Here is a 72,089-nt window from a genome sequence, read left to right on the forward strand (position 1 = left end):
CTTTCCTTTGCAGTTTGCTCTTCATTGGCCAACCCGATCAAGTGAAATGTCTCCTGCAACAAACTGCTTTTGGCATCATCTTCTCTGTAGCCCTTTCTTGCATTTTGGGGAAAACAACCATAGTGGTCCTTGCTTTCACGGCCACCAAGACAGGCTCCAAGATGAGAAAATGGGTGGGGAAAAGGCTGGCCAACACTATTGTCCTATCTTGCTCCCTGGTACAAGTCATAATTTGTGCTGTGTGGTTGGCAATTTCTCCCCCATTCCCAGACTCAGATCTTTACTCCATGGCTGAAGAAATTGTCCTACAATGTAATGAAGGCTCAACCACTATGTTTTATACTGTCCTTGGTTTTATGCGGTTCTTGACTGCTATCAGCTTCATGGTGGCCTTCCTAGCTAGGAAGTTGCCTGACAGCTTTAATGAAGCAAAATTTATCACCTTCAGCATGTTGGTCTTTTGTAGTGTCTGGATATCATTTGTTCCTACCTATCTGAGTACGAAGGGCAAATACATGGTGGCGGTGGAGATCTTCTCTATTTTGTCTTCTGCAGCTGGATTACTGGGCTGCATCTTTTCCCCCAAATGCTATATCATTATCCTGAGACCTGATCTGAATAAGAAGGAGAAGTTAATAAAGAAATAATCCTGAAGAGGCAGTTCAGTTTGCTCATTGATTCAATGGATTACAGCCTTCCCCCTGCTGCATCCAAAAATGCAGGGGTCACTACATGATGGCGTTTGTTGATCCTGGAATCAGTACCAAAAATCTGAACATATCGTCGTCATCATCATCATCATCATCATCATCATCATCATCATCATCATCTCAATACAAACTACAAACTTCTATCAAATATCTCTGACACATACGCAAGAGGAAAATTCATACGGAGAGGTCTATGACCAGGAAAGACCTACAACGTTCTATCAAATGCCATGAATTCTGGTTCCTCTGAGGACAATTGCTACTAAGAGGAACAGGTTCTTAGGTAGAATCAACTCAGATTTTGAAAATATCAGAAGCTTCACTGAAGTTAGAGAAATTAGAGGGCATGACTTTGTAAATAAGATATGAGAACCTTGTCATTAGCCTTCTACTGGGGAGTTGAAGAGAAACTCCGTTATTGATGAAGAGTATTTCAGACTTACCATTATTCTGAGGACTGATTTAAATAAAAAGGGATGATTAATTAAAAAATTAAACATTTCTGTGCTTTATGGATATTATTATGCTTGCTTATTCAGTGCCAAATAGCCCTTCAACTGATAAGCTTTTAAACATTTAAAGTATTACATTTCATCAATAAAGAAAAAAAAATTATTATTATTATGCTTTCATATCGTATAAACTCATCTTACTCTACATTTAGTTTTCATGGTATATATAAGAGGGTGTTGTCAGTGAGGGAAAACTGTGAGAGAAAGTAACATATCTGTAAAATATTTACAAGAGAAATGCTTATACAGAATTAGGAATGTGAATTTCTAAATATTATGCTTATTGGTAAGGGAAAAACAGTCAGATGATGTAGTGCTTAAGGCACCAGGCTAGAATCTGGGAGACCATGAGTTCCAGTCCTGCCTTGGACACGAAATCAGCTGCGTGACCTTGGGCCAGTCCCTCTCTCTTGACCCTAGGAAGGAAGAGGCAATGGCAAACCACTTCTGTAGTCTTGCTAAGAAAACTGCAAGGGAAAGGGAAAGGGAAAGGGAAAGGGAAAGGGAAAGGGAAAGGGAAAGGGAAAGGGAAAGGAATAGCAGAACTGCTACTAGGGCCACTTTAGAAGGTTATCCATGGTAGTAAAATACTAGGGCCAATCTGGATGCCTAAGATTATATATTTATGGAATTGCATCTCTGGGCTCAACTTCATTTCATCACCTCTGAGATCTTGGGGGCTAGGACTTCTTTTTCCCCAATAAATCACATATCGTGCATTTTGGGTTTCTGCTTGCAAAATGTCCCCATTCACCAAGTATTGTTAATATGTTTTCTACTACAGATTAAGGTTACTGTGGTAACTAATCATTTTGGCCGGGTGAAGAGGTTGAATTTAATTGTCCCCTTTTCATGTGTTAATGGTTGCATTGCCTAAGGGAGGAACTTGCCTGAACTTTTTTTAGTTTCAGTTTCCCTTCTGTGTAGGCTTGCAGAGAATACGCAGCTGAGAGAAATCTCTCCTCTCAGCAAACAGCCTTTAAATATGTTTTGCTTTCTGTAAATAAAATTATTTTTATAGAAATGCCTAGTGTGTGACTTTTCCGATCTCTCCTGGGCCAAATGCTTTCTAGCACTCTGCCAACAAGTATGACCCTTTGTTATAGTGCTTCAGAAGGCCAGGTCTTAGCAGGGCACTAATGAATAAAGTAGCCAGGTTCTCCACAGTATAGACATAGTTCTGCATGATATGGGACTTTTCAAAAGCAGTGCTTAGAGAGTCAGTAGCTCCCAGCTGCATGAGTTCAACTTCTGACATCTCTGATCTACGGTTAAGGGAAGGAGAGGAGAATGAAAGGGAAAAAATGTGTTTTCCATTCCCATACACATTTGCCTTTCCTTTGCAAATCTTCTATTGATGCCCAAGCATATGTGAACTAATGCTATCTTAATTACTGAGTGCCTTGATGATTGTGCTCTTTGACTTATTTCCCTTTTGAACTGGTCAGTTAGGCCTCTTTCCTTCCAACCCACATTAGGAATTAACAGCTGAAACTCAGAAGCACATCACCATTCTTTTGTAGGAAACAAGTTTCATAGTTGGCAATCACTTGACTAGATCCTCAAAGTTTCTCTCAGGCATGCCATAAAATTGCCATGATTGTCTAAGCCTCCACTGCTCTCACCAAAATGTGGTGCTACCCAGTTGACACCTCACTGAAAAATTAGGCTAATTATAAATCCTACATAAGTTCAATCAGTGGAGGACTCATCTAGACTCAGGGTGATATCTAGTTCATGCTGAGCACAGTAGGTAATATACTTGTTTGGGTATTCCTAAGATATTTGTCTGGGTGTTAGGCCTGGACTTATATGGGACCAGTGGTTGTGGTGGATTCTGTCTCACCTACTGGGATAGCTGGGTAAATGATCCATTTCATTTTCACTTGGTTCTGATACTGGAGCAAAACTGATTCATGATTAATGAGGTCGCTAGATGTTTTGTAGCTGTTGTGTTAATCCTTGCCTGCTGGATGACAAGTGACATGCTAAAGCAATGTGAATCAAAATAGGTTACCAAAATCTCAGGCTTCATATTTAGGCTTGTCAATGAATCACCAATGTCCAGACAATTCACTCACAGCTTAACTTCTCTGTTTAGACTGGAAAAAGACTTCCATAAATGACTTGACTGGATTAGATACTTTTTGGTAAAAGGAATGAAATCTCTCATACAACATTTGAGTGCCCACAACAGTACATTCTGAAGAGTTGAAACTCAAACCTTCTTCCGCCTGTTCTTCTAAATCAACAGATACTTTGCAGGTGACTTAGGCAATTAAAATGGTCTAGGTCATCCATGCAATGGCCATCTCTAACCTGGGAACTGCTGTTTCATCATAGCATAGAGTTGGAGACTCCATGACCTCTAGAAGAAATTGGTTGTCTCCAAGTATGTATCTCATTGATAGATGTCAAGGTTCAGTCTGAATTAGAAGTTCACAAAGATTACAAAAAAGCCCCACAATATTTTTCTCCCTGACTTACATCCATTCAGGCATGGGCTTGTGGAGGACAGTACAGGTAGTCCTCATTTACTGACTGTAATTGGGACTGGGAACTCCATCATTAAGTGATGTGGTTGTAAGGTCTTTAAGTCATGAGATTTATGACAGACTTATGACAGCAGTTCTGGCACTCCCCGTTGCCATAGTTAGGTGAATCCCATATGGTCACAGCATCCTGTGGTCATGTGATCACCATTTGTAACCTCCTGCTGGCTTTCCCATTGACATTCTTCTTGGAAGGCAGCAGTAAAGGTTGCAAATGATGATCTTGTGACTGCGGGACGCTGCAATGTCATAATTGTGAGCCAGTTGCCAAACACCAAAATCATGATCATGTGACCGTGGGGATGCTGCAACAGCCTCAACTATAAGGACCTGTCATAAGTACCCCTCGCTCAGCATCATAACTCTGAATGGTTGCTGAATGAGTGGACATTAAACGAGGACTACCTATAAACAATTAAATGGTTATTGATATTGCAGGATATTAAAATATCAAGAGATAAATGGATACGATTGCAGCTCAGTGCTCTCATCGGACTGGCTAAGTTGTGGAACACTTGTCTTGATTGTGAATTAATAATTATATGCAGTAAATGAATGAAGAGAAACAAGCCATCCTTTTTACTCTGTATTTTAAGAAGTTCTTCCTGATTACAAAATCTCTCTTTTGAAATTTCCTCACTTTCTAAACTGGGATCAATTGGGGATTAATCTTCATCAGTAATTACAAGCTTTTCTGGTGAAACTAATTACAGACAATTACAGATTCTCTTGCTATTTCAGGGAAAAAAAAGTTATTTTTCTGTTCAGTGTCTCTGAAAAGTGTCATGGCTGTATCTTCCATAATTACTGAAAGACGCCTTATTAATTAAATCCTTTCTGAAATCTCTAAGGAGCTTCAGGATCATAACATGACAATGAAATACAACTGAAGGGAGCAAATAATGTTCCTTGTTCCATCCATGGGAGGAATGAAAAAGAGCTGTGACAATCTCGTTCTTCAAACTGCACTTTCTAAGTCCAATCAAGCAAGTAAAAGAACATATACGGAGGCTATTGCACTTCAATGAGACCTTTAGTTTTCAGAAGGAAATCCATATTTCTTGTAAAATATGTTATTGTTCATGTCACTGATGATATTGCTACTGCCAGATGTGGTATGCCATAATCCTGCTACTGCTACCTGTGTGGTGGGCAAGCCTAATCTTCTTAAGTATCATTACTATCATACAGGAGATCTCATCATTGCTGGCATTATTTCGCAGTTCTACATGATTTCTGATCCAGTGGATTTTACAAGGCATCCATCTGAAGAACTGGTTGATGAGCTCATGTATAGACTTACTGAAACACATAATAAAACAGATAATATCTTCCTTCTCTGTGATGACCTGAGTGTTCAACTTTATTTAAATAGGGAGTGTCCAAGAGAGGAAATCCTATCTTCCAACTGCATTATTATTAGTATCCTCATCCTCATCCATACCAATAATTCTCAGTATTTCTTGTTGATTGATCCAAGTTTCTTGTATGCATTTAGGTGCCCACAAATGCTTCCTGTCTCTGAGGAAAAATAAAACAAAACAAAACCTATAATTTCCAATATCTAAGTAAAATGTGGAGTCATTACTTTTAGTTCTAGAAACTATGAATGTCTGTAGTTCCCTCTTATACTTATTTACTGCAGGATGAATCACTAGCAATGTATTCCCGATCACTGTTTGCAATTAACCAAACATCAGTATTTAGGATTCAAATTATTATCATGGATATTAGGGGGAAAATGTGTCTGAGTACATTTTGGATTCAATTCCTGAAATATCTCTTAGATTGTGCGGAGGGTAAGTTATCTCTCTGACCTGTCTACAGTAGCCACATTTTCTCCCAGGACTGCTTTAAACAGTTGCAATTTTTTTTTTACATTTATGCTCCTGCATGCTCCAGAGCTTAGCCTTTTACAGAACAAAAGTGAAGGCAGAAGATGTAGAAAGCAGGACTAGAAGTAGGTCTAATAAGCACAAGCCGCTGAGCTTGCTGATCGGAAGGTCGGCGGTTCGAATCTGCGTGACGGGGTGAGCTCCCGTTGCTAGTCCTAGCTCCTGCCAACCTAGCAGTTGGAAAACATGACAGTGTGAGTAGATTAATAGCTACTGCTTTGGCAGGCAGGTAACGGCATTCCATGTAGTCATCCCGGCCACATGACCATGGAAGTGTCTACGGACAAACGCCGACTCTTCGGCTTTGAAACGGAGATGAGCACTGCCCCCTAGAGTCGTACACGACTGGACTTATTGTCAAGGGAAAGCTTTACCTTTACCTAATTCATCCATTCTCTAGTGAAAGCTGTTTAAGAATGCATTAATGGGTTTAGAATAGTGTGAATCCATTCAAAGAGTAAATTTTCATCCTCGGCATGATAACATTGTTCTTTGTCATAAAATATGCATATATTGGATGCTTTAGGACATTTTTAAATACATTTGAAAAGAAAAAATCACTGCCAGATGCTATAAAAAGTTCACATTGGTTTTCATGCTAGAACTTTATACATCTTCTTGATATAATTTACAACCATAATTCTCATTGCAGATTTTTTCTTCAGAACTATCAACATGTCCTAGCTCTGATTTTTGCTGTAGAGGAGATTAATGCAAACCCTCAGATCTTTTCCAACATGACTCTGGGCATTCGCATCACTAATAGCAATTTCATGGCAAAATGGACCTATTTTGCTTCACTGGAGCTACTGTCCACCCAGGGCAGATTCATTCCTAATTATAAGTGTGATATCCAAGAGAAGACAGTATCTGTTGTTGCAGGACCTAATGCAAACATCTGTCCATTTATGCCAAATATTCTGAATGTATACAAGATGCCATAAGTAAGAACTACTTATAAATAAAGACCTTTTTTTCACAATGTCTAAAATCTGTGCTTGGTTAGATTTCTATTACGTTCCTAAGATCTTTTAAATAAAGTTTTGTGATTTGCATACAAAGTGACCATCTGAACAGAAAGAAAAGGGCAAAACTGCCTAAACAGTAGGGATTTGTTGTGTGGTACATGCCTAATTCTGAAACTTGATCAATATTATATATTGCCACTGCTTGACTTCCTTGTCCCTGAGAAAGTCTGATCTGTGGTAATGCACACCGTATCTGTTCTGATATTCAGTTTAACCTAAACAAGACCTGTTTAGTAGACTCTGTACTTAGCAAACTTCTCTTTCCACTCCATAGAAGAGATTTTGTCTTGCCATCTACAATATTGTTGCCTTAAAAAAAAAAAAAAAACAGAAAGAAAAACAAACGTCATCTCAGTGTGATGGTGCCTGGATGTGGCTAGCTAGGGGCTTGGTTGGTTTGATCATTTTTGCAGAGTCATATGAAGGTGTAGAGAGTGAAAGAAGGAGGTCAGAGGAGTTTCAGAGAGATAGCATGTTGGTTCTGTTGTAGTGTTTTCTGAAGAAGAGACCACCCAGAGAACAATGGGGTGGGCAGTGATGGTAAAAAGAAAGAGATAAAGATGCAAATTGCAAACTTTATGAACTTTTCTGGTTTGGGTGCTAGCTGGGCAGAGACAAGCAAAGTGAACAAGGTGGTATCTTGCAATCAACATGGGATTCATTTGACTTTGTGGAACCTGAGGACATGTATACAGTGCTCAGCAGTATAAGCTTCACCAGCTGTGGGATAGATCCATGACCCTCCTGGTTCCTTCAGATGGCCCACTAGGAGTTGTGGGGTTGGAAAATGGGTACTCTTTTCATTTAGGCCTAGAAGCATACTGGCAATCAATGCAGTGATCACGATGCATGTGTTATGCCACAATGACAGGTTTACTTGACTAGTAAGTAGCAGCCACAGTCATAGCACCTAAAGTTTCCAAGCTGTCTTCCAAGGCATCCCTATATGGAGCACATTGCCAGAGTCTGATTACAAGTGTGAGTTAATGTCACCAGATTATCACAGGGAGCTTCATATTTCCCACTCCTGTTCTAAAGGGTGGGGCAAGGAGACTCTGCTTCCTAGTAGACTTGCCACTGTCTCTCATACGGAAGGTAATATATCATGCATCATATATAAGACAGCTAGTTTGGTCTACTGATTAAAGTGCTGGGCTAGAAACCAGGAGTCTGTGACTGCTAGTCCCACCTTAGGCATGAAAGCCGGCTGGGTGACCTTGGGCCAGACACTCTCTCTCAGCCCAACTGACCTCACAGGGCTCTTGTGGGGAAAATAGGAGGAGGAAGGAGTATTGGGTTTGTTTGCTGCCTTGATTTATTAATAAAGGTGGGATATTTTTTTTTAATAAAATATATTGCATGGAAGGTAAGAAGAAGATATGTTAGCAAAATGTGAAATAAAATAAATTGAACTTCAGGGATTACTGAATCAATAGATTGCCAATTCTCTGGCTTTCAAATGTTATTACATTTATTCTTACTAAAGGAAAATTCTCCAGATCAGTTCTTTCTAGACTGGACTATATTTCTCTTGAAGTTTGTGCTGAATATCCTTCTTATAGTCTAAAAGTAGAACCGACAACCCAACTATTTTAATTCATTTTTTCTTAGCTCATATATGGATCTGCTCCAATGATAGACAAGAGGGAACACACCGTTTTCTTTCATCGTTTTTTCCCAAATGAGGAGCTTCAGACTAAGGGGATCCTCCAGCTGCTGTTGCATTTAAGGTGGACATGGATAGGGCTGATTTCCCAACGTGATGAGAGTGGAGAGAGGTTTGTACGGAATGCCCTCGCATTGTTTTCCCAGAAAGGTATCTGCTTTGATTTCATGGAAGAGGTGGCCAAAGAAACTTTTTCTAGTGACGTGGACGGTATATTTAAATATTACATTGAAATGTACAAGGTTGTCATGAAAAGCATTGCCAATGTTGTGATCCTCTATTGTGAAAATCACGTTGTTACCATTTTCCGAGTATTTCCCTATCTTTCGGAGTATGAGGATATGCCAGTAAGGAGAAAAGATAAAGTTTGGATCATGCCAGCCCAAATGGAGTTCACTTCAGTCCCCTTTCAAAAAATACGTCCTTTGGACTTTATTCACGGTGCGATATCTTTTGCAGTTTCTTCCAAGGAGGTGACTGGGTTCAAAACATTCTTACAGACGAGAAGCCCTACTTCAGAAGAGGAAGACCATTTAATAAGATTGTTCTGGGGACAGGCATTTGCATGTTCTTTCCCTAAAGACATGTTGGATGAGGACACTGGAGGGCTGTGCACCGGAGAAGAGAAGTTGGGGACTCTTCCTAATTCTGTGTTTGAGACCAGCATGACCGGGCAGAGTTACAGCATCTATAATGCAGTCTATGCTGTGGCACATGCTCTGAAAGCCATGTTTTCCTCCAGTTCAAAACACAGAGCAAGGGCAGACAGTGGGAGACTGATGATTCTCAATCAAGAAACATGGCGGGTAATTGTAGAAGAAATGACAAGGGCACATTGTTCAAGCCTCTCTGCTATTTTCCTGGTGCAGAACCAGTACTTTTCAGGTTCAGTATCCTCATAGTTTATAAACTACATGAATTACATGAATCTTTGCACTGGTTCATGTTTCTTTGCAACAGTGTTTAGGAACTGCATAAGTAAGATCTGACTTGAAAAATGCATTTGACCAAAACCACAGTTTCATAATGGGGTTTGAAGTTTTGTCAAGCCATTTCAGTTTGATGAAAGTGTGTTTGTTGATATTTTGATTCTCCTGCACAGTAGTACCCACAACATCTAAAAGCTAGTAGTGTACATTTGTTGTAGGAATATTTATTTTGCCAGATCAATTGTTTTTATTTATGTATTTACTTGTGGAATTTATAGAGCTGCCCATCCCACACATGTGACTCTGGGCACAGAGTACACAATTAAAACACAAAGCTAAAGAATCAATATAATTCAAACACAAACATTTGTGTTTGATTTGCTTCCATTTAGCTCCATCATTTCCTGAGAACAGTCTTATTTAACAACAGTATTGGGGAAAAAGTTTTCTTTAATGAAAATGGGGAATTAGAAACTGGATTGGATATAATCAACTGGATCACATTCCCAAACCAGACTTTCCTTAAAGTCAAAGTTGGAAAGATAGACCCCTTGGCTTCTCCAGAAGAGCCTTTCACAATTGCCGAAGAAAACATCACCTGGCCAACCATGTTCAACCAGGTATTTCCTACTGGCAGTTCAGGTTATCTAGAATCCTCCTCCCGGCCTTTTTCAGAATCACTTCTATCATTTGAGTGACTCATTAGTATTAAAACTGAGGCAGTAGAAATATGACAAAAAATGAACAGTGCTGAGATTGGAATATATAGCTCTTCCAGTATACAACTTGTACTCCCTTACCATACATTGATGGACATTCCTGAATGTATACAATTACCAGCTGTCATTTTCAGGTTGCCTACAGAGGAAACCATCTTTGAGTAAGGAAAGCTGGAAATTATTTAATAATAAACAAGCTATATGTTGAGATACTGTACTGGTTAAAATATCTTATACCTTGCCATTGTTCCAAGTTTTTGTTTTTTTTTCCTTCATAAAGTAAGGGTAGTGAATCTCTACCTTTTAATTTTATTACCTTCTGACTGCACATTGTCCAAGACATATCTTGCAATCCCTTCTATTCTCTTTAGTTTTCTACATTTAACCTTCAACTTTAATTAATACCTCATCTGTTCCATAATAACTACAAGGCTGACTGGATTGCATTTCTCTATAATCTATTTCACGTTCTATAATTTGATTCTAGGTAGTAAAGAAGAGTCAGTTTGGCATGGTGGTTAAGGCACTGGGCTAGAAATTAGGAGACCATGAGTTCTATTGTGTTAGGCATGAAGCCAGCTGGGGGACCTTGGGCCAGTCACTTTTTCTCAACCCTAGGAAGGAGGAAATTGCAAACCATTTCTGAAAAACCTTGCGCAGAAAACTTGGAATTTGGAATCCCACGAATTACAGCACAAATTCTCTGCAGTACTCCTTTTCAGGACCTAAATGATAGAAAGGACTAGAGCCAATGGAAATTCCAAGATTGAGTTGCCCCCATAAAGCATGGAATAAATTATATATCAGTTTGACCAAGATGGAATACGAGGGGAGTCCAGCTTTAACGATTAGGCTTTCAGGAAACCTAAGGCTTTGTCAATATATCTTAGGAAATAGTAACATACATGATTCCAGGAGGACATATAGATAATGTCACTTTGGTATGGTGGCATTTATTAAATGTGCATGTCTAATAATATGTTGAGGTTGAATCCTATGCACCGCATTTCTCAAAAAGTCATGCAGCTTTATCAGGATAACACATACACAGTGAAACACTAGTTTATAAATTATAAATTTTGATTATTGCTCCATCCTGGTTTCATTTCTGAACAGGCACTACCACTTTCTGTATGCAATGACAATTGTTATTCAGGCCACAGCAAGATCAAAATAGAAGGGAAGCCATTTTGCTGCTATGATTGTCTTCCATGTGGAAAAGGGAAAATTTCAAATAAAATAGGTAAGGTGTGTCTTGTACATAACTGCTAAGCCTTACGAACTATCACCCACAGTACTGTTTACCTATCTGCATTTAATCTGTGCTGCACTGTTCTTGGATGTAATCAGTTATTCCGAATTCAGAGTACTCTACCTCTGCCTGTGTACTAGATTTTTTCCAGGGTTTTTCATAACATCCAAATCTGAACTTCTGGTCCATATTGTCCCTGAATTAAGCCTGACTTTGAATTCCCATGAATGCAGAACCAGATAAAGAAAAAAATCCATCCCATGAAAAGGATTCTTCCTAATTGAGAGAAAAATCTTCCTAAGATTGAGGGAAATCCTTTTGGGGGGACACAGGGGAAGGAATGGAATGCTTGTGTTTTATTAGCTATCATCCATGAAGGAAGAAGAATGAATCTGATGCCCTGTTAGGTATAAAGGATTAGGAAGATGAGTTTGTCCTTGCTGGAGAGCAGCAGGCATGTAAAAACCCCATTTGGAGGGTTAATGTGACTTACAACTGAGGGTGTTTGCTGTACATTCTCAGACTGCAGCCTTGAAAATGTCATGGCATTTGTCATGTAAGAGCAACCCCCCAAATTAAACATTTTGAATTGTGTGGAATCTGATTGATTGATTGAAAACTGGGTGAAGCTTATTAAGGACGTTCTTAGTGGTTTAGGTCAAAGAAAGGTCTATGGAAAGCGACAGGCTTTCTGCAGATTTCAGAGCCATAGGACTACACTTCTAATACATACATACATACATACATCATACATACATACATACATACATACATACGGTTAATTTAGTGCATTAAACCACCCAAGGCTTCTCTTATGAACAAAGCAAACATATGCATTTCAAAGCACTTCAGAACAAGAAATATGGGCCATGAATATTGATCCTTCTGCTGCTCTGATAGCAATTTACAATCATCAAGGATCTGCAACCTTGGACATAACTGGCATTCTTGCTAAAATGTTTGTCACTTGAACATGGAAAATCCAAACTGAGAAAGCGTATGAGTTAATGGAAGTATCCCCAAGGAATTAGGTTGTCTCTTCCTGAAGGGAGATAAGTCACCTACTAGGAATTCAGAATGTAAGTGGTAGATTTTGACTCATTTTCCATAAAACAAGTCAGTTCTTAAGTAAGTTGTCCAACTACAAGAGCTCACAACGAAGTATCACACCATTTCTCTGGAAAAGAGACCAGGAAAGTCTGAACTGGGAAGCATAACACAATTAAACTTTTCTCTTCCACTTTCCTCTGCTATCCTCCAACATGACACTGAGACTGGCACAAATGACGGTGGTCTCTTTTTGATCAAATAATATACAGTAGATATTTCTGCCTATGGATGGTCTCATTCTTAATTTCTAATAGTATAATACAAATAAGTTGGGCATAACTTATTTAGAAATAAATGAAGTTGCATTAATAATTCATTCCATCTAATTCATAGCTTTTATGGGCCGTGATGTTTTCTTTTGCAGATGCAGAGGACTGTTTCCAGTGTTCAGAGGATCAGTACCCGAATGAAGCTCACAATCTTTGCATTGAAAAACATATAACTTTCTTGTCTTATGAAGAGCCACTGGGAATCACTTTGGCCACTGTAGCTCTCCTCTTTTTTGTAATCTCAGCTTTGGTGCTGGGGATCTTCATCAAACAGTGGGACACCCCCATTGTCAAAGCCAACAACCGGAACATTACCTACATTCTCCTCATCGCTCTCCTCCTTTCCTTCCTTTGCAGTTTGCTCTTCATTGGACAACCAGACAGAGTGAAATGTCTCATGCGACAACCTGCTTTTGGCATCATCTTCTCTATAGCCCTTTCTTGTATATTGGGGAAAACAGCCATTGTGGTTCTTGCTTTCATGGCCACCAAACCAGGATCCCAAATAAAGAAATGGGTGGGGAAAAGGTTGGCCAACACAATTGTTCTGTCTTGCTCCCTGGTGCAAGGCATAATTTGTGTTGTGTGGCTGGCACTTTTTCCTCCATTCCCAGATTCTGACCTTCACTCAATGGCTGAAGAAATTTTCCTGGAATGTAATGAAGGTTCAGCCATCATGTTTTATACTGTCCTTGGCTTTATGGGGTTCTTGACTGCTATCAGCTTCATGGTGGCCTTCCTTGCTAGGAAGTTACCTGACAGCTTCAATGAAGCCAAATTTATCACCTTCAGCATGTTGGTCTTTTGCAGTGTTTGGGTATCATTTGTTCCCACCTATCTAAGTACAAAGGGGAAGTACATGGTGGCAGTGGAGATCTTCTCCATTTTGGCTTCAGCAGCTGGATTGCTGGGCTTCATCTTTTTCCCCAAATGCTACATTATTCTTCTGAGGCCTGATTTAAATAGAAAGGAGCAACTTATTAAAAAAAAAAAAAAACAACTGAATTATGCTTTTGAATCATATAATCTCTCCTTACTGTAGTGTTTTCTTTTTCTGCTAGACTTCTCAATTTGGGAAAACTGAGCATAATCTTTTTTTCAAAAATACACAAAATAAATGTTTACCTAACTTTGGAATGTGCCTGAGGAATAATTATTGTTTATATATAAGATGATGTAATGATATAAAAATGGAAGGTTATATACATGTCAGCTAACGGAGGATGTCCTGTGGCAATTTGCACAGCATTTTGCTAGCCCAATTGCTCAGATTTGCTGTAGTCTTGAGTCTTCATGGATCTTGGGTTTGATAACTATTATCTAGTCTCCAACTATCTTGGTGGGAGGAGGTTGTTGAGTATGTAGTAGGGATTCACTTCAGAGCAGTCTAGAAGAAGCATATTATCTGGGTCCTTTTCAGTCAGAATTCATGCATCTGTATGGGGAGGTAACGGCATTGGACATGCTACTGGATGAGCATTGTCAGGATGGACAGAAGTAATCCTCCCCAACTAGTCCTTCTGGAACATTCAGTAACATTTAACATAACCAATATAAGAGGTATTTCAGAGACATCTAGAAGGATGGGGTTTTAAGGCTCTGTTCTGCAGTGGTTCCTCACCTTCCTTAGTGGGTGGATTCAGTTAATGGTTAGAGGGGGAGGGGGAGGGGTCAGTGCAGTAGTCTCTCACTTGTGGGGTAGCACAAGTTCAGATCTCTCCCCCTGCTATTTAACAACTACATAATGCCTCTGGGAGAGTTATCCATTTGTTTGGAGTAAAGTATTATCAATATGCTGATGATACCCCACTTTATATCACCAACCCAGGCTGTTCTAGTGATCCAATGGAAAACATATTCTAGACCTATCAGCCAAACCTCTGTAGGGCTGTGTTACTCAAAACAAGTGCTTTGAATTGAACTCAGAAGTCTGTTGCTAACAGAAGCATGGCCTTGATTTCCGGGTTGATATACCTCTAATGTTTAACATTGTCAGCAAGTGGGCAGATGAATATTATTGAAAAACTGTGCAGAAATTCCAAATACTTGGTGCATGAAATGAGACCTAAGAATATTTCTGAGCCAGGAAAAGTGGAGAAAAATTCCAAAAAAACCCAAACAAACAAACTAGAAAGACTAACTAAAATAATATTTGGAAATTGTTAGTCCTGTCAAAGGAGTTGTTGCAAAGTCTTGAATGAATGGTTGTCTAAACGTCTGCATCTGCCAGCAGTAGACATTCAGATTTGCAGAATTATGTCATCTTTTAACCATATAGAGATCGGTCAGCTTTGGTTCATTTAGGGATTCATTGAAACACATCAATTGACCCAGGGCTCCTAAACTTTTGTGTGCAAATTCAAATAGCCCATAACTACAAATAAAGCCCAGAATGAGATGAGGATGCCAATAAGAACAAAATGGACTTCTTTAATACAGTAGACTCTCAGTTAAGAGGCAGCCATGGGGATTGGTAGATGCTGGATGAATGTAGTTTCTGGTTGCTTGAGAGTTACTATTAAACCCTAATACCCACTAGAGGGCAGCAGAGAGATACAGATTTTTTTTTGCCAGTTGCTTGAGAGTGCTGGTTGCTTGAGTTCTGGTTAACTGAGAGTCTACTGTATGTTGAAAACAAAAGAATTTAGAATTTCGATGTCTTCTGCTCAGTAAAGAGGAGCAGTCATTATCACCATCTGAGGCTCTTGAGTTTGTTTGTTTATTTATTTAATTTATTTATTATCCAATTTATTTAGCCACCCCTGATTACCGAACTTCATAGGGCAATGGAGTATAATCACTGCAATGGAGTATAATCCACCAAGAATCACTCTGTTCTCTGAGCCCTTATAGGAGAATTGGGGTTATTACTGGAAAATTATTTAGGACAGCAAGATTACAGGAAAAGTCTGCCACTCCGAGGGAGTGCTGAATTGAAGAAATAAAGTATAAACAGAATCTGTTCTTGTTTTGGACCATCATGTCAACCCTGATTGCATAAAGAAGTCCATATAGTTTTCTTGGAAAAATTTCCAGAAATGGCTGCCAGTACCTTCTCCCTAGGGCTGAGAAAGAGTGACTGGCCAAAGACATCCAGCTTGCTTCCATGCCTGTGGCAGGACTAGAATTCACAGTCTCCCAGCTTCTAATCTAGCACCTTTAACCACTGCATCAAATCGGCTGACAAATAGGATCTGTAGGGTCCCCCAAAGATTAAGACTATCTTTGAAGCTGATATTCAAAGAAAAGATGTTCACTTCTTAGCAGTTGCTACCCAGAAAGATTTATCATAACATAGCAGATGTCATGAATTCCATAAATCTATCATAGGTTATATTTAATTGGGTTAAGGTATTTCATTAATGTGGTGTGAAAGGTCCCCTGTGCAAGCACCTAGTCATGTCCGACCCTTTGGGGGGATGCTGCTTTTGTGATGTTTTCTTGGCAGACTATATTGGGGTGGTTTGCCATTGCCTTCCCCAGTTGTCAACTTCCCCAGCAAGCTGGGTATTCATTTTACCAACCTCGGAAGGATGGGTAGCTGAGTCGACCTGAGCTGGCTACCTGAGAATCCAGCTTCCGCTGGGATCAAACTCAGGTCGTGGGAAGAGTTTCAGCTGCAATACTGCCGTCTACCTATCTGTGCCACGCCAGGCTTTTCATTAATGTACACCTTACTTATGTTGTGGGGAAAAAAAACCCCAATCCTATTCCTATTTCTTAATTTTGTTGCATGATCATAAAATATTAATAGTGGATAACTTTAAAGGCTGGATGATGTGGTAGCTCATGTCAGTCACCAAAAGTGTTAATAAAGTTGTAGCACACATCTCATAATGGATATTGCTGAATAATAACTAGAAATAAATTGTTTATATTTTAATTATTTATAAATAATATACAATCTAAATATTATAGTATAAATAATAATACAATTTAAAAATAATTTTAAATAAAGGAAAACAAGCACTCTTAACTCTCTAGTAAAAGGAAGGTTATAAAATATGGAGTTTTTCTGGTTACATAAGTTTTCTTGTTGAGGTTTTCTCACTCAGCTCAGTTGAGATCTTGTCCCCAGTGGTATTCCATGTTTACAAGTATAGAACTACACAACTGAATTTTGTTTCCATTCTGTTTTTGACTAGGTTTAAGTTTTTCTTGATATTTCATACATATGATAAATGTATTTTCTATTTGTTTTTCTGACCATGTGACTTAGTGTCTTGTTTATTTTCCCTATAGCTGCCAAGCGTGCATATTACTTGAACATTTTCTCAAATCCCTGAGTAGTTCTATGGAACATAACAAAACAATTAACTAACATTAAAGGAAGCTCCATTGCTGTATTCATGGTTGGGAGTAGAGAGATGACACCATCGCAATCTGATTCTTCACTCCAAAGCTTCTGATCATGCAAGACAACTAGAATATATGCAGGCTATTCTAAGCAATGAGTTCCTTTGCTTAGTTTGTGCACAAGGAAGTGGTGCTTAGTTTGTGCACAAGGAATTGGTACCTGGTGTATCTCTTCTTTTAAAATATGTTACTGTTCATGGCGATGATGACAGTACTACTGCCAGACATTGTTCGCCATATTCCTGCTATAACCGCAACATGTTCTGTGGGCAAGCTTCATCTTATGAAGCATAAATATTATCATTCAGGAGATCTCATCATTGCTGGCATTTTACCACAGTCCTACATGATGTCTGAAACAATGAAGTTTAAAAGGCATCCATCTGAAGAACTGATTTATGACTTCATGTACAGACATATTGCTCTTAAATGTAGCATATCTATATTTATATTTAACAAGAGGTGTTAAAAGCTAAATGTTAATTTATTAGAGAATGGAGTACCAAACTGAAAGGAAGCCTAGCTCCCAATCGCCACCTTGTTACTGTATTATTATTGCATTATTATTGTTGTTGCTATTGTTATTATCATAATCATTATTACTGTATTAGCATCAGTAACATGATTTATTTCTTCTCAGTCAATCCAGTTATTTTCATTATCCGGTTGTTTCTATTTTTGCATGCATGCAGGTCCCTACTGGCATTGCTCCCTTAACATTCCCCAAGAAGGATCAGACCAAAGTTTAGCACAGTGACTTTCTTTTAATTAATTGTAACTTTGGAAGTCTATGGATTTCGGTATTTCCTTTTTTGCCCATTTTATTTCTTGTGGATCATCAGTGATGCATGTTATTTTATCACTGTTTGCAAGTAACTGAACATCAATATTTAAGGTTTTGATGATTGCACAGTAGGAAAGTAGCACTTCCCTGTGCCTGTTTAAAGCCATCAGATCTTGTATATCTTGTATATCTGCCCTCTGCAGCTGTGATTGGCAAACAATGTGGCTGCTTGAAGTAGGTATAGATAAACGCTACATCTGTATTCTTACATACTCCAAAGGTGAACCTCATGAAAGAAGGTGAGTGAGGAGCTAGCAAAACAGTAATAGAAGTAGGTCTGCTAACTGCCCAGAGAATGCTTATATTGTTGATGACTATTGTTTTCATCAACTCATCTATTCTTTAGTGAAAAGTATTTGTAATAGCTGAACTGGATTCTAATGGTGAGCTCCATATGTAGAGAATTTTTCATCCTCTTCATCAGACCAAATTCAATTGCCATAGAATTAATGAGAAGTCCTGAGATACCTTTGGAAACATTTCAATGCCAGTTGCTGCAGAAGTTCTGTATCAGTTTTCACACTTGGGCATCTTGGCGCTCATGTAGTTTAGAAATTACTGATGTGATTGGGTTGATGTTCAAAAAGTAAACAGGTCAAATCTGAGTGTGAATCTGTTTCTCTGCTTTCCTCTGCTGGTACTGTACAATCTGTTTTTGGCCATTGTCTTTAGCTGACTTATAAAATGGGTGAAAAGTCCTATTCCTTAACAAAAGCAGTATGACTTAGAATATACCTCTTACTGCAGGTTTTTCCTACAGAATTACCAACATGTCCTAGCTCTGATTTTTGCTGTAAAGGAGATCAATGAACATTCCCTCATCTTACCTAACATAACTTTGGGGATTCACGTTGCTGATAGCTATTTCATGGCAAGAGGGACCACCTTTGCTTCAGTTGAGCTTCTCTCCACACGGGGCAGGTTCATCCCCAATTATAAGTGTGATGCCAAGGACTGGGCAGTATCTGTTATTGCAGGACCTACCTCTCACATCTGTTCCTTCATGGCAAACGTTCTGAATGTCTACAAGATGCCCCAGGTAAGTTCTGCTTAAGAAAGAGGAAGGAAGGAAGGAAGGAAGGAAGGAAGGAAGGAAGGAAGGAAGGAAGGAAGGAAGGAAGGAAGGAAGGAAGGAAAGTCTTTTCCCTCATAAGTTTTGTGACTTGGAAATTGTAGCAATTTCAAAACATGAACGAAGAGGCAAACTTGTAGGCTTGCCACAAGATGGGGATATTTTTAGTTTATTTATTTTGTGCATGTATTTGATCTATGCCTAAATTTGTATCCAATTCCATATTACACATTTCAATTTCTTGGCTCATTTATGAATTCACTGATATAAAAATTGGGATCATCTTCACTCGTTTTCAGCACATTTGAATATTAATAATATTAAGGATTTAGGAACCTGACTTAACCATTCAGGAAATCATAATTTAGGAGCAATTACTTGCTGTTTCCTTCCTTGAAAATTGTTGGTGCAAATATTCTACATTAGTCCAAGTAAAAAGACACTAAATTATGCAGTAAAAAGAGAAGACAAATGCATAATCACTGAAATAATATATGGTAGAGGAGTATTTACTTCCCCTTTTACAACCTTTTACTTGACTGTGAAAAATCATGGAGAAGGTTAAGGAAAGCTAGGAAAATTAAAACATGAATTATTATAATTTAATTATTATTATTGACAATGATGATGATGATGATCCTATGTATCCCTTAAATGCCTGTACTTCAACTGTACTAAAGAAGTTGACTTTTAACCAAAGCTATTTAACTGAATTGACTATTGGGGGGGGGGGGTCTAGCAACAAAAGTATGCATCATGATGTCACAACACAATCCCTATAGTTTATATATTTGTGTCAGACACTGGGTTGCAAATATGTAATGGAAGGCTTTGCATCATGATGCCGTCATATGTACGTTTTTTGGTGTCATAGCTAGCTACGGACGGTTATGATTGGGAATTAATTAGTACATAGGTAATAAATTCTTTAACAGAGAGCCAATTTGGTGTAGTAGTAAAGGCTTCAAGCTAGAAACTGGGAGACCGTGAGTTCTAGTTCCTCCTTAGGCACAAAGCCAGCTGGGTGACCTTGGGGCAGTTCTTCTCTCTCAGCCTAGAAAGCAAGCAAGGGCAAACCACTTCTGAAATCTTGCCAAGAAACCTGCAGGGATTTGTCCAGGCAGTCACCAGGAGTCACCACTGATTTGAAAGTATATATATGCACAGACAGACACAAGTCTCCAGGACGAGACTAAACTGGCAAATCAAACACAAATGGAAGTAGGCATACATTCCCAAAATGCTGATCAGAGTACTGAGGGACAACACAGGGTAGAATCACACTCCCAAACTGCAAGCCTGACCCTTCAGAGAAAAGTATCCCCATCTGGGGCAGGAATGGCTTCTTCTAATTGGTTAAGAAACTTTCCCAACCACCAAACCATCTGACTTGTCTGGATTTACTCTAGTTTCAGTCTCTTGCTGCTCATCTAGTCCTCAGTCTAGTATAGACAGGGGAAAATTAAGAAGCCTGGCACAACTAACAAAATGGAAAGGATGAATGGAGCCAGATGTTACTTGCCTGAAGGTGTTATCTACATGAAGGTGGCACCCAATCTCAGAAACTCTGATGGTCACCCCCAGTGACTTCATAGACATGTTGAAAATGTACTGTTAGCTTCTCATGTAAGTAAGTTGTCTTGCTGTGAGGTTAATCCACAAAATTCCCTCTGCCTTACGGAAATACTCTTAAGTGGACCCTTTGGTCAACCCTTGAATCTGGCAACCTTCTTCAAACTGTTGATACCTCCTATTGCTGAAAGAGGCATTAATGACCTGCCTAAACTGATTCCTTCCTGCTATTACCAGGCAAAAGGGATCTGGATCTTGAACTTCTCCAAGCATCCTGCTTGCATCCACAAGGAGACAGGTTGAAACTAGTCTAACAATGCAAGATTAGGTTCCTGCCAATCACCATCAGTAAAGCTGTCATCAAGCTGGAGGAGGAGATGGTGGTGGGTGCCTCCTCTTAAAGGGTAGGGAAGGAGAAAATATATTCTCTAGCCATTTACTCTTGTATCACACATCATGGAAACTAAGAGGCAGATATTTTAATAAAATAGGTTAAGAAGTAATGAAGTGTTTCTATTAACTTGGTATGAACCAGAAAAGGGACCTATGGCCATGTAGAACTTGTTGGATTACAATTTCCATCAAGATTAATTATTGGAGGACCTGGCTTTAAGGACTGAAATTTATGCAAAACTGTGTATAAAATAACACATTGATTTGTATTTTACTTCATAATTTTGGCTACGTGTGCCATGAATTTATCTTTGAACATAAAGCAATAATGTTGCATTAATCTTATACTACCATCCCTTGATTGGTTAACTTTCTTTGCTGGGACCTATAAGCAGGAATCCAGATGAAGGATAAGCCAATTTGTGTTCCATTACTCAGGACCAATCAGATTGAACAAAATGTGGACCATTTTCAATATAACATTTTTTGAATCAAGAATTTAGAATTTATTTCTTAAATCCCAGATCTATGGCTTTGTAATGATCTCCACTTTTAAACATTGCTGAAAAAAAATGATCATCAGTTAATTCTGGGCTGGACATGTGTTGAAGTTTAATTGCAAATATTAAACTCAAATATATATATTCAGGAAAGACATGAGTCATTTTGGAAATCCAGCATTTATTTAATTCATTTTCCTAGCTCATATATGGACCTGCTCCAAAAACAGATGACAACGTACATGCTGTTTTCTTTCATCATTTTTTCCCAAATGAGAACACTGAGATTAAAGCAATTCTCCAGTTGCTGTTGTATTTAAAGTGGACATGGATTGGGCTGGTTTTTCAACGCACTGAGAGTGGAGAGAGATTTGTACATAATGCCATCACTATGTTTCCAGAGAAAGGTGTGTGCTTTGACTTCATGGAACAGTTGGCCATGGAGACATTTTCTGACAACATTGTAGTTACCTTTAGTGAGTTGATTAAAATGTACACAATTATCATGAACAGCACTTCCAATGTTGTGATCTTACATTGTGAAAACCAGGTCACAGTCATTTTTAGAATGTTCCCCTATGCTTCAGAATTTGAAAACATACCAATAAAGAGAAAAGATAAAGTTTGGATAATGACAGCCCAGATGGAGTTCACATCACTTTCCTTTCAAAGAATGCGAGGGATGGATTTCTTCCATGGTGCTATGTCTTTTGCAGTGTCCTCCAAGGAGATATCTGGGTTCAAAACATTTGTACAAATGAGAAGCCCTACTTCAGAAAAGGAAGACCATTTAATAAGATTGTTCTGGGAACAGGCATTTGCATGTTCTTTCCCTAAAGACATATTGGATGAGGACATTGGAGTAGTGTGTACTGGAGAAGAGAAGCTGGAGACTCTTCCTAATGCTGTTTTTGATATCACCATGACTGGGCAGAGTTACAGCATCTATAATGCAGTCTATGCTGTGGCAAATGCTTTGCAAGCCATGCTTTCCCCCACATTCAAATATAAAGTGAGGGCAGCTGGTAGAAGACTACTGAGTCTGAATCAACAGGCATGGCAGGTATACCTATCTATCTATCTATCTATCTATCTATCTATCTATCTATCTATCAAATCTGTCACCACCCATCTCCGACTGGAGGGACTCTGGGTAGTTTACAATATAAAACAATAAATATATAATAAAATTTCAATATAAAACACACTATAAAACAATTTCACACATACCTTACTGATCTTCCTCTTCTAATTAAATGAACCACTGAGATGGGGACATAGCCAATAAGAAGATTAGAATAGTGGTATGCAGGTCTCTTCCTATTCTAGTATCCTCATAGTTTTATGAATTACATTAAACTTTACAATGATATGTGTGTCATCACAACAATGTGGAGTAGGCATATATAAATTAGACCAGCTCTGATTGAATTAATGGATTTGAGTGGAATAATTGATTTGACTTGATCTGTCATTCAGTATGAAGTATGTTCTTGTTCTGAATGATTAAACTGATTCAAAGAGTAAATGAAATTTGATGAAACAGTATCAAATTACTATAAAACTACACAATAACAATGAAACAATAAAAAGATCATTCTAGTAATGTAAAATATTAGTAGTATATGTATATTCATCCACGTGAATTGCTTTGTCTTCCTTGTATTTAGCTCCATCATTATCTGAGAACACTCTCATTTAACAACAGTGTTGGAGAGAAAATTTTCTTTAATGAAAATGGGGAATTAGAAACTGGATTTGATATCATCAACTGGATCACATTCCCAAACCAGACTTTCCTTAATGTCAAAGTTGGAAGGATAGACTCCACAGCTTCCCCAGATAAGCTGCTCACCATTTCTGTAGAGAACATCATCTGGCCAAGTGAGTTTAGAAAGGTATCTCCTGCTCGCTTTTCAAATTGTATAAAATAACCCCCCCTTTTTAAATCATGTCTTTCTTCATATAGATCATGTCTTTGTTCATATTGTAGAGTCTTGCAAGAAAAATAACTGTGAATGGATCCTATCCTTCACTGAGTCAATAGTGTCAAAACTGAGACTTACTAACATTTCTAGATTGGCTGCATAAGAAACTGTCTCAGAGATTACATTTCAAGAGTTTAAAGTAGTTATGATTTAATAATAAACCATGTTTAAACACAGACAGGGCTGAAGCTGTATAGTTCTATATGCTGAGAGAATTCCACACCTGGCTAGGGTACATCTGAATAAACCCTGAGTTCTATCTACCTACCTACCTACCTATCTATCTATCTATCTATCTATCTATCTATCTATCTATCTATCTATCTATCTATCTATCATTCAAATTTCTATTACCACCCATCTCCCCCCAATTCTCAATAATGATATTGATTTACGCAAGCTGGATGCCCAGATTCTATATTAGCTTAAATTTTGTTATCTTGGTGTGTGTGTGTGTATGAGTCAGTTTTAGAGCACAGCATAGAGTCACCTTTAGTTATTCTGCTGAGAAAGTAGTTACTTTTCTTCTTCTGGCAACACAAAATCTGACACTTGTCAGTCTAGTGATGATGCTGAGGGGCTGAGAATTTCTGAGCTTTGATTAGCTGCTTGAAGCTGTTGTAGGCATGCAATTTTCCTATCTGGTTGCCTTGGACTGACCAACCGACCAACCGGCCTACTTACCTCCCCATTGGAATATCAATATCCAAGCAGCTTGATATACCTATCAGGTATGATTTATTTTGTTTTCTGTGTGTCACTCTCTGTGTGTTTAACATGGGGATACTCATCTTCCAATCTTTATTTACATCCTTTTGCTGGGAGGAACCACCACCCACCACTTTTACTCTTTGGTGTGATTGTTTGATGTATGTGTGAATATATGAGTGTGTAGTTGTGTGAGCTGGGAAAAACATAGAGATAGGAAAGCATTACGATACATGTGTACATACACAAACGTAGAATTGGAGTGGGAGAGAGATATTATTTGCCTGACCCAAAACCATTTGCAGGGCATTAGAAATAATAATAACAACAACAACAACAACAACAATAATAATAATAGGTTTCTTTAGCCGTCTCTTCCATGGAATGAAAACACATCTCTCTCTGGGAAAACAAAGTAATTTTCATTGCATTAGAGTTCAGTGAAGTGTTGCAGTAACATATGCATTTTATTGCATCTCTCTTGTTCAGTATAGGCACCTTCTCTAATGAGCAAGTCATGATCTTATAAAGGTTACAGTTATGGCCATAGTGTTTCCTTCCAAGAATTAGAAATGGTTTGCTTTTGCCTTCTGGGTTAGATATTGCAGTTCCTTCTCCCAAGTGTGTTGATTTCCATCTGCCATCATTTGAATAATCTTAGTTCCGTCCCTCTTTTACCATTAGGAATGCATGCTTCAGAAATACCATTCTCAGGGGGTACTGGAAAGATCTTTTCCTTCTCATATCAAGGCAAATACCCACCAGGGTGACTAGCTGGTCAAACAGGTGACTCAACAAGTCTTGGCAGTAAATCACAAGTTCTCAAAGCTTTGAGTACAATAGTTGATTGCCCGCCACAGTGCAAAGAACACAGAAAGAGATATGCCTATGCCGCAGTAGGATCCTTCCTTCACCACCACCTCTCCTGCTTCCAAATTAACAGATACTTGGTGGGTCACTTTGTATTTGGAAAAACAGGAAGGAACTTATTCCAGCCTTTCCAGCCTCAGCCCTTACTCCATATTACAAGATAGTCCATTGTTGGCACTAAGAAAATGCAGAGAAGATCAAAGTATCAACAAGCTAGAGAGATATGATCCATCTGAGTCACCATGATTAAATCAGTCTGATTATAGAAGAGAGTTCAGCCTTCATTATTAGGCTTTCACACAACTTTGAACTTTGTGAATATCTGCCAGGAAACATATTCATTAACATTCACTGATGGTCCCATAGCAAGTGCTAATGAGACACAATGTGACTTGATATGGGTTTATTATCCCCTTAAATATCTTAAATGTGTAAAAGATCTGCCCAATAGAAATGCATACCAAACATTTTTTTTTTCCAAAAAGGTATGCTATTTTGTTCAGTGATCAAGCATTCACTTTATACTAGCACAGTTACAGAGAAATGCAGATCTATGAAACAACAACAACAACAACATCCTGGTTTTATTTCTTGACAGACACTGCCCCTTTCTGTGTGCAATGACAATTGCTATTCAGGTTACAGCAAGTTTAAAATAGAAGGTAAACCATTTTGCTGCTATGATTGCCTTCCATGTGCAAAAGGGAAGATTTCAAACAAGATGGGTAAGAGGTTTCATTTGTAGATCTATATGTATTGTGAGCCAAGCACTAATCTTTAAACTAGAAGTATATAGTTTTTAGCTCAATAGCTGTGCAGTTCCCCCCCTCCCCCAAAAAATGTCTGAATTTAGGATAAGGAGGCAATAGCAGAATGCTCATTCCTATGATTCCATTCCATCAACTCACATGTTCTTCTGACCTTTAGAAATAGAAAATAGAAACATGTTTAGCCAAGCATTTAGCCAAGCATTTAGCCAAACATGGGTGGCTTTACAAATCGAATTATTTAATCCATTTGTAAAGCCACCCATATCAAAAAGTGACTGTAGGCAGTGAACAATAACAAATATAATAAAAACAATTGCATCCCAAATACAAAAAAAATTAAATACATAGCATCCAAGAAAAACAACACAGTCAACACAGTCACCAACAATACTTAGTGAACACAACCATTTTTATTTTAGAATAGTTAATGTCCATCTTTTCTTCTTTATACTATGCTGCTAGGACCTTTAGGCTCTGTCAAAGCCTGATTTTATCTAGCATAATTTGACTGCATCATTGACATAGAGGAAAATGTATGTCTGCTTCTTGGCCAATACATTTAACTATCAATACCAGTCCAAGTGCCACCAAATAAACACATACACACAACCATATGCACACAGACATGCATGCATGGATACATTCACATACAGACATTGCCATTCTTAAGATACTTCAGAACAAATAAAATTGATATAAATGAAGGAACTAATGAAATCACATCAACTCATTTTCAGTCCATCTAACTCATATAATGGTTATACTGTACCTGAAGCCCAATCCTTTTCTTTTTCAGATGCAAATGACTGTTTCCAATGTTTAGTCAATCAATACCCAAACAAAGCTCAAAATATCTGCATTCCAAAATGGATCATATTTTTGTCTTACAAAGAACCCTTGGGAATCACCTTGACAAGTGTTGCTTTCTTCTTTTCTCTCATCTCATCTGTGGTGCTGGGGATCTTCACTAAATACCAGGACACTCCCATCATCAAAGCCAACAACAGGAACCTCACTTATATTCTTGTCATTGCTCTCCTGCTCTCTTTCCTTTGCACTTTGCTTTTCATTGGGCAACCTGACCAAATGAAATGTCTCATGAGACAAACTACTTTTAGCATCATCTTCTCTGTAGCTCTTTCTTGTATATTGGGGAAAACAACCATAGTCGTTCTGGCTTTCATGGCCACCAAGCCAGGCTCCAAAATGAGGAAATGGGTGGGGAAAAGGCTGGCTATCTGTATTGTCCTTTCTTGCTCCCTGGTACAAACCACAATTTGTGTTGTGTGGCTTACAATTTCTCCCCCATTCCCAGATTCTGACATGTACTCCATGGCTGAAGAAATTATCCTGCAGTGTAATGAAGGTTCAAACACTATGTTTTATATTGCCCTTAGTTTTTTGGGGTTCTTGACTGCTATCAGTTTCACAGTGGCTTTCCTAGCTAGGAAGTTACCAGACAGCTTTAACGAAGCCAAATTTATTACCTTCAGCATGTTGGTCTTTTGTTCTGTCTGGATATCATTTGTTCCTGCCTATGTGAGCACCAAGGGGAAATACACAGTAGTTGTGGAGATCTTCTCCATTTTGGCTTCTGCAGCTGGTTTATTGTGGTGCATCTTTTTCCCCAAATGCTACATTATTGTTCTGCGGCCTGATTTGAACAAAAGGGAGCAGCTGATAAAGAGATAAAAGTGAATTATATTTTATTTTTTTATGGATCCTTTTTTGCTTATCTATTTGCTACAATAGAGCTTCATTTTCTTCTTCTAGAGGACAGGCTAAAATTTCACAGCCAAACATAACATGCAGGACTGGTCCTGGCATTCTCTAAGTCCTGAAATTAGCAACATTAATCTGAAAGGTCTGGCCCTGTTCACTTGATTAAAAACATTTATTGAAATTTCTGGCGTATTGCTGTGAAAAAGAAATTTCAAATGAAGAACCTACCACTAAGAAAAAGCCAAAGCTTCATTATGAATTATCTGGATTTCTGGTCTTTTGAGGGCAATGGCTGTTGAAAAGATCAAATGCTGATGTATTGACATATTAGACTGAATTCTACCACCCTTGGAAATGTGATGCTAAGTGGTTACTCCACGAGACGCACAAAGAACCCTTGGCAAACAGAACAGCCTGCAGGAAAATCATGTTTATAGACCAGAAAAATACTCTGGATAATAAATTTAAAAGAATGTTCTTTCTGTCCTTGTAATGACAGACAAGTCTAATGTGCCCTTTACTGCAGAAACGCACCCTGAATTCACATTCCCCAAGGCTTTACAATACCTTTGTATACCATCCTCAGTCAAAAGAAAAATGCTGTGTCCCTTCTATTTACCTGAGCTTCAGTTTAGATTAATTCTGTTTCATCATTAATTGTTTGGCAGAGGATGTCCAGACATTTCACCAGACTTGGTCTTCAATTAAAACCATCATATGGGAGGGACTATCCAGTGGTTTTCTACTTCTTACAATTTGTATAACCTTTTCTGTAGCAAGCATGTGCTGAAGAATTATTTATGCAGTACATATATAGTATGAAATATTAATAAACTTAAAACAAATCTGCTCAAAGTAGAGATATTGGTAACTAATATTTATATCAACCAAATTTATTTGGGTATACTTCTAGTGATTAAATGGTTTCATTTTAGAGCAACTGAAGAGAAAGTGATCCAGGATGATTCAACTTTGATAGAGAATATGAAAGTCATTTCATTTGGGGAAGGGTAGACTAGACTAGACTAGACTAGACTAGACTAGACTAGACTAGAACAGAATGCAGGAACAAGGAAGCTTTGCGTCCTTTCAAATGCAACAGGATATTCTAGCATTCCTATGCTACAGAAGGCTTTACTGGAGAAACACCACTGGATGTGTCATGGCCCAGGACTCAGACTGTGAAGAAGCTGCTCCAGTTATGTCAGCCTCGGGAGACACCAAGCCAGGAATCACCTGAGGCTGATCAAAAACAGGCACCATCAGAACAGCTGGAGCAGTCAGATGATGGCATAAAACCTCTAAGCCTTTGGATCCAGCAAATAGAGTGGAGAGCAGAGCAAAGATACTCAGTGAGGCTTCTTGCCAAGCAAGGCTGCTATCACAATAAAAGAGGCAGCCCTGACCCGTGTTTCTCCATTGGAAACAACCATCTGATCTCTGACGGAGATCAGGTCATATTTTTTCCACTGAATTCTGTTTGTTAACCCTGAAACTCTGACCTTCAGACTGGCTGACAAACCGGATTTGGCTGCCTGACCTTTGGACTGGATTTGGACATCTCTTCTGCCCATTCCTTTTGAAAGAGAAACTACCCAGGCAAGAGTTTGAAACCTGGAACAGGACAGGATTCATTATCTTGCAATACACTAGAAAATGTGATTGAAAGGTGAAATCAATAGTAATATTCATAATGGTAGTAATCATTAAATAAGAGGGACTGATAATGGTAGAAAAAGAGGAAGGATTTGGATGAGAGGTAAGTTTAAGGTAGGGCATCAATTCCTGTATAACTCCCCCCGCCCCTCTTTAATTGGCTGAGGTTGTGTGTAAGAATAACTGGATCTCTCATTCCAATAAGCTGAAAAAATAAAGAAAAAAAAAACTTCATTACTGGGAGGTAATGAGGAGGGTGAAGATATGAGCACATCAAGGTGAATGTAAGATTGCAAACAGGTTTACCGGATTCAGGCCGCAGTTGGAAATCAATCATTCCATTTTGCAATTAATCCCCAAGTAGTAAAAGCAATCTCTAATGCGCAAGAAGTAGTGTATTCTTACGTCCCATTATCTGCTTCAAAAGCAAATAATGGGATGTAAGCACAGTATTTTCTGTGCTAGAATGTTGTCCTATCATATACTGTTGAATCAAAGTTTAGCTCACTAAATATTCTGAAAATGTCCATATGAACCTAGTTCAAATCTATGTAACCTATAGGCATGAATTGCTATACAAAAAAAAAAAAAAAACATAGCATCATACAGCCACCTCCTCTGTCATGATGGGGAATATTTTTAAACTCTATTTCTACTTCCCACAGCAGTTAAAACATTTCATCTTATTAGGACCTAGAGAACCATCATTGTTTATTAAAGCATTTACTGATCTTTCAGGCAAAACACTTTCCAGCACACTCTGACAATTTCTAGCTTGTCAGTTTGCTTCTGGGTTGAATTCAAATTGGTGATCTTTAAAACCCTACATGGCATGGGATCAGGTTATTTAAAGGACTGCCTCTCCCCAGTTACATCTACCCATTCCCACCAGGTCCAGCAGGAGAGGCATGTTGTGGGTACCATCAGCCAGGGAAATTCATTGGGTGGGACCTAGGAGGAAAGGCTTTTCTGGCCTTCACCTCATGGGACATCCTTCCCTACAAGGCTGGCTCCAAACCTGTTGGTCTTCCAGAAGGACCTCAAAACATGGTTTTGTCAGCTGGTCTGGGGATCCCATGATAGAGTGGAGCCTGCTAGATAGCTATATGATGATAAAATGGAATGCACTCTCTGTATGTTTTTTTATCTTTTAATTTATGTATTTTGGTTGTATTTTTAATTGGTTTTTACCTATTTGCATTCTTTTATTGTGGACACCACCCAGAGTCACTATATGAGATGAGTGGCTTTATAAATATGATAGATGATAGATAGAACAATTCACAAAATTAAACAAGAAATAAAACAAAAATAGACACCATGAAAGACCATATCCAGACAGTTGCATAAAGCAAGGGAAGGGTTAAAAGAGAACTAAAATAAGAGGCAGAATTGAGATAAAACCTCAAACCCCCATCCCAAAAAGGAACTAAAGCAAAACTTCATACACTTAAGACCCTGCAAAACAGAAAATATTTTGCCCTGTCTTAAATCTTTTTTTTTCCCCTTTAATTACAGGCTTCAGCTCCCAGGGTGTTGCAAAAATGGCAAAAGCTGACTTTTGAAAAGAAACATGACACACTGTTCATCAATGTGACAAAGAAAATTTCCTCAAGTATGTGATTTGCCCCATCATTATTTAAGTGTCCATGATTATCTACAAGTCCCTAAGGAGATACAAGGTGCACAACAAAACAATGCATTAAAACTGCAGGATAATATTCCTTTCCTGTGCAGGGATGTAACTGAGTGATGAAGCATTTTCAGTCTGATACCTTTCAGGCATAGGAAAGATTGGCTTGCAAGATGATTCTTTTCGCTGCAAGCATATTCATGTTATTGCCTCATATCAAATGCTACATTCTTCTTGGTAAATGTAATGTAGGGGACCCACTCTTTATTAGGCACAAAAAATATTGTTCAGAAGACCTGGTTATTGGTGGCATTACTTCTCAGATTTACATGTTTTCCAACACAATAACATTCACAAGGAATCCATTGGAAGAAACCATTGATGATTTCCTGTAATTATTTTTATTGTGTTGATAATTGATAACTGGATCTTACTTCATAGATAGATAGATAGATAGATAGATAGATAGATAGATAGATAGATAGATAGGTAGGTAGGTAGGTAGGTAGGTAGGTAGGTAGATAGATAGATAGATAGATAGATAGATAGATAGATAGATAGATAGATAGATAGATAGATAAAAGTAAAGAGCATAACCGGTTTTAGTGGGTGGTAGAAACCATTGCAGTAGGAGGTGATGGCTTTCATAGCACAGGGGAATTCTGAATTTCCAAGTCACTTTTTTTCCTGAATTGGAATTATTTAAATATTGAATTATTGGAATTGATAGAAGAAGAAAAAGAGAAGAAAAGGTTGTAGGGATAACGGAAAAGATTAGGGCAGATAATAAATTTAGAAGTAATTCTCCTAAATTCAGGTCGCATTTTGCATTTCACCACGTCCCAGGACAAGTGACAGATTATGACATCTGAAAGGAATGGACTCTTCCATCCACTGGTTTAGAAAATCAGAACATAGCAGAGTTATGCCTATTCTGAAACAGAAGTATTGTTACAAACGTTACATTTCTAAACAACTCTCCTTTCAGAATTCATCTGCAGAATTTTCAGCATATCCTGGCCTTGGAATTTGCTGTCAAAGAAATCAATGAAAATCTCCAGATCTTACCTAATATCACACTGGGCATCCATGCCTTCAATAGCTATTTCTTGGCAAGATGGACCTATCTCGCTTCCATGGAGCTTCTCTCTTCCAAGGGAAGATTCATCCCAAACTACAAGTGTGATCTCAAGGACAATGTGGTAGCTGTTCTTGCAGGACCTAACGCTTTCATCGGTCAGTTCATGTCAAATATACTGAGCATTTACAAGATCCCACAGGTAACTTAAAACTCTTTCAGAAAAATTTCCCCTGATATTAATTTTCCCCTCATTTTTCATTTTTCTATTTTATACTGTCTCATTTTTCCATTGTTTTAATTGATGTTTTGTTGTTACAATTATTTGTAATAATAATAATAATAATTATTATTATTATTATTATTATGGCAGCCTGGAAATATCTGTTTATGATAGAGGGATAGAAAGAGTGGGAGAAAGAGGGACAGGAGAGCTTTTATTGTAAACCAACCAGAGTCCCCCATAAGGGGAGATGGGCGGTAATATAAATTTAATAAATAAATAAATAAATATTAAAAAACATTTTGGAAAGGGATGTTGTTTTTATATTATGTTTCAGAATGCTAACAGAAGTCAAGCTTTTGTTTTCTTGTTGTTTTGGACAGTATTACAAAAAGCAGTTGATTTTTCAGAAGTCTTTAGACACAAATGTCCTGTTGTAATATTATTCTTATTTCCCCCCCCCCCCCCTTAGGTTGCATATGGCTCTGCTCCAGTGATAGATGAGAGCACACCGGCTATTTTCTTGCACCGGGCATTTCCAAATGAAGATCTTCAATTTAAAGGGATGACTCAAATGTTGCTACATTTTCAGTGGATATGGATTGGGCTGATCGTCCAAAGTGCTGAGAAACAAGACAGGTTTCTCCAGAATAGGCTTGCCATATTTTCTCAGAAAGGTATTTGCTTTGACTTTGTGGAAGAGCTGCCCAAGGCATCTGTTTCCAATGAAATATATAACCTGCTTATGCAATATATAAAAGTTTACAATGTTGTTATGAGAAGTAATGCCAATGCTGTGGTTATCTATTGTGAAAACCAGGACATGGTCATTTTGAGAATGTTGCCCTATATTTCAGACTTTGAGAACACAACAGTGAAGAGAAAAGACAAAATTTGGATAATGCCAGCCCAGATGGAGTTCTCATCTGTTCCCTTTCAAAGGTATCGAACTATGGATTTCATCCATGGGTCTCTGTCTTTTCAAGTTGCCTCAAAGGAGGTCTTGGGCTTCAAGAGATTTCTTCAGATGAGAAAACTTGATTCTGCAGAGGAAGACAGTTTGATGAGAGTGTTCTGGGAAGGTGCATTTGAATGTTCTTTCTCCAGTGCCATCATAGAGGGGAATGCTGAGAAGGAATGCACTGGGGAGGAACCTCTGGAGACCCTTCCTAAGTCAGTTTTTGAGACTGTTATGACTGGTCAGAGTTACAGTGTCTACAATGCAGTCCTTGCTGTGGCACATGCTTTGCAGGCCATGCTCTCATCCAAATACAAACTCCAGGCAAGAGGAAATGGCTCAAAACTTAAGAGGTTGGATCAATATCTGTGGCAGGTAAGGGAGGGATGAATGCTCTTTTCACAATACTGTATACAGGAACCACTAATACTACCAGCTAGAAACTTCTGCAATGATCTTTGCACATGTCTTAGGCATGATCCCACTGATATGGAAGATAAGGAAAGAATGGGATTTTTTTCCTTTAAATTTCAAGGAAGTACAGGAAGAAGAAAAAATCAAGAGAACCACCAGAAATGCACTCCAGAAGGAAATGCTGAGCATAGATAAGTGGAAAGGAGTCAGAGGAAGAAGCTGAATGAGGAGAATGAGAAAGAGGCAGCATGATTATTTCTTACAGCTTGAAGCGGTATGGGAAGGTGACCAAGAAGAGAGGGAAGGGAGAAGTGGAAGAGAAGAAGAACTGAATGTCTGGGGGTGGGAATGTGGGAGGGCAGTGATAGATGAAGGAGAAGAAGAAAAGAAAGAGATGGGCTGTGGGAAAAGAATGGTAAAAATGAGGAGTAAATTGAAGCTGGACCACAACCAGAGTAGGAATGAGTGTCTTGTCTCTGTTCAGAAACTCATGGAAAATACTTGTACATTCTGCAGGGAGAATGTCATGGTTTGCAATTATGTTTAAACCTAGTAAAATATATATGTTTTCCTTGGTTTTACCTCAAATACACAATCTGGTTCTGACTGTGAGAATTCACTGTACTCCCATAACATTTTCCACATTTTCTGGCTTAAAACTGGGGAAAATAAATGTAATCTGTACTCCAAAATGAATCTCCAATTGATTGTGCTCTGACTGTATGTGTTTCTTTAATTTGAAGGCAACCTGTTAATCACTAAAACAATTTATTCCCCTCTTTTCCCTCCCACAATGGCATTTTATTCAAATAGCAACAAAAGTAAAATCCTTCCTTCCTTCCTTACTTACTTCCTTTCCATAGTTTCTGAAAAATATTTAGCAGCATATGATCACTTTTTTATTACTTGGTTTATGGTTTGTTTAGCTTCATAAATACCTGAGAACTGTTTCATTTAACAACAGCGCTGGGGAAAAGATTTTCTTTGATCAAAATGGGGAAATAGCAACTGGCTTTGATGTGATCAACTGGGTCATTTCCCCCAACCAATCCTTCCATCGAGTCAAAGTTGGGAAGGTGGATCCATTTGTTCCCCCAAACAAGCTGCTCTCCATTTCTGCAGAGAATATTATCTGGCCCGCCATGTTTAACCAGGTAGGTTCTACACTATTTTCAAAATAGGTTCAATCAATTCCCCATTATTGAAATAGGTTACTGAGAGTTTTGGATGTACGTGGACAAGTAATCAGAAATTTCAAGAGTGCATGGAAGAGAGAATCTTTGTTTAATACTCCATCCAGAAACGTATTTCCAACCAAACCAGTCGTGCCCAATTCTGCATCAACTGAAATATCATGAACTTCCTATATCTTATCCATAATCTCTAGGATAACTGAGAATGTTTGCTTCCAACAACCTGGCTAGGTTCCAGCTAGGTTTCTTTGAGTTGCTGTAATCTGGAACTTTGGAGTATTTATCCAGAATCATAAGAATCTCTAAAACTCTCATAGTTCCAAGGGAATACCACTCTTAGATTGGGAATCTTACAAAAGTTGGAAGTTTCAACTGAGTTGAAAATCAGTTTTTACACTGGCTTAAACAACTTACCCTGTTCCAAGTGAAAGCAATATTCATATCATCCCCAGATATCTGATCTATCTATCTATCTATCTATCTATCTATCTATCTATCTATCTATCAGAGCCAGGGGAATCTAGGCTTTTAACTGCAGTAATTTTGAATATGAAGGACAAATTTATCAATAATCCATTATTGATTATCAACAGGCACAGCCCTTTTCTATTTGCAATGACCATTGCTTTCCAGGTTATAGCAGGATAAAAAGAGAAGGGAGGCCATTTTGCTGTTATGATTGCCTTCCATGTCCAGAAAGGAGGATTTCAAACAAAACAGGTAAGAGAAGTAATATGCAGAATGTACCTGATATTTCAGATAACCCAAGATTATACTTTGAGATAGTTGGTGATTACTGGTAGAAGAACTTTCAGTTCAGTGCAAGAATGTTCTAACCTATATAATGATGGGACTCAGGTCTGCAGTGGAACACCCATGATCATGTCTTCCTGAGGATACAACAATGAATATGTAGAAGGCCCACTAAATGGCTTTGTTTGTAAGGCTCCCCTGCTTTAGAAAATTTAGAAAATGAAAAAAAAAAAAAAATTGTCCAAGCTAAAAAAAAATAGAGATTCATGCTGAAGGTGTCATGCTGAAGGTGTCCAGCCGATACAGCTTACAGTATATTTATTTAACGATACATTATCTGAATATATAGCTGTATTTTAATATTTCACCAATAACAAAGGGAAATCCTTGTTGACTGAAAACAACATCAATGCAAAGTTGAAAACATGGTCAGAAACACTTAATTGAATCCTTAATATGACCTAGTTTTGGTACATGGGGCTACAGTGACCTCATTACAGAGGAGAGGAGAGGGGAAGAGAGAAGAGGGGAGGATATTTTTTTTTTCCCAAACTCTCTATTTTTTTTTTCTCAATAAAATTCTAGGCTGTGAATCTAAACTCTAGCAGTTGGCTTCTAGACTATATTTTACATTCAGCATAAATGTATATTTTACCACCCCTTTACCCAAAAATGGCCATTCAAAAGATATATCATTGCAATCATTTATTTTTCAGATGCAGATGACTGCTTCCCATGTTCAGAAGATCAGTTCCCGAGCAAAGCTCACAACCTTTGCTTTCTAAAATACATCATATTTTTGTCTTATGAAGAACCCCTGGGACTCACCTTGACAACTATTGCTTTATTGTTTTCTGTCACCTCAGCTTTGGTGCTTCAGATCTTCATTAAGTACCAAGACACTCCCATAGTGAAAGCCAACAACAGGAACCTCACCTATGTGCTTCTCATTGCTCTTCTGCTCGCTTTTCTTTGCACTCTGCTGTTCATTGGGCAACCCAGCCAAGTGAAATGTCTCATGCAACAAATTGCTTTTGGCATCATCTTCACTGTAGCTCTTTCTTGTATATTGGGGAAAACGACCATTGTTGTTCTGGCTTTCATGGCCACCAAGCCAGGCTCCAAAATGAGGAAATGGGTGGGGAAAAGGCTGTCTGTCTCCATTGTGCTATCTTGCTCCCTGGCACAATTCACCATTTGTATCGTGTGGCTGGCTATTTCTCCCCCATTCCCAGATTCTGATCTGTACTCCATGGCTGAAGAAATTGTCTTGCAATGCAACGAAGGTTCAACCACAATGTTTTATTTAGTCCTTGGTTTTTTGGGATTCTTGGCTGCTATTAGCTTTACAGTGGCTTTCCTTGCTAGGAATTTACCTGACAGCTTCAACGAAGCCAAATTTATCACCTTTAGCATGTTGGTCTTTTGTAGTGTCTGGGTATCATTTGTTCCCACCTATTTGAGCTCCAGGGGAAAATTCATGGTGGCTGTGGAGATCTTCTCCATTTTGGCTTCTGCAGCTGGATTGCTGGGGTGCATCTTTTCCCCCAAATGCTACATTATTATTCAGAGGCCTGATCTGAACAGAAAGGAGCAGCTGATAAAAAAAGGAAACTGAATTTTTGCTCCACTATGCTATAAAGCTTCTAAGCTATGACCTGAGAATTATTCCTCTGGTTAAGAGGCTGCAGTCAGTTTTTATTTTTCCTTCCTTTTTTTTTAACCACAAATAAAGATGTGAAACAAGCATAATATTTTGGAATGGAGTTCTTATACTGAAGTTACTTTATATGTATGCCATATTACTGTGTAGGTGGCATTTTTGTGAGAAACAGAGAAGTGGAATGCAGGTGCCATAAGAGCTATTGAAGGCTGCCCTAGAAAATAAATTACTGTAAGAAAATGAGGAGTGACAAGCCAGTGAGGAGAGGAAGGAGATAAAGAGAAAAAGGAGGAGGAGGAGGAGGAAGGAGGAAGCTTAATATATAAGATTGGAAGTTTATTTGGTTTATTTATTTGCTTTAAATTTATAGACTGAAAAGGGAAGAAAAAAATAGAAAAATAAATCTTATAAATGCTGGTGACAATAATTTAAAAGACTAAAAGAGACTTGTGAAGTGAGAAAAAATGTTATTTATGATATATGATGGGGTCAATAAACAGGGAAGACTAATTAGAATTGGGGTCAAGGCCTTTCATGTATAAGCCATTGTCTGCTAACTGAGATTGCAGTAATACATAATTTTAGGAATTTTGTAGAAAAAATATTGGGCTGAGCTTTCAGGAGAAATAGCTGTGATTACAGACATTGAAACATCAACAGTGAGGGGTAAGATTATCTGTAAGCATCCAAGTAAGTTACTTTATAGACCTAACTCAAGAAAAGACATGAAAAGAATCTCAACATCTGCATCTTAACAGATGTAGAGGTTTTCTTCAGAGTGGATGTTGTTAAATCTGCCTTCCAATCACTTTGAAAATAGTATGTCAAACCTTCCCATAGTGAATAGCCTTATATATGGGACAAGGAAGCCATGTATTCTCTCTGTGTTTTAGTCTTCTGGTGATTTTGAAATGTACCTAATCCTGCTTGCTTGTCAAGAGAAATTTCATAAGGAGAATTACACATACACCTATTGAATAAAAGGGAGCATTAAAGCAAAAACTGTAGGTATAGAAATATATAGCAAAGCAAATGAATCCCTAATTTGGATGTAAGAGTTTTCCTGAGCGTTGTAATCAACAAATGGTTTCCAAGCTCTATGTAAGTGATCCAAGATGTTGCAATATGCAGTTATTTTTTACATTAAATCATAACACCACAGTATGAATTGCCAAGCTTCAAAGAAAAGTATTCTTGGAAGTTTACAGTATAAGACACATTTATCCCCTGGCTTTGATAGTATATACCATGCTACTTCTCTAAATTATATTGATACAATTTTTTTATGATATATAAAAAGAAAATAGTGGGATGGGAAATAATATGAGTCACTAAATTTATTGCATCTTTACATATGCCACATTCCAAAACTGTTATATAAATATAAATAAAAATAAAAATATAATCATATATATATGTGTATAAAAGGAGTTTTTCAACAGAATGAAGAATAATACAAATTCTGAATTAAAAATAATAGAGAAAAGTAAGAACAAAGTGAAAAAGAAAGAAAAAGGAAAGAAAAGGAAAAGGTAAAATTTTAAACAAAAATATACAAGTAACTCAAAATAAAATAGAGTGGAAAAGATAATAGAAAAGGGAAAGAAATGGCAGACAAAAACAGTAAGTGCAAAAAGAAAAAGTGTAGCAGAAAAATAGAAAAGAAAGAAAAAGGATAAAAAGAAGTGTCTTCCAGTCTTTTTTAAAGCAGTTATAAGTACAATGATAAATTGATCTCTCTCTAAGGTTAAATTGTGACTCTCTTCTTTCAAAACTCTTTCTATAATCTCTCCTATCTAATAATCAAAATCCTAACCATGCGTACTTTTTTTTTTCTTTTTTATGCAAAAAATCCATTAGGGATTCCCAGTCACTAGTAACTGTATATATTGTCTGTTCTCTAATCAAACAAGGCAAACTGGCCATTTCAGCAAGTTCTGTCATCTTCACCAACCATTCCTCTGTTATAGGTATTGCGAAGCCTTTCCACGTTTGTGCATACAATAATCTTGCTGCAGTTACCATATATTAAACTTGTATTGCCAAGCACTGACCAGCTGTCAGACAATTGGTTCTTTTAGAATCCAGAGACAATAAACAGTAAGTAAGGCGATTTTAAGCTTTATTTTTACCTCTCGCAGACAGATGCATTGAAAGTTTATTGTCAAAATTAGGCAGATGAAACAGAAACATAAAAGCATAGCACGTAAAAGCACAACATACTCAGCAACGTAATAACCAATCTCCCTTCAGTTGTCAAGAGCCCTAGGGAAATGACAAGGACAAGGACAAGGACAGAAGGTGTGTCCGACTCAAATTTCTTGTAAACTTTTCCATTTTTAATTAGACATTTTCTCAACTGGAAAATTTGGATCATTCTAACATTTCTTCATTCTCCTTTAGGAGATGTCACCTTTGAAAATGAGAGAAGGAGCTGACCTTTATTGTTCTCTGAATGACTTTTTTTTCCCGCTTTGAATATTTTGCCTTTAATTATAGGCTCCAATTGTCATGGTGTTGCAAAATTGGCCACAGCATTTTTTGTTTTCTTTTTTAATAATGACATGTTCCTCAGCCACATCACACCAAAAGTTGCCCCAACCATGGGGTGATTTGCCCTATCATTATCAAATTCTCCAATGTTATCTCCCAGACCCTAAGGGGATTCAAGAGACAGAACAGAGCAATGAATTGAAATGATAGAATATATTATCTCTTCTTTGTGCAGGATGGGACTGGAGAGATAAAACTCTTTCAGTCTTATTGTTCACAGAGAATGTTTCAGCCAAAGGAAGGATTGTTCTGCACAATGATTTTATTCCTTGCAAACATATTAATGTTACTGCCTCATATCAAATGCTCTGTTCTTCTTGGTAAATGTACTGTTGGAGACCCACTCCTTATTAGTCACAAGAAATATCACTCAGAAGATCTGGTTATTGGTGGCATAACGTCTCAGTTTTATATGATTTCTAATGAAATAGCCTTCACAAGGAATCCATCTCATGAAGTAGTTGATGATTTCATGTAAGTATTTTTACAGGAAGCAAAATAAATAAATAAATAAATAAAATTGATATTATATCTGGCAGATATAGTAGAGGGAAATATTTGGGAAGGGAACAAGGTAACAATGAATTGAAAAGAATTTGATTATTTAATCTCTAGTAATGCACCTGTGATTATGGAAATTATTTATTTGTTTACTGATATAATCATTTCAGATATAAACAACTTTTCTCCTTCACCGATATTTCCTCATTCTAGCATGATTCCATTGTTATTAACATTATTTTCTTAAAATCACATTTTGTTACAATCACCTGATATGTTATCTTTGTCTCCAGGTAACTAAAACGTATCCACAGTATGCTGCATTATTATTAGATAAAGACAATCATAGTTACTATCTTATATCCACAGCTTCCATCACCCATTTCACTCATTTCCTTTTAGATATTCATGTATCTATTGGCATCCCATTCCTCTGAACAAACCCTAACTTGAAAAGGCAGATAAAATGCCAGCTAGTTCTATACAAACTAGGTATTGTACCTATACATATTTCTTTATATATTTCTATATAGGTATTTTGAAATTTTTTGATGCACAATGCAATTCTAACTGAATCTCCCTTCAGAATTATTTGGTAAATCAGAGTGAAAAGGAGAATATATTGTATTGACGGTAGTAACAAGGACCAAACATTGATTATAGACAAGGAAAATATATTTAGTTGGGGAGATCCTAGAAATTAAAATTACAAGCAGTTTCATTAAATTGAGGTTTTGTTGTTTATTCATTTAGTCATTTCCGACTCTTCATGACTTCATGGACCAGCCCACGCCAGAGCTTCCTGTTGGCCATCAACACCCCCAGCTCCCCCAGGGACAAATCCATCACCTCTAGAATATCATCTATCCATCTTCCCTTGGTCAGCCCCTCTTCCTTTTGCCTTCCACTCTCCCTAGCATCAGCATCTTCTCCAGGGTGTCCTGTCTTCTCATTATGTGGCCAAAGTATTTCAGTTTTGCCTTTAATATCATTCTCTCAAGTGAGCAGTCTGGCTTTATTTCCTGGAGGATGGACTGGTTGGATCTTCTTGCAGTCCAAGGCACTCTCAGAATTTTCCTCCAACACCACAGTTCAAAAGCATCAGTCTTCCTTCTCTCAGCCTACCTTATGGTCCAGCTCTTGCAACCATATGTTAGTACGGTGAACACCATTGCTTTAACTATGTGGACCTTTGTTGTCAGTGTGATATCTCCACTCTTAACTATTTTATCGAGATTTGTCATTGCTCTTCTCCCAAGGATTAAGTGTCTTCTGATTTCCTGACTGCAGTCAGCATCTGGAGGAATCTTCGCACCTAGAAATACAAAGTCTTTCACTGCTTCTACATTTTCTCCCTCTATTTGCCAGTTAACAATCAAACTGGTTGCCATAATCTTGGTTTTTTTGAGGTTTAGCTGCAAACCAGCTTTTGCACTTTCTTCTTTCACCTTTATCATAAGGCTCCTCAGTTCCTCTTCCCTTTCAGCCATCAAAGTGGTATCATCTGCGTATCTGAGATTGTTAATGTTTCTTCCAGCAATTTTAACTCCAGCCTTGGATTCCTCAAGCCCAGCATGTCACATGATGTGTTCTGTGTACAGGTTGAATAGGTAGGGTGAGAGTATACAGCCCTGCCATACTCCTTTCCCAATCTTAAAACAGTCCGTTGTTCCGTGGTCTGTTCTTACTGTTGCTACTTGGTCATTATACAGATTCTTCAGGAGGCAGACAAGATGACTTGGTATCCCCATACCGCTAAGAACTTGCCACAATTTGTTATGGTCCACATGGTCAAAGGCTTTAGAATAGTCAATAAAACAGAAATAGATGTTTTTCTGAAACTCCCTGGCTTTTTCCATTATCCATCGGATATTGGCAGTTGGGTCCCTAGTTCCTCTGCCTTTTCGAAACCCAGCTTGTACATCTGGCAATTTTCGCTCCATGAGTTGCTGAAGTCTACCTTGCAGGATCTTGAGCATTACTTTACTGGCATGTGAAATGAGTGCCACTGTCCATGTATAAAGCCATCTCTTCGGCTGTTGGAAGTGAGTGTTTGTTATACAGAGTGAGTTTTCTTGGCAAAATTCTATCAGCCTATGTCCTGCTTCGTTTTGTTCTCCCAGGCCACTGCTTATCTGTAATTCCAGGCATCATTTGACTGCCCACCTTAGCATTCCAGTCTCCCGTGATGAAAATAACATCTTTTTTAGGCGTGTTGTCCAGTAGGTGCTGCAGATCCTCATAGAACTGCTCTAATTCAGCTTCTTCAGCATCTGTGGTTGGGACGTAAATTTGGATCACTGTGATGTTAGATGGCTTGCCCTGAATTCGAATTGAGATCATTCTATCCTTTTTTGGATTGTATCCAAGCACTGCTTTAGACACTTCACTATTAATTATGAAGGCTACTCCATTTCTTCTGTGGTCCTCTTCTCCACCGTAGTAGATCTGGTGGTCATTTGATGTGATGTGGCCCATTCCAGTCCATTTCAGTTCACTGACGCCCAAAATGTCTATCTTTAACCTTGACATCTCACCAATAACCACATCCAATTTGCCCTGGCTCATAGATCTTACATTCCAGGTTCCAATGGTATGTTGATCCTTAGAACATCGGACTCGCCGTTCACCACCAGTACCATCGGCTGCTAGCCGTCCTTTCGGCTTTGAGCTAGCTGCGTCATCACATCTGGGGCTAGTTGAACTCATCCTCTGTTCCTCCCCAGTAGCATTTTGACCATCTTCTGACCTGGGGGTCTCATCTTCTGATGGTATACCGACATATCTCTGGTTGTACTGATCCATTTAGTTTTCACGGCAAGAATACTGTGGTGGGTTGCCATTACCTTCCCCAGGGATTGCATTTAGTCTGACGTCTCTGTCATGACCTTCCCATCTTGGGTGGCCCTTCACGGTTTAGCTATGGCATCATTGAAGTGCTCAAGCTCCAGCACCACGACAAGGTAACGATCCTTTGCTGAAGAAATTGAGGTTACATTTTGTAATTCCCTGATAAATTCATTACCCCAGCTCTACTGAAGGAAGAATGTGAGATATGAAAAAAAAAGTAGAATTCTTTAACCCAATAAATTCTTCCAAAAAATTTTTTCCATCCACAAGTGAGGAATTGTTGAACTATATTCATTTCTATGAAAGAAAATGAACCTCCAGGTATATCTGATTCAGATTATTCTAATAGAAACAAAATTTCCTTTCTGGATTTATGCAATGGCTAGACTACTCTAGCACTAAAAAACACTCTGGACAGATTCATAAAATTAAAGAAACACCATTATATTAAATATATATATATATATCCAAGCGAACAATACGTTACCATTCTACATTGCATTAAAAAGATGGGCAAGGCCAGGAGATTTTACTTGGTCATTAGGAATATCAGTTGTTATTTAATGCCAATTGCCTATGCTAGGGCAATAGAATCAAGTATGAAATTGGATGAATTCAGTTGAACCTATTTTCCAGGTGCTGCTGCTGTGCACCTTCTAGAATTATATCTGAAGAAGCCTCAGATTCCCTCTCTTACTACATGGACCAAATTATCCTGAGGAACTTCATGTCAGGTTTCTCTTCTTAGACAACAAAAGGGCTATCATCCATAATGTACCAAAGTTCTGTATAGCTGCTGTGAATGTGCACAAAGAACTGATTACTGCACATGACCCGCATCCTCATACCTGATTTATTTATCTTACAGTTATATGGATGGTTGTTTGTTTTCTCTTTGGTCTTTGCTGCATTTAGTTTACATATATTCTGTTTTATCTGGACACGGACCAAAATAAATATGATCTATCTTTGCATAGGTTAGAACATGTAAATTAGAATGGAGCAAAGTTATATTCTCAAATTTTGAAATATGGATAGTAACTCTTATTTTCAGGTACTACTGTAATACAGGTTGTAACTCTCTCTTCAGAATTCTTATGCAGAATTTTCAGCATATCCTGGCCTTCGAATTTGCTATCCAAGGAATCAATGAAAATCTCAGGATCTTACCCAATATTACTCTGGGCATTCATGCCTCTAATAGCTATTTCCTGGCAAAATGGATCTATCTCGCTTCTCTGGAGCTTCTTTCCTCAAAGGGAAGATTCATCCCAAACTACAAGTGTGATCACAGGGATGGTGTAGTAGCTGTTCTTGCAGGACCTAATGTTTATGTTTGTCAGTTCATGTCAAATATTCTGAGCATTTACAAGATCCCACAGGTGAGAGGTTTTCTTCAAAGACTGGTGTGATAAAGTGCATTTGTTGTCTGGACATAGAAAATGATAAATAAAAAATATAGAAATAGGAAGCAATGTAAGAAGCCTTGGATGTTTCTTCCCCATTCTGATGGCCCAGTCTATGTAAATATAACCCAATAATAGAAGTTTGTTGTTTTTTGTTCATAGCCACTGAGGCAAAAATGAGGACTTTGTGTACTAGATCCAATTCCACATTAGTGTTGATTTTGAAAAAGTCTATACAGATTTATCAATTCAAGGAATTCTCAAATAGCTGCACTTTCAAAGACTTCCAAATGAGAAACAACATAGGTGTGATGGAATGCCCTTGAAAGGGGCAGTGATGTGATGGATTTTGAGGCTTCCACTGGTTCTCAGGAAGGAGAGAGCACATTCCAGGGAGATAAGAGGACTTGCAGTTTGGAAAAACTTGGAAGACAGACAAAGTAAGTTAGAGTAGTCCCTAGATCCTCTTAGGTTATTTCCCCTTAGGTTGGTTAGGATAACTTTAGTCTGGCATGACTGATGTCAGGACTGGACCAAGAAACTATCCTGAGTCAGTGTATTCCAACTCTAGTTCTTTACTGTACTCACCAAATAAACAGAACCTTGCCAGACTAAAGCTATCCTAACTAACCTAAGGGGAAATAACCTAAGAGACTCTAGGCAGGGCTACTCAACTTCCTTTGTCTCTCTGCCAAGGTTTTCCAAACTGCAAGTCCTCTTATCTCCCAGGAATGTGCTCTCTCCTTCCTGAGAACCAGCAGCCTCAAAGTCCATCACAAATTGGTTTCTGCATTCAATCAATAAAATTCAATACTTTCTGATAAAATGAATCAACTGCTGATTATAAATAATTTTATTGCATTATAACATTTATCTATAAAAATTGGAGATGGATGGAACTGTTAATTTTATTTTATTTCTAAAGACAAATACAAAAACTTTTAAAGAAAACATTCAGAATAAATGAAAAAATAATGATGATGAAAATATATGTTATAATAGAATCATTTCACTAAATATTATAATATGTTCTCAGGACTTAGTATAAAACTCAGTGCTCCATAGAACCACTCCTAGTGAAATTAATGTTTAATAAGACCATCTTGGCATAAATATCATTAATTCATATCCTCTATAATTTCCCTAGAGTTGAACAGCAAAATAGCTCTATAATATCATCACATTCATGGAACTTTAGCGGAAAATACTGTTTTTAGTTTCCTGTTTCATTTCAAATGTAACTCTGTTGCAATTTAGACAATTATGACAGTTGATTCGGCAGAAAATTTTGAAGTTGGATAGAAAACGTTTGTTTGAAATTTCCTGTTTTGTAATTTCCGTAGGTTGCATACGGCTCTGCTCCAGTGATAGATGACAGCACACAGGCTGTTTTCTTGCACCGGGCATTTCCAAATGAAGATCTTCAAATTAAGGGGATGATCCAATTGTTGCTCTATTTCCAGTGGATATGGATTGGGTTGATTGTCCAAAGTGCTGAGAAACGAGCCAGCTTTCTGCAGAATAGGCTTGCCATATTTTCTGAGAAAGGTATTTGCATTGACTTTGTGGAAGAGTTGCCTAAGGAATATGTTTCCAATGAAATAGATAATCTGCTTACACATTATATAAAAGTTTACATTGTTACTATGAGGAGCCGTGCCAACGTTGTGATTGTATATTGTGAAAACCAGGTTATGGCAACTTTGAGAATGTTGCCCTATATTTCAGAAGTTGAGGATACAAGAGTGAAGAGAAAAGACAAAATTTGGATAATACCAGCCCAGATGGAGTTCTCATCACTCCCATTTCAAAGATATCGAACTATGGATTTCATCCATGGGTGTCTGTCTTTTCAAGTTGCCTCAAAAGAGGTCTTGGGCTTCAAGAGATTTCTTCAGATGAGAAAACTTGCTTCTGCAGAGGAAGACAGTTTGATGAGAGTGTTTTGGGAAGGTGCATTTGAATGTTCTTTCTCCAATGCGATCTTAGAGGGGAATGCTGAGAAGGAATGCACTGGTGAGGAGTCCCTGGAGAACCTTCCTAAGTCCATTTTTGACAATGTTATGACTGGTCAGAGTTACAGTGTCTACAATGCAGTCCTTGCTGTGGCACATGCTTTGCAGGCCATGCTCTCATCCAAATACAAACTCCAGGCAAGAGAATATGGCTCAAAACTTAAGAGGTTGGATCAATATATGTGGCAGGTAAGGGAGGGATTAATCCATATACCCTGCAAAGCAAGAACCACTAATAAACCAGATACTTGATAGTTATATCGAATAGGGTATGACTGGTGTGGTAGAGCAGCAAAAGAAGGTTATTTTTTCTCTCTAAGTTTTATGAAGTGCATTTTCCTTCAATATGTTGTGCAAAACATACAGAAAACAGGAGGAGGCAGCATTACTTTGGAAGCCAATGCCAATGGCAAAAGAATAGAACAAGGTCAGAAGAGGCAACCAAGCAATTGAGCTGCCCAGAGTCACTGGCTGTTGGGTAGCATATACAATTAGTTGTTAGCAGTATTATTGAGGTTGAGGAGGAATTTGCTGAGAGATGGCAATAAAGATGTGGTGGGGATGCATGGAGAAAAGGGGTGAACATGTGGGCAGTGATAATGAGAAAGAGAACGTTGGGACTGAGGATGAAGAGGTAGATCGACCACAACAGAAGGACTCTTTAACTTGAAAGTGGGAGATGGTGGTGGGGAAAAGTGTTTGGTGGACATGTTTTGGAGACCCAAGGGGAGAAAACAAACTGAACCTTCTGCTTAGACCTCACCCATGGACAATGATCCAGGCTTCTGTAAGTGGTATACAGGCTGCACAATGAATAACAGTCCTTCACAAACATCAGAATTAGATAAGTTCCTTCTTGCTTTGTTTGAGCATTAGAGTCATTGCCTGATTCAGAATTATGAGATGTTTTTTCTGTTTTTTTTTCCCTTAACTGAAAGAAAAAAATAAGTGATAACAGGTTAGATTGATTTAAAGTCAATTCCTTTAGTCATTAGATCCATCCTGTCCAGACACGCAAATCCCTTATTTCATTTTATACAAGTGGAAAAGGCTTTTTTCTTCCTTTGATCTTGGGGTGGCTCCTGTGAAACTGACCTTTCCACTGGACCAGACCTCTGGAAGAAAGGCTTGTGATCACAGACTCATGCTGGGTGTTACTTGCAACACCACCAGTTTGGGCTGACTGCTACAACTCCGGAGGATGAAATTATTCCAAACAAATTCATCCAGATGAGGATGTTGCCTTTTGATAGAGACCCTTAATGCTGATTCACATTCATAGGCATAGGAATTCGGAAAGGATCTTTAGCCATCGCTTCTGAACAATCCATATTCAACAATACATCAGATTCTTCGTACATATTCTCATCACTTCTTTTCATTTACTTTGGTCTAGCTTCATAAATACCTGAGAACTGTTTCATTTAACAACAGTGCTGGGGAAAAGGTTTTCTTTGATCAAAATGGGGAAATAGCAACTGGCTTTGATGTCATCAACTGGGTCACTTTCCCCAACCAATCCTTCCATCGAGTCAAAGTTGGGAAGGTAGATCCATTTGTTCCCCCAAACAAGCTGCTCTCCATTTCTGCAGAGAACATTATCTGGCCCGCCATGTTCAACCAGGTAAGTTCTGAACTAATTACAAAACAGAGGGAATCATTACCATTTAATTAAAACTTTAAACTGATTTTCCATAAAATTCAAAGTTCGATTCCCTCAAGAAAAGACCATAGTTTGTGGATGTGATACAAATCAATTTATAAAGTTATAGGCCAAGAATGATTTCAAGGGTGATTGAACATCAACCTTTTTGAATAAAAAAAATTATTCTGGATATTCAAATGTAGTTCCACAATTTAGTTAGCCATTCTTCCAAAGAACAAATTAAAATCCTTTTCAGTAGACAGTGTATAGGATCTTGCAGCCATTAAGATACAATTTCATTTTAGATACAGTCATAGTAGGCAAAGAAACTGGCTAATGGCATTCCTTTTGGAGAATTGTGTTTGTACTTCCAAAAAATGTTGGTGATGGACATCATGCCTTATTAGACAAATAACACAAGAGTCTTAAAAATAACCAGTAGGGCTGCACTGCCAGTTTTAATTTAATGTAATGTAATTTTAATTCAGAAGATGTTCAATGGCAATTGATTGTCAGAGCATGGTCAACAAGTTATGATATCTCCACTAGAAATAAAAATACTCCTGTGATACCTGGATGCAAATACTTGATAAGCCTACTAATAGCAGTGAAATCCAAATTCTTCAGATACAAGGATTTCTTCATGTTACAGAATAATGTCTGAATTTTCCTTCTTTATGTCCAACAGGCACAGCCTGTTTCTGTGTGCAATGCTCATTGCTTATCAGGTTATAGCAGAATAAAAAGAGAAGGAGAGCCATTTTGCTGCTATGATTGCCTTCCATGTCCAGAAGGGAAGATTTCAAACAAGACAGGTAAGAGGTCTAAAAAAAGCAGATTTCTTGCTATGTGTTTTGTGCAAGCCCATAGCCTGATTGTTTTAATTACATTTTTAATATAAACAGTAGTTTGCCAACACTTTAAAAGTTGTCCATAATTCTGGAGATAGGTTGATTACAGGAGTCTTTTCACATACCCTCACATCATCTTTTAATTGCTTTGAGAAAGAGAAAACAGAGCATAAAAACAAATCCTTTCCCATGTGGTTTCCATCATAGGAAAGAGATTGCAAGGCTAGGTGGTATGGACCTCTTTTCGTTTTGGAAAGTTGCAGTTCAGAAGGAGATTTGAAGAAATGCTAAATGGAAGATCTCAGTGACATAAGCATACTCAAGCAAATAAAATGTCTTGATAATGTATTCTTGGAAATACAGAGAAATTTAAGCATTAATATGTCTCAATACTGTTCTTATTCTTATCTTATTTTGACTGTCAGGGAAATAAACTCTCTGGTAATCATGAAATATTGGTTCCTTATTCATAGAAAAGTAATAAACCAAACAACAAATACAGTGTTGAATCAAACATTCATAAGATTAATTTTCCAGAGAGAATTTCTAGATCAGTAGTGTATTCAAGATGCAGAGATAGATTCTGGCTAATTTTGAGTGATGCTATTTGGTGTCTGAGAATGGGGAGCAGAACAGGGAGCAGTAAAGAACAGTCAAAAGATCCCTGTCTTTTTAGTAGATCTGTCTAAAGTATGTGCCTATTCTTTATAAAACAGGAATCTTTGGTCCTTTCTTTGCAGTCACAGAACCCCACCAAAATCGTAAAGGACCATAGAGATTTTCCACATAAAACCAACCATAACTTCCTTTTGGTTTATTCAGAAAAACTATCAGAAATAAAATACCAGAATAAAAAGGTTGATCATATTTTGATATGTTAAATCTCCTTAACCAGAGAGAGGGCATCCAGGGACTATCATTCTTAAACCATTTCCGAACAAAGAAAAAAGTCTTAGCTCAGACAGTCACAGTAGCTGTTTTTCCTCCCATTCATCACATATTATTTAAAAATATGACTGCAATGATTTCTTTTTCAGATGCAGATGACTGTTTCCCATGTTCAGAAGATCGGTTCCCAAGCAAAGCTCACAATCTTTGCCTTCCAAAACACATCACTTTTTTGTCTTATGAAGAATCTCTGGGAACGAGCCTGACAGCTATAGCTTTCTTCTTTTCTGTCATCTCAGCTGTGGTGTTGGGGATCTTCATTAAACAGCGGGACACTCCCATTGTCAAAGCCAACAACCGGAACCTCACCTACATTCTCCTCATTGTTCTCCTGCTCTCCTTCCTTTGCACTTTGCTCTTCATTGGCCAACCTAACCAAATAAAATGCCTCTTGCGACAAACTGCTTTTGGCATCATCTTCTCTGTAGCCCTTTCCTGTATATTGGGGAAAACAACCATTGTGGTTCTTGCTTTCATGGCCACCAAGCCAGACTCCCAAATGAGGAAATGGGTGGGCAAAAGGCTGGCCAACGCTATTGTCCTTTCTTGCTCCCTGGTGCAACTCATAATCTGTATGGTGTGGTTGACAATTTCTCCCCCATTCCCAGATTCAGATAGACATTCAATGGCTGAAGAAATTGTCCTGCAGTGTAATGAAGGTTCAACCACTATGTTTTATTTAGTCCTTGGCTTTATGGGATTGTTGGCTGCTATTAGCTTTACACTGGCTTTCCTTGCTAGGAATTTACCTGACAGCTTCAACGAAGCCAAATTTATCACCTTCAGCATGTTGGTCTTTTGTAGCGTCTGGGTATCGTTTGTTCCCACCTCTCTGAGCACCAAGGGGAAGTACGTGGTGGCTGTGGAGATCTTCTCCATTTTGGCTTCTGCAGCTGGATTACTGGGCTGTATCTTTTCCCCCAAATGCTACATTATTGTTCTGAGGCCTGATCTGAATAGAAAGGAACAACTGATGAGGAAACAAAACTGAATTTTTGCTCCTTTGTGCAATAAATCGCCCAGAGGCCTCCGACGGGAGGAATTGGGCAGGGATAAATTAGATAGATAGATAGATAGATAGATAGATAGATAGATAGATAGATAGATAGATAGATAGATAAATAGATAGATAGATAGATAGATAGATAGATAGATAGATAGATAGATAGATAGATAGATAGATCATCTAATCTGAGACTTATTCCTCTGGTTAAGAGACTGTGGTCAGGTTGTTTTATTTATTTTATTTTTCCTTCCCTTTTTTAAAACCATAAATAAAGTTATGAAATTTGCATAATATTTTGCAATGCCATTTTCATAGTGGTTACTTTATTTGTACAGTATGCTCTACTATTGGTTCTGTCATCTTCACCAACCATTCCTCTATTCTAGGTATTGCAAAGCTTTTCCATGTTTGTGCATACAATAATCTTGCTGCAGTTACCATATATTAAACTTGTATTGCCAAGCACTGGCCAGGTGTCAGACAATTGGTTCTTTTAGAATCCAGAGATAATAAACACACCAGTAAGTAAGGTGATTTTAAGCTTTATTTTTACCTCTAGCAGACAGATGCATTTTAAGTTTATTTTCAAAATTAGGCAGATGAAACAGAAACATAAAAGTATAACACGTAAAAGCACAACATACTCTGCAACGTAATAAACAATCTCCCTTCAGTTGTCAAGAGCCCTTGTGAAATGACAGTGGAGACTCCAAGGTGGCCAAACTCAGGTCGGTGTTGAAGCTCCAAACTCAAGGGACAATACCAGGATCTTCTCAAAGTCTAGTATTAGAACCTCATGACCCTGTTTCTATGTTACTGAGATTGTAGGACCTGACCTTGGCTAAATAATGCACCTGTTCATCAGAAGCCTGGAACGTAAACCAAGAACCTGGGAATTGAGGTCCTCCTACAACTGTATGAAGATTCCTAACTTCTCTTTATTCCTGAGCAACAGAAGAAACAAGCCAGCTAAACATTATTATGGCTCAGGGTGAACTCTAAGCTTCTATAATCTTAATATGAAGGAGCAATTAAAAGATGTCACTATCTCCTGAAAATAGAATGCTCTTCCACATTGCCACTACGAAAAATGCTGTTCCATGATGTTTTTCCAACTGCTTCTCCATCAGTCTCAAGAGGAAAAGCTTTAGTTTTTGTTCGTGTTAATTTTTAAAATCTCTTAATCACTGCATGTATTTGAATCCAAAATTTCTAGCTTTTCTTTCACATCCCCCAAACATGGTAAAATGACCCTTCTTGTTGTTCATGTTGCCAACATAAATCTGAAGTAGTGATATACATTCTAAATAATTTTTTTCTGGTCTCATATTACAACGGCATATCATTCTATAAAATTCTCTTAAAGATTAAAAAAAAACATCCTTATATTATAAAAAAAAAAAAATTAGCCCAGTTTATCATGCATTCCTTTACTTCTTCTTCTTCTGTTACAAATTTCAATACAAGTTTGTACATTTTAGAGATCACATGTTCATCATTTGTACACAATTCTGTTTCAAAATCACTTACAATATTCAATACCATAAATTATTGTACCTACTTTAAGTCTTTCTGATAACTGTAAATAAGAAAACCATTGACAACTGTGTCCCTCTGCCATCAGTTGTTCCCTTAATTTTATTTTATATTCCCCCTGGCAGCATTCTAGTAGGTCACAATTTGTTAAACATTTGTGTATGCCTATTATTTCTTGTCTGTAGATGCTTCTTGTGCTGAGAGCCACAAAGGTGTTTTTGAGCACAGCCCGGATTTCTACCTATTCCACATTCTCAATAACATTATCTAACATAATGATTGTTGAGATCTACGTTAATCTTGCTTTTATCGTGCTACAGATTCCCATGACTCCCAAATTTCAGGTCATGTCCTTCTAACTCTAGAGTGCCTAAATGTCTTCTATTTTTTAACAACACCCACTCTTTCACCCAAACCAAACAACCAGCAGCAAAATACAATTTCAGCTCTGGTAGACCCAATCCTCCTCGTTCCTTTGCATCTTGCAATACCTTATATTTAACTTGTGGCATTTTTCCTTGCTGTACAAACTTTGATATATATATTTGCCATATTTTTAAATGGCACATCAGTTGCCCAAACAGGTATTGTCTGAAATGAAAACATCACTCTAGGCAAGACATTCATGTTTATCCAGAAATTCTCTGCAACAATGACAGCTGTAGTCTGTCCCATCTTAACATATCTTTCTAAACATCATTCAATGTCTTGACATAATTATTTTGAAATAACATGCAATTCATATTTGTCGTAGTAATACCCAAATATTTCACTTTTTTCTCAATCTTAAAGCCCACTTTCTTCATCTGTTTGGTTTGAACCAGTATTTTCATGTTTTCTTAACATCTTTGTCTTCTGATTGTTAATCTTAAGACCTGCTAGTCTATCAAATTCTTTTAATTTTCCCATTAATATTTTTATTTTTTATTTATTTATTATCCCGCCTTTATTATTTTTATAAGTAACTCATGGCAGCGAACATACCTAATACTTCTTCCTCTTCCTGTTTTCCTCACAACAACAACCCTGTGAGGTGAGCTGGGCTGAGAGAGAGGGACTGGCCCAAGGTCACCCAGCTGGCTATGTTTCTATTCCCTCTAGTGGATCCTCCAAAACCAACACCAAATCATCAGCAAATGTCCTGAAGTTCCTTTTTCATCTTTACTCCCACAATTCTCTCATCTTGTCTTATATCTCTGTTTAATATTTCAAGAACTTAAATGAACAGGAGAAAAGACGATGGCCGTTCCTGTCTTGTCACTTTTTGTATCTCACAAAAAGTGTTAAGCCTGCATTGACAATTATATCTGCTTTCTGTGATGTATAAATCGAGCTTACCCATTCAATAAAATTCTCCCCAAAATTCATATTTTGCAAACATCAAACAGGTAGGCCCAGTTCAAATCATCAAAGGCCTTCTCTGTGTCTAAGAAAGCTTCCTAGGGCTGTGAGAGAGAGGCTGTCCAGGGTCATCCAGCTGGGACTAGAACTCAAGGTCTACTGGTTTCTACCCTGCTTGTAGTGCCTTAACGACACCACAAAACTGGTTTTTGACCTGTCCTTAATGACTCCCAAGACAAGGATGAAATTGGACATATACTGCCTTGCAGTGGCCAGTACTAGCAAACATAACAGTTTTCAGGATATTGCTCGCTGCCACTGTGTGAAATCACCAGGGTACACTTTGCTTGCTATACCATCAGTAACATATTTAGTAATAAATTTAGGTTGGAATACCTAAAAGACAAGGACAAGGACAAGGACGGAAGGTCCGTGTGATTCATACTTCTTGTAGACATATCAATTTTTAATTAGACATTTTCTCAACTGGAAAATTTGGACCATTCTAACATTTCTTCATTCTCCTTTAGGAGATGCCACCTTTGCAAATTAGAGAAGGAGATGACCTTTATTGTTTTCTGAATTACGTTTTTCCCCCGCTTTGAATATATTGCCTTTAATTACAGGCTTCAATTGTCATGGTGTTGCAAAAATTGGCCACAGCTGATCTTTTTTTAAAAAAAATAATGACATGTTCCTCAGCCACATCACCACAAAGTTTCCCCAACCATGGGGTTATTTGCCCTATCATTATAAAATCATTCATTATTTCCTCCAAGTGCCTAGAGGTTCAAGGGAGAGAACATGACGATGAATTAAAATGATAGAATATATTATCTCTTCTTTGTGCAGGGTGGGACTGGAGAGATAAAACTCTTTCAGTCTTATTCTTCACAGAGCGTGTTTCAGCCAAAGGAAGGATTGTTCTGCACAATGATTTTATTCCTTGCAAACATATTAATGTTACTGCGTCATATCAAATGCTCTATTCTTCTTGGCAAATGTACTGTGGGAGACCCTCTCCTTATTAGTCACAAGCAATATCACTCAGAAGATCTGGTTATTGGCGGCATAACTTCTCAGATTTACATGATTTCTAATGAAATAGCCTTCACAAGGAATCCATCTCATGAAGTAGTTGATGATTTCATGTAATTATTTTTACAGGAAGCCAAAAAAATGGATATTATATCTGGCAGATATATTGAAGGGAAATATTTGGGAAGGAAACAAGGGAACAGTGGATTGAAAAGAATTTGCTTATTTAATCTGTAGTAATGCACTTGTGATTATGGAAATTATTGATTTGTTTACTGATAGAATCATTTCAGTTATAACCATTTTTTCTCCTTCACCAGATATTTCCTCATTTTAGCATGATTCCATCGTTATGAACATTATTTTCTTAAAATCATTTTCTTATAATCACCTGATATGTTATCTTTGTCTCCAGGTATCTAACGGGTATCCACAGTATGCTGCATTATTATTAGATAAAGAAAGTCATACTTACTATCTTATATCCACTGCTTCCATCACCCATTTCACTCATTTCCTTTTACATATTCATGTATTTATTGACATTCCATTCCTCTGAACAAACCATCACTTGTCAAAGGCAGATAAAATGCTAGCTAGTTCTACATGAACTTGTTATTGTCCCTGCATCGAGTTCTTCATTATTTCTATGTAGGTATTTTTAAATATTTTGATGCACAATGCAATTCTAACTGAATCTCCCTTCAGAATTATTGGATAACTCGGAATGAGAATACGAACATGTTGTATTACAAGCAGTTTCATGAAACTGAGTTTGCATTTTGTAATTCCCGGATCTTTTCCTTACCCCGGCTCTACTGAAGGCAGAATGTAGGATATGAAAAAAGGAGTAGACTTCTTTAACCCAGTATCCTCCTCCAAAAACACTTTTGTATCTCCTAGTCGAGACTATTTGCATTAAATTCATTTATATAGAAGATATGGAAACTCCAATCACATCAGATTCATATTTTTCTAATAGAAATAAAATTTCATTTTTGGATTCATGGAATGGCTACACTACTCAACACGAAAAATCACTCTGGACAGCTTCATAAAATTAAAAGTAACACCATTAATATTAAAAACAAATGAATTCATCCAAAGGAACAACACATTACCCCCTACATTGCATTAAAAAGATGACCGTGGCTAGGAGATTTTACTTGATAATTATGAATTTTGGTTGTTCATTTCATGCCAATTTCCTATGCTAGGGCGATGGAATCAAGTATGAAATTAGATGAGTTCAGTTGAGCATATTTTCCATGTGCTGCTGCACTGCACCTTGTAAAATGATGTATATCTGAAGAAGTCTCATCTTCCCTCTCTTACTACATGGACCAAATTATCCTGAGGAATGTCATGTCAATTTTCTCTTCTCAGACAACAAAAGGGCCATCATCCATAATGCAGCCAAGTTCTGTAATGAAGCCAAGCTGCTGTGAATGTGCACAAACAACTGATTACTGCACATGACTCACATCCTCATTCCTGATTTATTTATCTTACAGTTATGTGGATGGTTTTTTGTTTGTTTGTTTCCTCTGTCTTTGCTGTATTTAGTTTACATATATTCTGTTTTATCTGGACACTGACCAAAATAAATATGATCTATCTATCTTTGCATAGATAAGGACATGTAAATTAGAATGGAGCAAAGTTATATTCCCAAACTTTGAAATACAGGTAGTAACTCTTTTTTCAGGTAGGACTGTAATACAGGTTCTAACTCTCCTTTCAGAATTCATATGCAGAATTTTCAGCATATCCTGGCCATCGAATTTGCTATCCTAGAAATCAGTGAAAATCTCAGGATCTTGCCCAATATTACTCTGGGCATTCATGCCTCTAATAGCTATTTCCTGGCAAGATGGATCTATCTCGCTTCTCTGGAGCTTCTTTCCTCAAAGGGAAGGTTCTTCCCAAACTACAAGTGTGATCACAAGGATGGGGTGGTAGCTGTCCTTGCAGGACCTAATGTTTATGTTTGTCAGTCCATGTCAAATATTCTGAGCATTTACAAGATCCCACAGGTGAGAGGTTTTCTTCAAAGACTGGTGTGATAAAGTGCATTTGTTGTCTGGACATAGAAAATGGTAAATAAAAAATATAGAAATAGAAAGCAATGTAAGAAGCCTTGGATGTTTCTTCCCCATCCTGATGGCCCAGTCTATGTGAATATAACCCAATAATAGAAGTTTGTTGTTTTTTGTTCATAGCCACTGAGGCAAAAATGAGGACTTTGTGAACTAGATCCAATTACACATTAGTGTTGATTTTGAAAAAGACTATACAGATTTATCACTCCAGAGTACTGTCAAATAGTGGCACATTCAAAGATTTCTGAATGAGAAACAATGTAGGTATGACGGAATGCCCCTGAAGGGCATGGTGATATGATGGGTTTCAGAGCTTCCACTAGTTCTCAGGAAGGATTCCAGGGAGACAAGAGGACTCGCAGTTTGGAAAGCCTTGGCAGACAAAGTAACTTAGAGTAGCCCTGTCCTAGAGTCTCTTAGGTTATGTCCCCTTCGGTTGGTTAGGATAGCTTTAGCCTGGCAAGACTGATGTTAGGACTGGACCAAGAAACTATCCTGAGTCAGTGTATTCCAACTCTAGTTCTTTACTGTACTCACCAAATAAACAGAACCTTGCCAGACTAAAGCTATCCTAACTAACCTAAGGGGAAATAACCTAAGAGACTCTAGGCAGGGCTACTCTAACTTCCTTTGTCCCTCTGCCAAGGTTTTCCAAACTGCAAGTCCTCTTATCTCCCAGGAATGTGCTCTCTCCTTCCTGAGAACCAGCAGCCCTGAAATCCATCACAAATTTGTTTTCTTCATTCAATCAATATAATTCAATACTTTCTGACAATATGAATCAGCTGCTGATTATAAATGATTTTATTTCGTTAAAACATTTATCTGTAACAACTCAAGATGGATGGAACTGTTATTTAATTTTATTTCTAAAGACAAATATGATCAGTTTTGAAGACAATATTCAGAATAAATGAAACAATAATGATGATGAAAAAATATGTTATAATGGAATCATTTCACTAAATATTAAAATATGTTCTCAGGACATAGGATAAAACGAAGTGCTCCATAGAACCACTCCTAGCGAAATTAATGTTTAATAAGATCACCTTGGCATAAATATTATTAATTCATATTGTCTATAATTTCCCTAGTGTTAAACATGCTAATAGGTTTATAGCCCTGTGGAACTAGCTGCCCCCAGAGGTGAGATTGGCCCCTTCTCTCCTGGCCTTTCGGCAGAGTCTGAAGACCTGGCTCTGCCGCCTCGCTTGGGGTGGAGAGGGGAATAGATCTACATGGGGATGGTTGCTATAGACCACTCCTCCTACACTTGGACTGTTTTAGATTCTTCACATGGATTCTTTATTTTTTCCTCGATTTGTGTTATATATTACTGTATTTTATTATGTGTATTTAGGGTTATGTTTTTAACTGATTGTTGTAAACCGCCCAGAGTCCCCTGATGAGAGGAGATGGGTGGGGATAAATTAGATAGATAGATAAATGAATGAATGAATGAATGAATAAATAAATAAATAAATAAATAAATAAATAAATAAATAAATAAATAAATAAAATCACATTCATGGGACTTTAGGGGAAAACGCTCCTTTTAGTTTCCTGTTTCAGTCTGCAAACAGAAATCTCAAATGGAACTCTGTTGCATTTTCGACAATTATCATATTATGGCAGTTGATTCTGCAGAAACTTTTGCAGCTGGATACATTTTTTTTTTCCGAAACTTCTTGTTTTGTTATTGTCTTAGGTGGCATATGGCTCTGCTCCAGTGATAGATGACAGCACACAGGCTGTTTTCTTGCACCGGGCATTTCCAAATGAAGATCTTCAAATTAAGGGGATGATCCAATTGTTGCTCTATTTCCAGTGGATATGGATTGGGCTGATTGTCCAAAGTGCTGAGAAACGAGACAGCTTTCGGCAGAACAGGCTTGCCATATTTTCTCAGAAAGGTATTTGCATTGAGTTTGTGGAAGAGTTGCCTAAGGAATCTGTTTCCAATGAAATAGATAATCTGCTTACACATTATATAAATGTTTACATTGTTGCTATGAGGAGCAGTGCCAACGTTGTGATTGTATATTGTGAAAACCAGGATATGGCTATTTGGAGAATGGTGCCCTATATTTCAGAACTTGAGGATACAAGAGTGAAGAGAAAAGACAAAATTTGGATAATGCCAGCCCAGATGGAGTTCTCATCTGTTCCCTTCCAAAGGTATCGAACCATGGATTTCATCCATGGGTCTCTGTCTTTTCAAGTTGCCTCAAAGGAGGTCTTGGGCTTCAAGAGATTTCTTCAGATGAGAAAACTTGCTTCTGCAGAGGAAGACAGTTTGATGAGAGTGTTCTGGGAAGGTGCATTTGAATGTTCTTTCTCCAATGCCATGTTAGAGGAAGATGCTGAGAAGAAATGCACTGGTGAGGAGTCCCTGGAGAACCTTCCTAAGTCAGTTTTTGAGACCGTTATGACTGGTCAGAGTTACAGTGTCTACAATGCAGTCCTTGCTGTGGCACATGCTTTGCAGGCCATGCTCTCATCCAAATACAAACTCCAGGCAAGAGAATATGGCTCAAAACTTAAGAGGTTGGATCAATATGTGTGGCAGGTAAGGGAGGGATTCATCGCTATACCCCCCAAAGCAAGAACCACTGATTAACCAGATACTTGCTAGTTATATCGAATAGAGTGTGACTGGTATGGTAGAGCAGCAAAAGAAGGTTAATTTTTCTTTAGGTTTTATGAAGTGCATTTTACTTCAACAGGTTGTGCAAAACATACAGAAAACAGGAGGAGGCAGCATTACTTTGGAAGCCAATGCCAAAGGCAAAAGAATAGAACAAGGTCAGAAGAGGCAACCAGGCAATTGAGCTGCCCAGAGTCACTGGCTGTTGAGTAGCATATAAAAGTATTTGTTAGCAGTATTCTTGAGGTTGAGGAGGAATTTGATGATGAGATGGCAATAAAGATGTGGTCGGGATGCATGCAAAAAAGGGTGAACATGTGGGCAGTGATAACGAGAAAGAGAGTGTTGGGATCGAGGATGAAGAGGTAGATGGACCAGAACAGAAGGACCATTTAAGTTGAAAGTGGGAGATGGTGGAAGGGAAAATTATCTGCTGGACATGTTTTGGAGACCCAAGAGGAGGAACTAACTGAGACTTCTACTTGTTCCTCATCTATAGACAAATGATCCAGGCTTCTTTAACTTGCATACAGGCTTTACAATGAATAATATGGCTTCACAAACGGTATGCAAGTTTCAATTGGTTTGTTTGATCATCAGCTTCATTGTCTGAATCAGAATTACTGCAGTGTAGTCTCCTCCTCCTCCTCCGCCTCCTCCTCCTCTTTTTGTTAACTGAAGAAAAACAACTCCTTTAATCCCTGCATCCATACCCCCACCACATATGTACACATATCCCCCTTTAAAATTACATTTTTTACAAGTAGAAAAGCCTTTTTTCTTCCTTTGATCTTGGGGTGGCTCCTGTGAAACTGACCTTTCCACTGGACAAGACCTCTGGAAGAAAGGCTTGTGATCACAGTCTCATGCTGGGTGTTACTTGCAACACCATCAGTTTGGGCTGACTGCTACAACTCCGGAGGATGAAATTATTCCAAACAACTTTATCCAGATAAGGATGTTGCCTTTTGATAGAGACCCTTAATGCTGATTCACATTCATAGGCATGGGAATTCGGAAAGGATCTTTAGCCATCGCTTCGGAACAATCCATATTCAACAATACATCAGATTCTTCGTACATATTCTCATCACTTCTTTTCATTTACTTTGGTCTAGCTTCATAAATACCTGAGAACTGTTTCATTTAACAACAGTGCTGGGGAAAAGGTTTTCTTTGATCAAAATGGGGAAATAGCAACTGGCTTTGATGTCATCAACTGGGTCACTTTCCCCAACCAATCCTTCCATCAAGTCAAAGTTGGGAAGGTAGATCCATTTGCTCCCCCAAACAAGCTGCTCTCCATTACTGCAGAGAACATGATCTGGCCCACCATGTTCAACCAGGTAAGTTCTGAACTAATTACAAAACAGAGGGAATCATTACCATTTAATTAAAACATTAAACTGATTTTCCATAAAATTCAAAGTTAGATTCCGTCTAGAAAAGACCGTAGCTTGTGGATCTGATACAAATCCATTTATAAAGTTATAGGTCAAGAATGATTTCAAGGGTGATTGAACATCAACCTTTTAAAATAAAAAAATTATTCTGGATATTCAAATGTAGTTTCACAATTTAGTTAGCCATTCTTCCAAAGAACAAATTAAAACCCTTTTCAGCAGACAGTGTACAGGATCTTGCAGCCATTAAGATACAATTTCATTTTAGAGGAGGTCATAGTTGGCAAAGAAAGTGGCTAATGGCATTCTTTTTGGAGAATTGTGTTTGTACTTCCAAAAAATTTTGGTGATGGACATCATGCATTATTAGAGAAATAACACAAGAGTCTTAAAAATAACCAGTAGGGCTGCACTGCCAATTTTAATTTAATGTAATGTAATTTTAATTCAGAAAATGTTCAATGGTAATTGATTGTCAGAGCATGGCCGACAACTTATGATATCTCCACTAGAAATAAAAATACTCCTGTGATACCTGGATGCAAATACTTGATAAGCCTACTAATAGCAGTGAAATCCAAATTCTTCAGATACAAGGATATCTTCATGTTAAAGAAAAATGTCTGAATTTTCCTTCTTATTGTCCAACAGGCACAGCCTGTTTCTGTGTGCAATGCTCATTGCTCATCAGGTTATAGCAGAATAAAAAGAGAAGGAGAGCCATTTTGCTGCTATGATTGCCTTCCATGTCCAGAAGGGAAGATTTCAAACAAGACAGGTAAGAGGACTAAAAAAACCAGATTTCATTGCTATGTATTTTGTGCAAGCCCATAGCCTGATTCTTTAAATTACATTTTTAATATAAACAGTAGTTTGCCAACACTTTAAAAGTTGTCCATAATTCTGGAGATAGGTTGATTACAGGAGTCTTTTCACATACCCTCACATCATCTTTTAATTGCTTTGAGAAAGAGAAAACAGAGCATAAAAACAAATCCTTTCCCATGTGGTTTCCATCATAGGAAAGAGATTGCAAGGCCAGGTTGTATGGACCTCCTTTCGTTTTGGAAAGTTGCAGTTCAGAAGGAGATTTGAAGAAATGCTCAATGGAAGATCTCAGTGACTTAAGCATACTCGGGCAAATAAAATGTCTTGATAATGTATTCTTGGAAACACAGAGAAATTTAAGTATTAATATCTCTCAGTACTGTTCTTATTCATATTTTATTTTGACTGTCAGGGAAACAGACTCTATGGTAATCATGAAATATTGGTTCCTTATTCATAGAAAAGTAATCAGCCAAACAACAAATACAGTGTTGAATGAAACATTCATAAGATTAATTTTCCAGAGAGAATGTCTAGATCAGTAGTGTATTCAAGATGCAGAGATAGATTCTGGCTAATTTTGAGTGATGCTATTTGGTGTCTGAGAATGGGGAGCAGAACAGGGAGCAATAAAGAAAAGTCAAAAGATCCCTGTCTTTTTAGTAGATCTGTCTAAAGTATGTGCCTATTCTTTATAAAACAGGAATCTTTGGTCTTTTCTTTGCAGTCCCAGAACCCCACCAAAATCGTAAAGTACCATAGAGATTTTCCACATAAAACCAACCATAACTTCCTTTTGGTTTATTCAGAAAAACTATCAGAAATAAAATACCAGAAAAAAAAGGTTGATCATATTTTGATATGTTAAATCTCCTTAACCAGAAAGAGGGCATCCAGGGACTATCATTCTTAAACCATTTCCGAACAAAGAAAAAAGTCTTAGCTCAGACAGTCACAGTAGCTGTTTTTTCTACCATTCATCAGATATTATTGAAAAATATGACTGCAATGATTTATTTTTCAGATGCAGATGACTGCTTCCCATGTTCAGAAGATCACTACACAAACAAAGCTCACAATCTTTGCCTTCCAAAACACATCACTTTTTTGTCTTATGAAGAATCTCTGGGAATCAGCCTGACAGCTATAGCTTTCTTCTTTTCTCTTATCTCAGCTGTGGTGCTGGGGATCTTCATTAAACAGCAGGACACTCCCATTGTCAAAGCCAACAACCGGAACCTCACCTACATTCTTCTCATTGCCCTCCTGCTCTCCTTCCTTTGCACCTTACTCTTCATTGGCCAACCAGACCAAATAAAATGCCTCTTGCGACAAACAGCTTTTGGCATCATCTTCTCTGTAGCCCTTTCCTGTATATTGGGGAAAACAACCATTGTGGTTCTTGCTTTCATGGCCACCAAGCCAGACTCCCAAATGAGGAAATGGGTAGGCAAAAGGCTGGCCAACACTATGGTCCTTTCTTGCTCCCTGTTGCAATTCATAATCTGTATGGTGTGGTTGACAATTTCTCCCCCATTCCCAGATTCAGATAGACATTCAATGGCTGAAGAAATTGTCCTGCAGTGTAATGAAGGTTCAGCCACAATGTTTTATATTGTCCTTGGCTTTATGGGGTGCTTGACTTCTATCAGCTTCACTGTGGCTTTCCTTGCTAGGAATTTACCTGACAGCTTCAACGAAGCCAAATTTATCACCTTCAGCATGTTGGTCTTTTGTAGCGTCTGGGTATCGTTTGTTCCCACCTCTCTGAGCACCAAGGGGAAGTACGTGGTGGCTGTGGAGATCTTCTCCATTTTGGCTTCTGCAGCTGGATTACTGGGCTGTATCTTTTCCCCCAAATGCTACATTATTGTTCTGAGGCCTGATCTGAATAGAAAGGAACAACTGATGAGGAAACAAAACTGAATTTTTGCTCCTTTGTGCAATAAATCGCCCAGAGGCCTTCGACGGGAGGAATTGGGCAGGGATAAATTAGATAGATAGATAGATAGGTAGATAGATAGATAGATAGATAGATAGATAGATAGATAGATAGATAGATAGATAGATAGATAGATAGATAGATCATCTAATCTGAGACTTATTCCTCTGGTTAAGAGACTGTGGTCAGGTTGTTTTATTTATTTTATTTTTCCTTCCCTTTTTTAAAACCATAAATAAAGTTATGAAATTTGCATAATATTTTGCAATGCCATTGTCATAGTGGTTACTTTATTTGTACAGTATGCTCTACTATTGGTTCTGTCATCTTCACCAACCATTCCTCTATTCTAGGTATTGCAAAGCTTTTCCATGTTTGTGCATACAATAATCTTGCTGCAGTTACCATATATTAAACTTGTATTGCCAAGCACTGGCCAGGTGTCAGACAATTGGTTCTTTTAGAATCCAGAGATAATAAACACACCAGTAAGTAAGGTGATTTTAAGCTTTATTTTTACCTCTAGCAGACAGATGCATTTTAAGTTTATTTTCAAAATTAGGCAGATGAAACAGAAACATAAAAGTATAACACGTAAAAGCACAACATACTCTGCAACGTAATAAACAATCTCCCTTCAGTTGTCAAGAGCCCTTGTGAAATGACAGTGGAGACTCCAAGGTGGCCAAACTCAGGTCGGTGTTGAAGCTCCAAACTCAAGGGACAATACCAGGATCTTCTCAAAGTCCAGTATTAGAACCTCATGACCCTGTTTCTATTTTACTGAGATTGTAGGACCTGACCTTGGCTAAATAATGCACCTGTTCATCAGAAGCCTGGAACGTAAACCAAGAACCTGGGAATTGAGGTCCTCCTACAACTGTATGAAGATTCCTAACTTCTCTTTATTCCTGAGCAACAGAAGAAACAAGCCAGCTAAACATTATTATGGCTCAGGGTGAACTCTAAGCTTCTATAATCTTAATATGAAGGAGCAATTAAAAGATGTCACTATCTCCTGAAAATAGAATTCTCTTCCACATTGCCACTATGAAAAATGCTGTTCCATGACATTTTTCCAACTGCTTATCCATCAGTCTCAAGAGGAAAAGTTTTGGTTTTTGTTCGTGTTAATTTTTAAAATCTCTTAATCACTGCATGTATTTGAATCCAAAATTTCTAGCTTTTCTTTCACATCCCCCAAGCATGGTAAAATGACCCTTCTTGTTGTTCATGTTGCCAACATAAATCTGAAGTAGTGATATACATTCTAAATAATTTTTTTCTGGTCTCATATACCAACGGCATATCATTCTATAAAATTCTCTTAAAGATTAAAAAAAAACATCCTTATATTATAAAAAAAAAAAAAATTAGCCCAGTTTATCATGCATTCCTTTACTTCTTCTTCTTCTGTTACAAATTTCAATACAAGTTTGTACATTTTAGAGATCACATGTTCATCATTTGTACACAATTCTGTTTCAAAATCACTTACAATATTCAATACCATAAATTATTGTACCTACTTTAAGTCTTTCTGATAACTGTAAATAAGAAAACCATTGACAACTGTGTCTCTCTGCCATCAGTTGTTCCCTTAATTTTATTTTATATTCCCCCTGGCAGCATTGTAGTAGGTCACAATTTGTTAAACATTTGTGTTTGCCTATTATTTCTTGTCTATAGATGCTTCTTGTGCTGAGAGCCACAAAGGTGTTTTTGAGCACAGCCCGGATTTCTATCTATTCCATATTCTCAATAACATTATCTAACATAACGATTGTTGAGATCTACGTTAATCTTGCTTTTATCGTGCTACAGATTCGCATGACTCCCAAATTTCAGGTCATGTCCTTCTAACTCTAGAGTGCCTAAATGTCTTCTATTTTTTAACAACACCCACTCTTTCACCCAAACCAAACAACCAGCAGCAAAATACAATTTCAGATCTGGTAGACCCAATCCTCCTTGTTCCTTTGCATCTTGCAATACCTTATATTTAACTTGTGGCATTTTCCCTTGCTGTACAAACTTAGATATATATATTTGCCATATTTTTAAATGGTACATCAGTTGTCCAAACAGGTATTATCTGAAATGAAAACATCACTCTAGGCAAGACATTCATGTTTATCCAGAAATTCTCTCCAACAATGACAGCTGTAGTCTGTCCCATCTTAACATATGTTTCTAAACATCATTCAATGTCTTGACATAATTATTTTGAAATAACATGCAATTCATATTTGTCATAGTAATACCCAAATATTTTACTTTTTTCTCAATCTTAAAGCCCACTTTCTTCATCTGTTTGGTTTGAACCAGTATTTTCATGTTTTCTTAACATCTTTGTCTTCTGATTATTAATCTTAAAACCTGCTAGTCTATCAAATTATTTTAATTTTCCCATTAATATTTTTATTTTTTATTTATTTATTAACCCGCCTTTATTATTTTTATAAATAACTCAGGGCAGCGAACATACCTAATACTTCTTCCTCCTCCTATTTTCCCCACAACACCAACCCTGTGAGGTGAGCTGGGCTGAGAGAGAGGGATGGGCCCAAGGTCACCCAGCTGGCTATGTTTCTATTCCCTCTAGTGCAAAACCAACACCAAATCATCAGCAAAGGTCCTTAAGTTCATTTTTCATCTTTACTCCCACAATTCTCTCATCTTGTCTTATATCTCTATTTAATATTTCAAGAATTTAAATGAACAGGAGAAAAGACAATGGCCGTTCCTGTCTTGTCACTTTTTGTATCTCACAAAAAGTGGTAAACCTCCATTGACAATTATATCTGCCTCTGTGATGTATAAATCGAGCTTACCCATTCAATAAAATTCTCCCCAAAATTCATATTTTCCAAACATCAAACAGGTAGGCCCAGGTCAATTCATCAAAGGCCTTCTCTGTGTCTAAGAAAGCTTCCTAGGGCTGTGAGAGGGAGACTGTCCAGGGTCATCCAGCTGGGACTAGAACTCAAGGTCTACTGGTTTCTACCCTGCTTGTAGTGCCTTAACGACACCACAAAACTGGTTTTTGACCTGTCCTTAATGACTCCCAAGACAAGGATGAAAATGGACATATACTGCCTTGCAGGGGCCAGTACTAGCAAACATAACAGTTTTCAGGATATTGCTCGCTGCCACTGTGTGAAATCACCAGGGTACACTTTGCTTGCTATACCATCAGTAACGTATTTAGTAATAAATTTAGGTTGGAATACCTAAAAGACAAGGACAAGGACAAGGACGGAAGGTCCGTGTGATTCATACTTCTTGTAGACATATCAATTTTTAATTAGACATTTTCTCAACTGGAAAATTTTGACCATTCTAACATTTCTTCATTCTCCTCTTGGAGATGCCACCTTTGCAAATTAGAGAAGGAGATGACCTTTATTGTTTTCTGAATTACGTTTTTCCCCTGCTTTGAATATTTTGCCTTTAATTACAGGCTTCAATTGTCATGGTGTTGCAAAAATTGGCCACAGCTGATCTTTTTAAAAAAAAAATAATGACATGTTCCTCAGCCACATCACACTGAAAGTTTCCCCAACCATGGGGTGATTTGCCCTATCATTATAAAATTATTCATTATTTCCTCCAAGTGCCTAGAGGTTCAAGGGAGAGAACATGACGATGAATTAAAATGAGAGAATATATTATCTCTTCTTTGTGCAGGGTGTGACTGGAGAGATAAAACTCTTTCAGTCTTATTGTTCACAGAGCATGTTTCAGCCAAAGGAAGGATTGTTCTGCACAATGATTTTATTCCTTGCAAACATATTAATGTTACTGCCTCATATCAAATGCTCTATTCCTCTTGGCAAATGTACTGTGGGAGACCCTCTCCTTATTAGTCACAAGCAATATCACTCAGAAGATCTGGTTATTGGCGGCATAACTTCTCAGATTTACATGATTTCTAATGAAATAGCCTTCACAAGGAATCCATCTCATGAAGTAGTTGATGATTTCATGTAATTATTTTTACAGGAAGCCAAAAAAATGGATATTATATCTGGCAGATAGATTAAAGGGAAATATTTGGGAAGGAAACAAGGGAACAGTGGATTGAAAAGAATTTGCTTATTTAATCTGTAGTAATGCACTTGTGATTATGGAAATTATTGATTTGTTTACTGATAGAATCATTTCAGTTATAACCATTTTTTCTCCTTCACCAGATATTTCCTCATTTTAGCATGATTCCATCGTTATTAACATTATTTTCTTAAAATCATTTTCTTATAATCACCTGATATGTTATCTTTGTCTCCAGGTATCTAATGGGTATCGACAGTATGCTGCATTATTATTAGATAAAGAAAGTCATACTTACTATCTTATATCCACTGCTTCCATCACCCATTTCACTCATTTCCTTTTACATATTCATGTATCTATTGGCATCCCATTCCTCTGAACAAACCATCACTTGTCAAAGGCAGATAAAGTGCTAGCTAGTTCTACATGAACTTGTTATTGTCCCTGCATCGAGTTCTTCATTATTTCTATGTAGGTATTTTTAAATATTTTGATGCACAATGCAATTCTAACTGAATCTCCCTTCAGAATTATTGGATAACTCGGAATGAGAATATGAACATGTTGTACTGGTGGTAGTAACAAGGACAAAATGGTGGTGGTAGACAAGGAGAAAAGATTTGGTTGAGGAGATCCTGAAATTCTTTTACAATTTCTTCTGAATTGGAATTTCTGAAGGTTAAATTAAAAGTATTGATTGAAGAAGGAAATGTTGGAAAAATTATGGTGGTGAAGATTAGGGTTTAATTAAAATTACAAGCAGTTTCATGAAACTGAGTTTGCATTTTGTAATTCCCGGATCATTTCCTTACCCCGGCTCTACTGAAGGCAGAATGTAGGATATGAAAAAAGGAGTAGACTTCTTTAACCCAGTATCCTCCTCCAAAAACACTTTTGTATCTCCTAGTCGAGACTATTTGCATTAAATTCATTTCTATAGAAGATATGGAAACTCCAATCACATCAGATTCATATTTTTCTAATAGAAATAAAATTTCATTTTTGGATTCATGGAATGGCTACACTACTCAACACGAAAAATCACTCTGGACAGCTTCATAAAATTAAAAAAAACACCATTAGTATTAAAAACAAATGAATTCATCCAAAGGAACAACACATTACCCCCTACATTGCATTAAAAAGATGACCGTGGCTAGGAGATTTTACTTGATAATTATGAATTTCGGTTGTTCATTTCATGCCAATTTCCTATGCTAGGGCGATGGAATCAAGTATGAAATTAGATGAGTTCAGTTGAGCCTATTTTCCATGTGCTGCTGCACTGCACCTTGTAAAATGATGTAAATCTGAAGAAGTCTCATCTTCCCTCTCTTACTACATGGACCAAATTATCCTGAGGAACTTCATGTCAATTTTCTCTCCTCAGACAACAAAAGGGCTATCATCCGTAATGTAGCCAAGTTCTGTAATGTAGCCAAGCTGCTGTGAATGTGCACAAACAACTGATTACTGCACATGACTCAAATTCTCATTCCTGATTTATTTATCTTACAGTTATGTGGATGGTTTTGTCTTTGTTTGTTTCCTCTGTCTTTGCTGTATTTAGTTTACATATATTCTGTTTTATCTGGACACTGACCAAAATAAATATGATCTATCTATCTTCGCATAGATAACAACATGTAAATTAGAATGGAGCAAAGCTGGATTCCAAACTTCCAAACGCAGGTAGTAACTCTTTTTGCAGGTAGAACTGTAATACAGGTTCTAACTCTCCTTTCAGAATTCATATGCAGAATTTTCAGCATATCCTGGCCATCGAATTTGCTATCCTAGAAATCAGTGAAAATCTCAGGATCTTGCCCAATATTACTCTGGGCATTCATGCCTCTAATAGCTATTTCCTGGCAAGATGGATCTATCTCGCTTCTCTGGAGCTTCTTTCCTCAAAGGGAAGATTCATCCCAAACTACAAGTGTGATCACAGGGATGGGGTGGTAGCTGTTCTTGCAGGACCTAATGTTTATGTTTGTCAGTTCGTGTCAAATATTCTGAGCATTTACAAGATCCCACAGGTGAGAGGTTTTCTTCAAAGACTGGTGTGATAACGTGCATTTGTTGTCTGGACATAGAAAATGGTAAATAAAAAATATAGAAATAGAAAGCAATGTAAGAAGCCTTGGATGTTTCTTCCCCATCCTGATGGCTCAGTCTATGTAAATATAACCCAATAATAGAAGTTTGTTGTTTTTTGTTCATAGCCACTGAGGCAAAAATGAGGACTTTGTGTACTAGATCCAATTCCACATTAGTGTTGATTTTGAAAAAGACTATACAGATTTATCACTCCAGAGTACTGTCAAATAGCTGCACATTCAAAGACTTCCGAATGAGAAACAACGTAGGTATGATGGAATGCCCCTGCAGGGGGTGATGATGTGATGGATAACAAAGCTTCCGCTGGTTCTCAGGAAGTATTCCAGGGAGACAAGAGGACGCGCAGTTTGGAAAGCCTTGGCAGACAAAGTAACTTAGAGTAGCCCTGTCCTAGAGTCTCTTAGGTTATGTCCCCTTCGGTTGGTTAGGATATCTTTAGCCTGGCAAGACTGATGTTAGGACTGGACCAAGAAACTATCCTGAGTCAGTGTATTCCAACTCTAGTTCTTTACTGTACTCACCAAATAAACAGAATCTGGCCAGACTAAAGCTATCCTAACTAACCTAAGGGGAAATAACCTAAGAGACTCCAGGCAGGGCTACTCTAACTTCCTTGTCTCTCTGCCAAGGTTTTCCAAACTGCAAGTCCTCTTATCTCCCAGGAATGTGCTTTCTCCTTCCTGAGAACCAGCAGCCTTGAAATCCATCACAAATTGGTTTCTGCATTCAATCAATATAATTCAATACTTTCTGATAATATGAATCAACTGCTGATTATAAATGATTTTATTTCGTTAAAATATTTATCTGTAACAACTCAAGATGGATGGAACTGTTATTTAATTTTATTTCTAAAGACAAATATGATCAGTTTTGAAGACAATATTCAGAATAAATGAAACAATAATGATGATGAAAAAATATGTTATAATGGAATCATTTCACTAAATATTAAAATATGTTCTCAGGACACAGGATAAAACGAAGTGCTCCATAGAACCACTCCTAGCGAAATTAATGTTTAATAAGATCACCTTGGCATAAATATTATTAATTCATATTGTCTATAATTTCCCTAGTGTTAAACATGCTAATAGGTTTATGTTGCAGATGCTGGGAAAGCCTTTAGCCCAGGAGAGGTCAAAAAAGTCACACACCAAGCATTTCTATAAAAAATAATTTATTTACAGAAAGCAAAAACAAAAGCAAAACATTTAAAGGACTTAGCTCTCATTGAGAGCTACCTGGCTTGCTACATGCCGGCAGAGAGAAAAAGAAGAAGTGAGGAACAAGTCCGGGCAGGTCCTCCCCCCAGGCTATTTTGCATGAAGCACGTGAGAGGAGACAATCACTTGCAACCTTTCACCCGGCCAAATGATTAGGTATAATAGTAGCTTAATCTATTAGTAGGAAAACCTCAACACTCCCCTTTTTACACTACAGATTAAGATGCATACCAATCTTCTCTGACTTTATATGTCTTTCCATTCACATTACTTTACCATTATCTCCCCTTTGGTTTAACAGAAAGCTACCATCCTTCTTCCTGTGTTTTTCCAAACCTAGGTTGTTATAATTCCAAGGCTTTTTAATGTGAAATGGCTTTTCATGCAGGCTTCAAAATCAAGCCTTTGTTTTTCTGTTGATGTGAACAGCAGCAAATCATCAACATAAATGCACAGATACATACAGCCTTGTTTGTCCTTCTTCATATATACACAGGGATCTGCTTTTCCTTTTTCAAAACCAAAATTCTGCAGTTTTTCATCTACTTTTTGGTTCCAGGATCTAGCAGCTTGTTTTAACCCATAGATTGACTTCTGCAGTTCACAGACTAGATTCTCCCCTTTTTCATAGCCAGGGGGTTGCTGCATGTATAATCTGTGGTCTAAATCACCATAGAGAAATGCAGTTTGAATGTCATAGTGGTTAACTGACATTCCCTTGAGTGCAGCAACTTTTAACAGTAATCTAATTGATTCACCTTTAGTAACTGGTGCAAAAGTCTTGTCAAAGTCTAAATCTTTCCTTTGAGTGAACCCTTTTGCAACCAACCTTGCTTTATATTTTTGGATTTTGCCATCAGCATCCCTTTTCAGTTTGAAAACCCACCTACAACCCAGACAGCGTTCATTGGGAGGTAGATTTACCAGTTTCCATGTTTTATTTTCTTTCAAGGATGCTAATTCCTGTTGCGTGGCAGAATGCCAATTTTGTGCAATCTCAGGTGGTAAAGCATTCACTTGTTCTAAAGACTCAGGTTCTGGGAATATGTGAAAAGCCTTTACT

The 72,089-nt window shown here is 37.7% G+C and overlaps 6 protein-coding genes across 6 annotated transcripts in view; all 6 read left to right on the forward strand.

Moving 5' to 3' along the window:
* LOC134497005 (vomeronasal type-2 receptor 26-like) overlaps window positions 1-647 on the forward strand; it is a 9,761-nt gene extending 9,114 nt beyond the window's left edge. Inside the window, 1 exon segment of the mRNA XM_063302718.1 lies at window positions 1-647. This exon segment is cut by the window's left edge and continues 151 nt beyond it. Coding sequence (XP_063158788.1) covers window positions 1-647 — 647 coding nt within the window.
* Window positions 648-4,844: 4,197 nt separating this feature from the next.
* Window positions 4,845-13,684, forward strand: LOC134497006 (vomeronasal type-2 receptor 26-like). Its single transcript, XM_063302720.1, is given in 6 exon segments — window positions 4,845-5,065; window positions 6,436-6,613; window positions 8,309-9,169; window positions 9,685-9,912; window positions 11,128-11,254; window positions 12,738-13,684. Coding segments are annotated over 6 exon segments (2,562 nt in total).
* A 4,317-nt stretch (window positions 13,685-18,001) lies between these two features.
* On the forward strand, window positions 18,002-27,407 carry LOC134497007 (vomeronasal type-2 receptor 26-like). Its single transcript, XM_063302721.1, has 4 exons — window positions 18,002-18,081; window positions 18,764-18,881; window positions 25,544-25,670; window positions 26,512-27,407. Exons 1-4 carry the CDS (start codon window positions 18,002-18,004, stop codon window positions 27,405-27,407), a joined length of 1,221 nt encoding a protein of 406 aa, XP_063158791.1.
* Window positions 27,408-34,541: 7,134 nt separating this feature from the next.
* Window positions 34,542-36,963, forward strand: LOC134497008 (vomeronasal type-2 receptor 26-like). Its single transcript, XM_063302722.1, has 3 exons — window positions 34,542-34,553; window positions 35,186-35,312; window positions 36,062-36,963. Exons 1-3 carry the CDS (start codon window positions 34,542-34,544, stop codon window positions 36,961-36,963), a joined length of 1,041 nt encoding a protein of 346 aa, XP_063158792.1.
* A 2,881-nt stretch (window positions 36,964-39,844) lies between these two features.
* LOC134497009 (vomeronasal type-2 receptor 26-like) lies at window positions 39,845-50,768 on the forward strand. Its single transcript, XM_063302723.1, has 6 exons — window positions 39,845-40,035; window positions 44,117-44,294; window positions 45,662-46,522; window positions 47,730-47,957; window positions 48,667-48,793; window positions 49,867-50,768. Exons 1-6 carry the CDS (start codon window positions 39,845-39,847, stop codon window positions 50,766-50,768), a joined length of 2,487 nt encoding a protein of 828 aa, XP_063158793.1.
* Window positions 50,769-58,991: 8,223 nt separating this feature from the next.
* Window positions 58,992-63,607, forward strand: LOC134497010 (vomeronasal type-2 receptor 26-like). The gene is made up of 4 exons (XM_063302724.1): window positions 58,992-59,372; window positions 60,569-60,796; window positions 61,505-61,631; window positions 62,706-63,607. Exons 1-4 carry the CDS (start codon window positions 58,992-58,994, stop codon window positions 63,605-63,607), a joined length of 1,638 nt encoding a protein of 545 aa, XP_063158794.1.
* Window positions 63,608-72,089: the final 8,482 nt, after the last annotated feature.

This window comes from Candoia aspera, chromosome 4 (assembly GCF_035149785.1).
Source record: "Candoia aspera isolate rCanAsp1 chromosome 4, rCanAsp1.hap2, whole genome shotgun sequence".
NCBI classification, from domain to species: domain Eukaryota; kingdom Metazoa; phylum Chordata; class Lepidosauria; order Squamata; family Boidae; genus Candoia; species Candoia aspera.

Excerpts from the sequence above, each read along its gene's own strand:
- LOC134497007 (XM_063302721.1), top strand. The coding sequence starts at position 18,002 with ATGTGGCTGCTTGAAGTAGGTATAGATAAACGCTACATCTGTATTCTT. Across the intron at positions 18,082-18,763 it reads GGTGAACCTCATGAAAGAAG|GTTCATCCCCAATTATAAGT; the intron begins GTGAGTGAGGAG and ends CACACGGGGCAG. Across the intron at positions 25,671-26,511 it reads GAAGATTTCAAACAAGATGG|ATGCAAATGACTGTTTCCAA; the intron begins GTAAGAGGTTTC and ends TTTCTTTTTCAG.
- LOC134497008 (XM_063302722.1), top strand. Across the intron at positions 35,313-36,061 it reads GAGGATTTCAAACAAAACAG|ATGCAGATGACTGCTTCCCA; the intron begins GTAAGAGAAGTA and ends TTTATTTTTCAG.
- LOC134497009 (XM_063302723.1), top strand. The coding sequence starts at position 39,845 with ATGTTACTGCCTCATATCAAATGCTCTGTTCTTCTTGGTAAATGTACT. Across the intron at positions 40,036-44,116 it reads GAAGTAGTTGATGATTTCAT|CTATTTCCTGGCAAAATGGA; the intron begins GTAAGTATTTTT and ends TGCCTCTAATAG. Across the intron at positions 48,794-49,866 it reads GAAGATTTCAAACAAGACAG|ATGCAGATGACTGTTTCCCA; the intron begins GTAAGAGGTCTA and ends TTTCTTTTTCAG.
- LOC134497010 (XM_063302724.1), top strand. The coding sequence starts at position 58,992 with ATGGATTTCATCCATGGGTCTCTGTCTTTTCAAGTTGCCTCAAAGGAG. Across the intron at positions 59,373-60,568 it reads TGGATCAATATGTGTGGCAG|CTTCATAAATACCTGAGAAC; the intron begins GTAAGGGAGGGA and ends ACTTTGGTCTAG. Across the intron at positions 60,797-61,504 it reads GGCCCACCATGTTCAACCAG|GCACAGCCTGTTTCTGTGTG; the intron begins GTAAGTTCTGAA and ends ATTGTCCAACAG.